General features: G+C 39.6%; 1 pseudogene; it reads right to left on the minus strand.

The window, feature by feature from the left end:
- Positions 1-751: 751 nt before the first annotated feature.
- LOC128574204 (solute carrier family 5 member 4-like) lies at positions 752-34,552 on the minus strand (annotated as a pseudogene).
- Between the last annotated feature and the right edge of the window lie 37,537 nt (positions 34,553-72,089).

The following is a 72,089-nucleotide window of genomic DNA, read 5'->3' on the forward strand; positions in this document are numbered from 1 at the left end:
TTGCAAATAGCAGGATTTCCTTTGTCATTATTGTCTGAATACTCCTCTGTACGTATACATCATATTTTGTTCATCGTTCATCTTCTTCAGGTTTGTCCCCTTACCTTGGCTATTGAGAATAAGACTGAAATGAAAAGTTGAATACATTGAAGCAGAGAGCGGGTGGTGTTTGCCAGGGACTGAGGGGTGGAGTTAGTGAGGAGATGTTGGTTAAAGGGCACCACCTTCCAGTTAATAGAAGGGAATGTCACTCTCTAATCAAGGTACAGCATGGTGACTACAGTTAATAATTCTGTCCTGTATACTTGAAATTTGCTCACATTAAATGTTAATTGTTCTCACAAAAGTTAACCACATAAAGTGATGGGTGTGTCAAACAACTGGATGGTGGGCAGTGTTTCAAAACATAGATAAATCAAATTATTTCATTGTAAATTAATGCCTTGAATATGTACAATTTTTGTTTGTTAATGATAGATTGATAAATCTGGACAAAAGTATTTAGGCCTATATGACTGGTGTACACGTACATAGGATCACTTCATACTTTCACAAATTATCAGCTTTCTTTTTATTAACTACACAAAGAAACAACAAAAGTAAAATGTCAAGTCTTTAAGTCACCTCATTAGGCAAAATTACCAACTGCTCCTCTCCCCTTTACAACATAAACTATAGAATTAAAATCAATACAATTACCCCATGCCTTGTTATAACTTATTACTAACTATTCTAGTGGTTCAGGTAGAGTTCAGGCAAAATAGCCATAAGCAAAGACCACCATGGCCAGGAGGAGGATGCCATTGATGCTTACCACAGTCCTCCAGAGAGGCCTCTCAGATGTGTCAGTCAGCTTCTTCCTAAGGGCCTCTTCCTCCTCCTTGGTCAGCTTGGGTCCCATTTCCTGCAAACCACAGAACAAGACCCAAGTCTTCCTGAGACATCCACGAGATTGCTCAAGAAAACAAATAAAAATAAATAAATAACCACCAAATATGGGAACTGGAAATCCCTGTCAGTGTAGTGCAGATGACTGTAAGGAATGACTACAGCTGCTTATAATTAATGTTAGAGAAACCCCCGAGAAAATGCAGATAGATTTGATTATGTGAAAATACAAAACTTTTCCATGGCATAAATTTCAATAAACAAAGCAAAAACAAATGACCAAATGAAGAAAACATCTGTATATTATATCATAAAGGATTAACTATCTTAAATATATAACTACTTAAAATAAATATATATAGAGAGAGTTATATATAAATATATAATATAATAGCTACCCAAAATATATATTATAAATATATACATACATATATCTTGAGAAAATCTAAAATCTCTAGAGAGAGATTTTCAACAGCTCCATGTAAACATGTTAAAGAGATTACCAAGTCAAAGAAAATAGACAAATGCTTTTTAAACTCACATATAAAAGTAAATCTTAAGCAAAACCTATACTGAGATATAATTTCTCACTTAGCAGTGGCATAAATGCCAAGGTGTCACAATGTGCCATGTGACAAAGACAGTCTCACACCTTGTTGCTAGGAAAGCTTAACTCACCTCCTATGGGGGGAATTTGGTTGTACCCAGCAAAATTCCATGAATATTAATCTTTTGACACAACAATCAAATAAGGAAAAATACAAAAAGACTTTTGTACAAGATCATTAGTTGCAGCACTGGAAAAATTAAAACATATTTCTAAATGTAAATGTTTATGAAAAATAATAATGAAAGGAAAACTATATTCAGAAATAAATGGTAATGAAAATTATAGAAATTAAAATCAATGAAAGACAGCAAAAGTATGAAAATGATAGAACTTAAATTAAAATTTCACAGAAATTAAAATCCGTGAGAGACAGCAGAAGTATGAAATTTATAGAAATTAAAATCAATGAAAGACAGCAAAAGTATGAAAATGATAGAACTTAAATTAAAATTTCACAGAAATTAAAATCCGTGAGAGACAGCAGAAGTATGAAATTTATAGAAATTAAAATCTGTGGGAAACAGCAGAAGTGTTGTTTTTAGGGAAATGTATATGGCTTTAGTTACTGACATTAGAAAAGAAGAAAGCAAATGTCCAGATTCACTGGAAATCAATGTTGGGATATCTTTCAAAATATGCAATAATGTTAAAAATAAAGTTAGAAAAGAAAAACATAAGAAAACCAAATAATGTAGATAGATGGGGATACAAACGAAAACACAAAGTAACAATGTAGAAAGGAAGGATAATAACAGAAATAATAAAGTCAAAGTTTATCTTTTGAGAAAAGTACACTAGATAAGTCAAATCTAATTATAGAGGCAGCAGAGATGGATAAGTAGATATTATAAATAGCTTTATTCCAATATACTTAAAAACGTGTATTAATTGTCCAAAATCCCCCAAACATATAACTTTCCCAAACTGATTAATGAATAAGTATTCTAAATAGCCCTGCACTTGTATAAATTTGACTCTTGCTTGCTCTCTGTCTCCCCCCCACTCGACAAGTAACACTATTGGCATTATTGACAAAATACCAAAATTCAATGAAGATATAATTTTGATTGTTTTGAAATATTTCCTTAAAGTGAATAAATGGGATAATTTCTGGTTTATTGAATTTGAACACTATGATTTTAATACCAAAAATCAAATGGAGACTAAGGAAAAAAAAAGAAAAGAAAGGAGAAGAGAACAGAAATGAAAAAAAATAGAAAAGAAAAAAATAAGAGAAAAGAAAAGAAAATTATGGGCCACTCATACTCAGGAGAGCTGATATAAAAAAAAAAATTAAAAAGTAGAAAGCATTAACTATTCCTTTAGTTGGAAGAACAAAAACCCAAACAGAACAGTTAGTGTCCAGTTTAAAACATCATAGCAAGGCTCAACTATAACTTGGACTTTACCTAAGAAATGAAAACAATGTAACCTAATAGTTTATACCCATATATTAATGTGAGGGAGAAAAAGACAACATAGCATGAAGTGCTAGAGACCTTGTTAATAGTTTTTTAAAAAGAGTCATGAGTCCTGAGCATGGACGTTGGAGACATTTTGTGAAGAAAGTGAGATATGAAGTTAGTTTGGGCCAGGCACTGTAGCTTCTGACTGTAATCTCAGTACTTTGAAAGGCTGAGGTGAGAGAATTCCTGGAGCTCAGGAGTTCAAGACCAGCCTGAAGAAGAGCGAGACCCCATCTCCACTAAACACAGAAAAACTAGTGGGATGTAGTGGCTCATAGCTGTGGCCCCACCTACTCAGGAGGCTGAGGCAAGAGGACTGCTCTAGCTAGCCCAAGACTTTGAGGTTTCTGTGAGCTATGATGTCACAGTACTCTATCCTGGGCAACAGAGAGAGATCTGTCTCAAAAACAAACAACAAAAAAGTTCCAAAGAATACGTATTTTTCCTCTTGGAAAAGATGTAGAAATATTTTAGGGTGCTTGTTGTATGTGGGGAAAATGACAAAAACTGTCTGTCTGGAACATAGGGTATACTGGGAGAAAAGTGAGAAACAACATAAGAGAGAAAGGTTACCTGCTTAATCACAGCCAATCAAGATTGTACCCTTAATGAATAATTAGGAGTAAGAGGGTTTGTAATTGATTGGCAACTTGGAATCTGGAATACGGTTTCACAGATGGGTGATGGATGCACAGACTGACAGGGAAGCAAATGAATAGATGAATTTCATATGTTGTCTTGGTTGTTGGAAAGGTAAGAGTTTAAAGTTTCAGTTTTTTTATAAATGTAATGATCAAAAGCTGAATGTAGCGGTAAAAGAAAGACAGTAACTCAAACCATACACATACAGAATTCCTACATGAAAAATCAATATATTACCTTCTCCAACACCATCCTCAGTTTCATCCTGCCTTTGCTCATCTGCATCTAAATCAATTCATTCCTCTGTACTGTTTCGAAGAACCCAGCACAGGCGAGACAGCTGAATAGAGGAGAATACAAACAAGTATATTAGTAAGAAATATTTGCAATATGCTGATGCTACCTTTTACTACTGCATAGTTTTAAAAAATAAAACTGCACAGAAGAGTATAGATCATAAAGATAATGTCTCCTACCACACTCATTCACAAAAGCATGCCACCCATTTCAAATGATCTCTGTTTTTAATTCTGGTAGTTATTCAAAACTTTAAATAATATGCTTAAAATTTATAGTTCCGGATTTATAATTTCAGAAGCATTAAGATTTAACTGACCTACCTTCACTACTAACCCTAGCTTCATTCATTTTTCTTATCATCCAAATTTTGCTACCTAAAACATTATTTCTTTTAGTTTATGTAGTGGCTGCTTTATCAACTTTTAGAATATCTTCTTAAGTTCTCTTTCAAGATCTATCATGTTTAGATTGTACTATTCTTGAGTTACAACTGCAATTGATACCTTACATTTCCCTTTTCCCAACCCACCTTAAAACATTTGTAAGCTATACCATTATCTTAAACCATTAAGCTTTATACTTGTGATTTTTTTGTAAATATAATTTTAATACTATAGAATTTATGCTATCATATACTTTGTCATATTTTGGCCACAGATACAAGGCATGGTATTGGGCACAATTAATAACACCAGCACTGGGTCATTCTAAGAAAATTGTTCCAAAAATCAGTGGGCTTTTGAATCCACAATTCAAGTCAATGAAGGAGGAGGAGGGAAAGATGGATAACTAGAGACATAGATCATCAGAACGTCCCAGAAAGGAAACTTTTTAGATTAAAAAAAAAATATATATATATATATATAACTCTAAGGGAAAAGTGCCAGATCCTACTGAAGAATCTGTGGGAAGACATTGTGGAAACAAACAGGAAGGAGCAAGATTTTGGCAGAGATCAATCCCCCCAGACACTTGGAGTCCTTTGGAAAGTTTATGTCCTTATGGAAAGTTTCTCCTTCACTCACATCTCTGGCAGACTGATGGCTACAGACCTGCTGGAGAGCTTCTCCATCCCCAAAAGCCCAAAAGCTGCTGCCAGTGAATGAGGAGCTTCTTGAAAACAGAGCACTAGGTGGCCAGTGTCCCCGATCAACACAAACCTGAGTTGAGATGATGGATGCCATGGTGTGTCCCTACCTATTGTGTGTCTTTGTGCTCCCCAGGGAGCTACTGACATTCATGTCACTGATCCCACCAGAAACACTTCCCATTGCCCTTCCAGAATGTGGTGGCCACAGTGGACTTGTGGGTCTCAGGGTAACTGTGTAATCCAAGAGCTACGACATCCTAGGCAGGATGCCTTCTTGGGATAAAATCAAAGAGGATCAGTATGCCAGATCACTTCCATGCAGACTCTTGCCTCTGTGTCTCCTCCCCTTCCTACTGTTGCTGAGTGGCACATGTTCACCAAGGGACAATTGACCTGGTCTCTGGGTCAGCTGCTTCCCCTCTGGTTGGTATATTCCCTACAGTGAGACTCCCACAGAAAGTGGGGGCTCATATTTTTCCTATTATGGACCTGCCAGTGGACCAAGTGGTGCTTGGACTATGAGATCCCTGTCTGCCAGCCCTCCCTGGTGCTACTTGCCTGGCTACTTCAGCAAAGCAAGGTACACACCCACATGGAGGGGCATTAAGCCTACTTGAGCACTCCATGCACAACTTGGAAACAGTGCATGTCTCTGTGGCATGGTCAGCAATTGAACTTGGAGGACCAAGGGTATCCCCCAGGCCAAATCCCATACGCCCAGGATTCAATCTAAATTCTTGAGGGAATAGAATGGAGATTTCTGAACTAATATTAGGAGTTAAGGGAGCTCAGGGCAGAATTGAAAGGAGACTGTAGTGTGGGTCCGAACCCCAGCACACTCACAGTGCATCCCTCTCCTCACATGAAAGCCAATCTCTCAGCCTTGGGCAAAATCCTGGGTAGAGAAATTCCAGCCTGTGACACCATTGCTGGTGAGCTCAGCTACTTTGCTCTGCTGCTTGTGGCCAGATATTGGAAGGAGACCTTGGGGCAGGGGAGAAATGAGTACAAGCTGTGCATTTCTGCCAGACTGTGAATCCCAGAGGGGTTCTTCTCTGTGAGCAGACTTTTGGCTTGGTGGGTCCATTTCAGCCCCTCCATGGTGGCTTTCCCTAGTGGCCTCAGATTTGTCCTTTAATCCTCACCAGGACAGCTTTTATGCCCACCTTTGTGGAGACTGAAGCAAGACTCACCCCACACACTCCCAGCCAGCGAAGTAGTCCCCTGGGAGATCCAGGGCTCCACTGACTGCCTTGGGCATAGGAGTGCTTCTCTTGAAGTGCCAGAGCCCCTCACAGGTCCCCCAAAATAAAACTGCAGCTGACTATTTTCTGAAATCACCACCAAGTAGCAAGGAGGGCAACTTATACATCCCCAAACAGTATTTACTGAGTCAATTATACAGAGCTTGGCTGACTCTCACCCCAAAGCAGCTCATACTGTCATAGAGATTAAACCTACCATTCCAATATAATTCACATTGTTGAGAGACTGTAGGGCTGGGGAAAGATAAAGGATTTCAAAGACTCCAACTTTCCTTGTCAAAAGGAGATAGTATTGCTTATGTACATAGCACACTATTACTATAGTCTACATGTAACTGGAAATTCAGAAAACCACCACATGAAGCATATTTGTAACCAAGGTGTTCATTCAGAATCTAGACCACCTTCTAAGTACTCACAAGCAAAGCCAAAGGTTCTTTTCCAACATATGCTACAGACACACTCTTATGAGTAAGGGGTGGGGGGAGACAAAAATAGGCAGTTGCTACCAATTAAAAGGAATTCAGTGGGTGGCACCTGTGGATCTAAGGAGTAGGGTGCCAGCGTCATATACTGGAAGTGGTGGGTTCAAACCTGTTTCCGGCAAAAAATAAAAGAAGGAATTTAGTGCAAGAATTCTGGGAGTATGGAGAATCAGCATGAAAGGGCACCCATAAAAGAGCACAACAGCTCTCTAGCAGTGAATTCCGACCAAAATAAAAATAGTAAAATGTCATATTAAAAAAAAAAATTCCAAACATGAGTTATAAGGATTCTCAATGACTTTCAAGAGAAAATGGAAAACAAATTCAAAGAAACCAGTGAAAACATTTTTTAAAAAAGCTTATTGAAGAAATAGATACATTAAAAGAAAGTAACTTCCAGAAATAAAAACTCATTTACATAAATATAAAACCCAATGCAAATGTTAAGAGTGGATTACACCAAGCAGATGAAAGAACTGCAGAGCTTGAAGACAAGTCTTTCTAACTAACTAAATCAGTCAAAATAACAAAGAATCAAGAGAAATGAAGAAGGTTTAAGAGAAATATGGGATTACACATATATAAAATGACCAAATGTAAGACCCACAGGCATCTATGAGAGTAAAGAAGACTAAACACAAGGCTTAGAAAACCTATTTAAGAGAATAATTACAAAAATTGCCTCATCTTGCAATATATTTAGACATAAAGAAAAGACGAATGTCCAGTGAATACCTACGAGACTCATTGCAAAAGGGAACTATCAAGGTATGTGATTCATCATAACACTGGCCAGAATTAACACAAAGGAGAGAATCTCATGAGTAGTGTTCCAAAACATCAAATAACAAATAACTTACAAAGGAAAACCCATTAGACTAATTGCAGGCTTCTCAAGAGAAGCTTTACAAACAATTAAGGAATGGATCTTGTTTTTAGTGTCCTTAAATAGGATAACTGCTAGCCAAGGATATTGTGTCATGTTAAACTAAGTTACATAAGTTAAGTACATATAATGTTGTTCCCAGACACACAAATACTGAGGGCATTTGTTACTATTAGAACCACCCTACATGAAATGCTCAAAAGTTCATTAAAATACAACAGCACGATAGCTGCCAAAAAGTGTAATAGTTCATGGCTCTTCCAAAACAATAGTATCAAAGAGAATACAAAACAGTAAGATATCATCTAACATGTTGAATAGAACAATATCCAAAATATCAACACTAAAAGTCAGTTTTAATGGTCTGAAGGCAGCACTTAAAAGACTGGCTGAATGGATGAAATAACACAACCCAGGTATTTACCGCCTCCAAGAAATACATCTAAACTACAAGGATTCACAAGGACTCAAGGTAATGGGATGGAAGAAAAAATAGAATATAGGCTCTATTTCTATTTTTAAAATGATTAATATCTACAAGGGCCCTCCAGTGCCCCTTTCTACTGAGATACTTTTTGTAGAAAATTTCAGGAGTGTATGCTTTAAGACTTTTTTCAATGGTTGGACAAACATGTATCTATCTACAGGAAATTTAGTACAAATGCACAACTCTACAATATCATATTATTCTGCACTTATTTTTCTGCGTGCCTCTTAATATTTTATGCAGATGCATAATATTCAATACACTATTATTGTGTACTCAGGCTCTTCATGATGAAGTTTGGATTTCCCACTGTTTTCCATTTTTAAACTTTTACAGAGAAAATCACATATATATATATATGAGTGTGTATGATGTATATATATATATATTTATATATATATTTACATATATATAAGTACTTGTAAATAATTTGTATATAACAAGCTCCTAAAAGTAAGATTGTTGACTCTTAAGGTATAGAAATTTTGAAATGATAAATACTGTTCAATTGCCCTCCTGTAAATTATAAAGCTTAGTCACTCATCCACAGTTCTGGACTACGGGAATTTCTCCACATCTTCACAAACACTATATTTAATTCATATTAAAAGTATTGCCAATTTTAAAGTAAAAAATGCTTCTCATGGGTGGCGCCTGTGGCTCAAAAGAGTAGGGTGTCGGCCCCATATACCAAGGTGACAGGTTCAAACCCAGCCCTGGCCAAAAACTGCTTCTCATTACTCCGCTTTCTCTGTCCTTCCCCCTTACGCTGTGTGTTTTTCTTCCTTCTCTCTCTATACCCGTGTTCGTTCTGTATACGACATTCTCCTCACCCAAAACCGGCACAACCCAGTGACAGTTCTGCAGTGAAGTCTTTAGACAACAGTTGTCATTCTCTTCCCCACATCCTGTTTTAAAAATGGTGTACATTTATCTCCTGAAAGCACTGTGAAATTTGAGAAGTATGACACTCATTTCCTAACATCTTACTTCCTATCCCTGCTGGTTTGCACATATTAGGTGCAAATGGTTGTTTGTTTGAAGGACTGGATGATAATCTCTCAGGGCTGTTCTCACTGTAGTATTACAATGAATACATTGCCTGGGAGTCATATACTAGCAACAACTTTAGAAGGCAACAAACCCTTATTTTTAAATGAGCATAAATCCATTACTTATCACTCACAGGTACGTCAGGAATGGGTTTTGTTAACAGAGAAATTCCCAGAGCATCCACAGTCATTCCAGAGAAGAGAATGAAGAGAAAGTACAGATAGTGCACTCCACAGATAATGTTGTGACAGTCACTGGCAGCCAGGCAGCTCCCTGTTCTATAGGAAAACTCTGCGATCATATGAATAAGGCCCATCACAAGTCCAGTGATTAGGCCCCAGAATGCTCCCTGCAAAAGAAGCAAGAACAAAATAGGAGTGTTTAGAAAAGATCAGAAACTCATTCAAGGAAGTCATAATTATCACCTTGCTGCTTCCTCAGTGAAGGAGCAACAAATGGCTGACATTGAACACAAAGTTACCAAAACAGAGAAAATTGCAAACATATATGTTTATTACTGGGGCAACACTACTGCAATGTTGATTCTCTAACTCCAGGAAACTACTGTCTACACTGACTCAAGACGAAATTTTCCTGACACACACACACACACACACACACACACACACACACACACACATTAATATATATGTGTACATATATGCAGGCCTATACATACACATACATATATGGAATTATAACTTATTTTACAAATTAAATTATGAATTATGTTACACAATTTGTAGAACTGATATTAGGTAGTTTTGAGAGTTCTATTAAGCTCTGTACAATGCAAAGCATTCATTTTCCCTGAGGCATTGATACAGGTGGAAAGATACGCCCCTCTTCCTTTGTTCAAGACGCCATGCTTTAGGAAAATGGTATTGTCTGGGTATTAATATAATGATATGAGCTTTGGAGTAAGGAACAACCGAGTCTGAATCCCATGACTTTACTTACTAATATTAAGTAATATGTGGAAAGAATTTTGATAGTAACATCTCTGCATCTGATCCTCATGTGCAAAATCTTAATAATAAGGCTAATAGCCAAGGAACAAGTAAGGGATTGAATGTACATGGTCCACTATAGTTGATCACACATGTGGTGCTCATGTTTCATGATGGAAATTAACATATTTTTAACCCTTACTAAGGGTTTTCCTCTAAGCATTTCATGTACTACCTCATTTAATCCTCACAGGAGCCCACAATACCATAAATAGACACTATCTTTATCTTCATTTTACAAAGCCAAGTAATTTTCTTCAGATCACGATACTATTAGGTAGTACAGCCATGATTGGACTGTGACAGTCTGCTTCCTAAACCTGTGTTCCTCAGCACTGGGAAATTCACATACACAATATTTTTTAAGAAATATAAACACTGTACCATGAATGTGTACTGTATTTTTATCCTTTAGTGAGGTTCAAAAATTGTGGCTGACTTCAACAGAAATTGAGATGAGCTACGACTTGTATAAATAGGGTATCAAGAATGCAGTGGAAGAAACAATTTTTCCCCACTCTATAGGGGAGAATGCTTTTTCAGTTTCCACTGACCTGTTCGTTGATTCTTTTACAGAAGATGGCGAGCAGGGAGACGGCTGCAACTGGAGATCCAAGATCACTACCCATCGCTGGTATGTAACAGATCCGTTGTCCATTTGGAGATGCCTGTACTAGTGGGACCTACAGGATACTGATGACAATTGTTGCAAGAATAAATATCCTGACAAGAAAATAAAATCTTGTAGATATTAAACATAAGTTATTATAGGCACGTTTGTTGTACTTTAGTTTTTGAACTCATTCCTGTTGCCATTTGTTGATTTTTCCAAACAAAATCAAGCTCCTTGACTATATAAGTTCTTAAGAAAAGAAAGGACTGAAATGTTACAGTACAGGAAACAACTGTGCCCGTGATGCTGTTAGGGGCAGGGCTGCTTTCACTGACAACAGATGGAAGCAGGAAGCTGGGGACATGTGATTTGGCCTCGGGTGGCTGCCATGGATGAAGGAGTCCGACCTCAGAGCTCTTACAAGTGTGCAGCAGCCCAATTCTGGAGGAAACAGAGTTGCTGTCAGTTGCTCCTACCTCGGCCACAGTGTTGGCAACCAGCAGTAGCAACAACTCAAGGGGGAGGAGCACAAAATGTGCAATAGCTCTTCTGCTGGTGCAGAATGGTTTACCTTTGGCTCTGATGGCACCAACAAGAGCAGCAGGAAATGGGGGGGGCATGTAGAGGGGGCTCTAGTGATGTGGAGATGGAGGGGCTGTTTGGCTCCAGGGATAGGCTCAGTTCGGTGGGGGCTGGGCTATCACATTGGCACTGTGCTGTAGCTCCCTAGGACTGGGGGGTGGATGTGGGACCCATTGTGTGATTCCCCTGTGAAGGTGAAGCAATGCATTCACATAGTCTCCAGGCACCTCCCTATTTGCGGTTCATTGCCCAGAAAGGTCAAGCAAGAGTCTCTCCTGTGGCTTGAATTGTAAGAGTGCATGGCAGGAATATAGGCTGTGGGTGGTTGGCTTCACTTCACGTCTCATCAGGAAGCCTCTCTTGGTTCGTGGCAAGTCCTTGTCATGCAGGCTGCCTTCCTTTTCTCTCCTTCCTTGCTTTAGAAGTTTCCTGTCACCTATTCAAATTGTGATCATCTATTTCATATTTTACTTCTTTATTGTGGAGAAGGTAAGTATCAGAAGGCTCTAGTCAACCATTTTATTTTTTTAATTAAGTCATAAACACAAAGATCATGTGTTCATTAACGCATATATGGGGTACAATGTGCTGATTTCATACACAATTTGGAGTGCTTACATCACACTAGTTAATATATCCCTCACCTCATTTACTTAATTATTGTGTTAAGACATTTATACTCTGGGGCAGTGCCTGTGGCTCAAGGAGTAGGGTGCTGGCCCCATATGCTGAGGGTGGTGGGTCTGAGCCCAGCCCCAGGCAAAAACTGCAACAACAACAACAACAACAAGAAAATACATTTATACTCTATACTTAATAGATCCTACGTGCAAACATTTTAAAGCCCCTCCAACATTGAGAATCATCATCACCATCAATTGTACCATTTTTTGAAAGAGTCACAATTTCTTTTAAGATCTCTTCTTGTAGTCCTTTCTAAAAAGAATGGCTAAATTTTGAAAGGCTAAGTTTGTAGCCTTTGTAATACATGCACATTTGTAACAATCTCCTCAGTAGAAATGTGTGCCAATGTTCACCAAGAGACATTAACAAAAGTGATCAAGTCAGATGTCCATGAGTAGAGCAGATAAATTCTAATATATTACTGTGATGAAATACCACATTGAAAGAAAGTGAACAGATTTCAGCTACTCACAGCAACATGACGGGATATCCCAAAATAACAGAGGAAAGAAGCTTTGCAACAAGGATTAAATTTTGAGTTCGTCTATTTTCATTACCTGAAACTGGGAAAAGACACATTATAGAATTCAGCGTCTCAGTGGTTAGCTTTGGGAAGTTGGAGCCCAGAGGGGGCTTCTAGATGCTGGTAATCTCCATTTCTTAACTTGGTTGGTGGTTAAATGGGTGCTCGTTTTATAATAAACTACGGAGCTATACAGCTATGTTTTATGATTTCTGTATATTACACTTTGTATATTACTTTTGTATATTACACTTATGTATATATACACTTCTGTATATTACACTATATTTCTGAACATTACACTTTGATCTTTAAAATGTTAGAAAATTCTATGACAATATAGGGTCCACTCAGAAAGTATAAAGGGAAGAAAGAAGACTATCCTTTCTTTCTGCTTATTTCCTTCAAGCTCTCTGTCTTCAAGGACCACTGGGCACTCAGGAACCGCTGCATGGAGGGAACTCTCCCAGCAGTATCTTGGAATTAGCCCCCTCCATGAGTCTGTCCCTTTCTAAAATGGTCCACTGCTTAATGAATGCAATTGTGTCGGTGTTTGAATATCCTAATCCTAGTCCACGTAGACATATGCACTTCTCCAGAAGATTCTAGGGAGAAACCAGGGTTCCCTCACCTTCCAGCTATCAGGAGCTCTCTCTCTGATGCCTGCTTCCACACTTTGGTGTAGATGTCCGTGGTGAAGAGGATGCTGGCACTGTTGAAGATGGAGGTCAGAGAGCTCATGAGAGAGGCCAGCATGACAGACAGCATCAGGCCACGCAGTCCTGGAGGCAGGAGGGGCTTTGTTAGTCACTGGACACCATGCTCCATGAGAGCCTTGCTCAACAGGAGAGCCATTTAAACATGTCATCTGGAGCATTAATTAATGTCCTTATCCATCTACATCAGTATGTGAAGGTTTCTGCATATTTCTTAATGATCCAAGAATAATCCAGTATAGAATTTTAGTCTTAAGTATAAACTTAGAGATCATCCCCTGCAACAAGTTTTAGAAGAATGGAAACCATGTTTTAGCATATTTATTTGGGGAAGGAACTCTTGGGTTCCTAAAGCCTTAGATAACTGGAAAGGAAGAAGGCGAGTAAGTTTTTCTGCTAAAGAAGTCTCTGCAGGAGCAAAGACAAGAGTTTTGAGCCAGTTTCCTCTGCCAAGTAGGCTCTAAACCTCCCTGACAGACAGTGGATGGGGGTATTCATGCCAGTGACTCCCGCCTCCTTCCTATTGATGAAGCTCATGGATATCATTGTGAAGGAAAGGTCACAGATATTAGCCAACCTCTGATGAGATTTTCTGGTCAGTCCTGAGCTCTGTACCTGACGCTGCTTCTGTTCACTCCAGTAGGAAATCCTTCTGGAATCCTAACAATGTACTTAAATTATATGTGTTGTTTATTTGCTATTTCAAAATGCTAAAATGTGAACTCTTAAGGACAGGGGCTTTGTACCTATTTTACTGATATTTTCTAAGTGCAAGAGCAATACCTGGCACATGATAGGCACTCAATAAATGGCTGTATATTAAATAGATTGAAATATAATATTTGAATACCACTAGTCCAAAAAAGGCAGAATAAATAGTTATCCTCTAGCCCCTGCATTTATAATTTTATGGCCATTAAACTCTTTTATTGACAAGCAGATCATTTAACTCTTTTTAATTGCCTTGGAAGATAATCTTGAATCTGTAGAAGTAAGGAAGGTGTCTTCTGACAGGAAATGTATCTGGTTTGTCTATAAAATCTCCAGGCTTTGCAAAGGGCTTGTAGCCTATGTAAGGTGCTCACAAAATGTCTGATGCACAGATATGAATTAATGGATGTCAGAATTACCAAGAACTATACGACAGCCCTTCCTGAAGTCCCACCCATGAAGACCTCCAAGGCCATCTCAGCAGGGACATTTCCTACCTGCTCGTAGCAGTTCCAGCACCACGATTGCGCAGGCATAGTTGGCACAGCCGACTTCAGTGCCACAGTGTTTCACACATTCAAAGGCACCACACAGGACATCTTATCTGAGGAAGGTTTCAGGGGTGAGTTCAGTGAAGTTCAGACAGCCACAAATCACAATAGCTGAACAAATTGGTAACTTCAGTAGATCATGGGGAAGAAAAGACATTTGCCTTAAAATTGGAGATTGAAGTTTGAAGTCCATACCATAGGTCTGTTGCTGCTTTGCCTAGAACAAGAGCTCATAGCATCTCATCTCTGCAGCTCTCCTTGAGCTGACCCATGGGGTGGGGCTTTCTCTCGGGATGTGGCCCAGCCACAGCATGAGAGCAAAGAGAGGACGCTGATCCCACCCTCCAGAAAAACAGCAAGGGAAGAAATTCCTTCAGGAACAACACATTGCAGGGATACACAGGAAGTTAAGTCCTTTGTCTGGTCTTATTTAGCCCGGCGTGTTTTGCCTACATCTCAGAGGAGGTGTCACTTGTAATGGCCAATCAGGCTGAGTACCTGGTGCGTGATGATGCCTCATGCCACCGGCAATTGCATAAGACAATGGGTTTTGTTTGTTTGTGTGCTTGTTTTTTTTTTTGTTTGTTTGTTTGTTTTGTTTAAAAATTATCATTAAACGTATCATAAAAAATATAGAGAAAGTTGATAAAGTATGATCCAGGATAATAACAGTTTATGATATGAGCTTCTTTTCTATATCCCTTTCTAATCTTTTTTCCCAGAGAATAATTTTTTGTGCATAACTATGGTAATGGTTGAGATACTATTTTGTAACCTTCTTTTTACATGTAACATAATAACCTCAGCAATTTCCCAAGTTTTGAGATATTCTTCAGTCTCTTCTGTGCAACTTTACAGAAAAGAAATATACAATGATTTCTTTAGCAGTTCCCTACTTAGATGGCTACACATTCCTTCCTGTTATAAACCATACCATGAGGCTGCAATGAGAAGGGATTCTGGTCCCTTGATGTGTTTGTCTCAGTTAGAGTTCAGTGAAATAAACTAATGTGCCCCCTGAGAAAACATGAAATCCATTGAGTCTTACCCAATGGATTTCTGTAGGAAATTGGTTACATTCTCCCAACTTTTCATAATAACAAAAGAAAGTGTATATTTTAGGAAGACTTTCAGCACTAGAAATTACCCTCAGATGACTCAGAAATTCACATACCGCAAACAGCCCGATTCCAAAGCGATGAAATTGGACTCAGTTCTCCAGCTGCCTCAGAGGGACTAAGATATGACAGCACATCTCCAAGCCCTTCTCAGTCCAAGACGTCATCAGACCCAACCACTACCACTCACCCAACTCAAATTAGCTGAAATCTACTCCAGCTTCCAGCGGGCTATGTCTCACACTCTGTGCTTCCTCAGTCCGCGCCACTCACAAACAGTATTCACGGAATCAAATACCCACAAGAAGACAGGCTTGTGGGATAAGGGAGCAAAGTGGCAACTGTGCCAAATTTCCCTGCCTCCCACCTGCCACGCAAGTTGTTCCTTTCACTTAGAATTCTGCCTTTCCTTCCATCCAGAATGGATTTTCTAGTTTGTAACGATTTTACTGCATCTTAAAAACTTGTCTCAGAATCCAAGCATAGAACAGAGACAGGCCATATGGATTCAGGGCTCACCTGTGTACAGAATGTGGCTGATCATCCCCGACATCACCATGAGAAACGTGGGCAGCAGCTTCAGGTACCCACACATGATGCAGGCGGCCTTCACGTGGGACATGTCCTTGCCACACAGACCAGGCTGCACGATAACCTGCCAGGAAAACACTCGTGAAAGAACCAGAGAATGATTTCAAAAAGTATCTCTTTTCAGAGTTTAACATGACAATGAGAAATGATGTCATGGCTAGTAGAAAATAAAAGGCAATAGAATCTGGTTTCTCATCTCTAAAATAGGATTCCCTACTGCAAGGACTTCTGAATATCTGGTATAATGTATGTAGGACCTTGGTATATAGATGTCAGTACATATTAGCTACTATTAAAATATGCTCACGGCTCCCAGGCAGCAATGCAATAATGGTAATGTGCCCTGCCAGGTACAAAGTTGTCACCTTCTGATTCCACCACAAATTATGTGTTTAAATTATGTCTGTAATACACAGAGGCATCGTCAATGCCTTTCCCTTGTTACAGGGCAGTTGTCTCCATGGGACATTAAGCCACTTGTCATGGAAACACCGTGGTCAGGTAGCCGTCAAAACAGAACAGTGAGACATTCATTCCTAGATTTCTTCAGAATATTCTGAGAACCTCATTGAGTTATGATATGACAGTCGTGGGGAAAGGAATGCATACTATTTCATAACCCTACTTAAATTATACAATCTCTTAACTAAGAATTTTGCAGCAATGTAGGAATTCTACCCATAATGACATAACTTCTTGATATTTTTTCTTCTCAAGGACTACCAGAATAATAGAGATGCTTTTTCTGCTTGATTGTCCTTGGAGGACAGCAGTGGTTATCAATTCAGTGCTGAGGAAGCAGAGTATTTTTAGGCTGAGGACTGGAAGCAGGTACGTGGAGATATAACACAAACCGCAGGGGAGCCAGGGAGCCCTGCTGGTAGGCAAGCTGGGCTGGGCATCAGAACTAAAGTGAACACGGGGCCACTTACAGGATGCAAGTCAGGTGCTCTGGGATGAATTATAGATAGTAGAAATGGTTCCACAGGTTAATGGTTAAATGATGCATTTTTCTTTTGTTTGAGACAGAGTCTCACTATATCACTCTCAGTAGAGTGCCATGGTGTCACAACTCAGAGCAACCTCAAACTCTTGGGCTTAAGTGATTCTCTTGCCTCAGCCTCCCAAGTAGCTGGGACTACAGGTGCCCACCACAATCCCTGGTTATTTTTTGTTGCAGTTGTCATGGTTGTTTTAGCTGGTCTGGGATGAGTTCAAACCAGCCAGCCTTGGTGTATATGGCTGGCACTGCAACCACTGTGCTACAGGCACTGAGCCTGCATTTTTTTTTTTTTTTGAAAAGCAGTTGATTATATAGAGAAAATAAAGCTCTGACTATGGTTCAAAACTGGCTAACAATTGTGAAATTATAAGCTTCAAGTTCACAGATACTCTTCAGAGAGAAAATAATTTAAAATAAAATAAAATAAATCCAGATTATCAAAATGAACATTCAGTAAACAAAAAATAAGATCTCTAAAGTTATAAAAACAAAAGCAGAAAAACAAGGATAAAGTTAAAGAAGGGTTCTAGAAAGCAGAGTAAAATGACCAAAAGATAAAAATGGGGAGAAATGGTATAGACACCAGAGGACAGCTGAGTCCACCACTAAATAGAAGGTCCCAAGAAGGAAACAAAATGGAAAAAAATCAAGGAAAAAAATTCCCCCAAATTTTCTAAGACATCAATTATCAGGTTGAACAGTCTCACAGGTGCTCATCACAAGGGACAAAAATAGATCCACACAATAGTGGTGAAATTTCAGAATTCTCATGACAAAGGAAAAACTTCCAGAGAGAAAACAGCAGTCATATCTAAAGGATCAAGAATACATTCTGGATTCTAATCTGTTAACAGATGAATTCACAATACAATGAATGTATAACTTTGGGAAAAGTCTTCCTAACCTAGAAATGTGTAAATGACTAAATTATCTATCAAGGAAAGGTTAGAATGAAGACATTCTCAAATATGCAAATCCACAATAAATTGACCTCCCATGATAACACCAATCTCAGAAAAATACTAGATGTATCAATTGCTCCCAAAGAGGGAATAAACCAAGAAAAAAAATCACATGGGATGCTAAAAAAAGAAGATTTAACTCAAGAGTGAGGCAAAAGGCTTCCCAAAGATAGTAGTGAAGGGGTCGTGGGCAGAGCAGGGCACAAAACAGAGAGGAAAGAGGCTCCCAGAGAAAATGAGCAAAAGAGTTTGTGGAGTACTTGGTGTGCTTACAAGTATTAAGGGAAATACTTTTAGGGTGTGGTGTTTAATGATTAAAAATTAGTAAGAAATTTTAAAACAAAAAATTAGGGAGAATACATACCATGGAAAATATTCTAAAAAGCTAAAAGAAAACAGACAGACACACAAAAAAACAGATCATGTCCTGTGGCTCTGTTGTGAATTTCATTGAAGAAGTCACAAAATTCTGATGAAGATATATCAAGAGGGTGGGAGGCAGGAGATGTGCTCGTGTGGAAGTGAGAATGGAAGGTTGTAAGAGACCTGAGCCCTCACGGCTCACCGAGGGAAGCCAGCAGAGAAATCCTAAAACTGGAAACCAAAGGGCAGCAACACAGGCACTTATTGGACTCACTTGAGGATCAAGTTAAGGAGCAAATCCTGATTCAATGGTTCTGGACAGAGTCATAGGTTCTGAAAGTGTTTATTCCTAATGATCTTCAAGGTGACGTCCTTGCTGATGGTCACAGACCACACACTGAGCACAGGGATTTAGAAAATGTGAATAAATGTCAATAACCTAATTGAAAGAGTTGAAAGTGTCTGCATCCGAGAGACAAGAAATAGGGTAGAGAGTGAGGTACCAGGCAGCTATTTTTCATTAAATAAAAAAAAAGCCATGTAGAAATGTTTGAGTGTTTAACTGATGTGTGTGTACACAATAGAAACTAATTCTTTTTTTCTACAGGAAAGAACAGCATAAGCAAATGCATTCCCACACATGTGTGCACACACACACTTCATCTGATCCGTGCACCAGTACCACAGAGCTGTAATGGGTGCTCTGAATGTCATTCCCAGACATGGAACATCCGCCATGGCAGGATCTCGGGATAAGTGGAAGGAGTCTGCCCGAGGAGCGTAGCAGCTGGCATTGATTGTCAGGTTGTCCCCCTTCACTATGGATGGGATGGCATTCATGTACTTCTCCGTAAAACTCTTGTAGCCTCCAACTTCGACAAATGCTGAAAAGGCATCAGATGAAATGAAATGTCTTACTGAAATCCAACATACCTGATGTTTGGGTCCCTGCTTTGTGATGGAGTTGCACGACCGCTTCCCACCAGCCTGCTCAAATCTGCACTGACCTTCTCCCAGGATTCTTGTCTTTCTAGCACCTCCCCTGGCAGTGAGCATGGCACCAGATTGACTGTCACAAAGTTCATAACTTAACTCTAACTTCTCTCCCTAGAGTGCACTTTAGAATTTTGAGTTAATGTCTCACATTCAGGTAAAAATGAGACCATAACCAGCAGGCTGATGTTGATTCACATTGGCAATGAATTCCTGGATATGACACCAAAAGGCCACCAAATAAAATCAAAATTAGGGGCAACATCCAAATTTAAAATGTCTGTGCGTCACGGGACATGGTCAACAAAATGAAAAGACAATTTACAGAATGAGATAAAATATTTTAAAATCATATACAGGTGGACATTACAGTCCTGTGCAATTTAAGATAGTTTAATGTAGTAAATTCCACACAAAATTTACGTCCACCCTGTATAAACAACATCAACAACAAAAACACAAATAACCTTATTATGAAATGGAAAAATCACCCGAAAGGACATTTTTCCAAAGATGGTCTACAAATGCGAATAAGTATATGGAAAGATGAAGAGGTGCTCAACATCACATGGTAAACCAAGGCCACAGTGACGATCATCTCACACTTATTAGGATGGCTCCTATAAGAACAAACAAACAAACAGGAAATACCAAGTGTTGACATAGTTGTAGAGAAATTAGAACCCTATGGACTGTTGGTGGGAATGAAAAAATGGTGCATCTGCTGTGGAAAACTGTACGGTGGTCCCTCGCAGAATTCTCATATGATCCAGCAACACCATTTCTGACTCCATCCAAAAATACTGAAAGTACGATCTCAAAGATATATTTACCTAAGCATGTTCACAGAGAAACAACCTAAATGTCCATCCTCAGATGAATGGATAAAAAATATATAGTATATACATACAATGCAATAATATTTAGTCTTAAAAAGGAAGGAAACCCTGTCTCATGCTATAGGCTGGAGGAATCTTCAACATTATGCTAAGTGAAATAGGCCGGTGACGAATAGACAAATACTGTATGATTCCACTTATATCAGGTATCTAAAGTAGTCAGATTTATAGAATGTAATGGGTATGAAGTTTTGCAAGACAAAAATATTCTGGACAACTTAACAGTATTAACACTACTGAATGGTACATTTTAAAAAGGGTTAAGATGATAAGTTTTATGTGTTTTTCTTTTTCTCCTAAAAATTTTTCAAAAAGAACCCAAGCTGGAGAAGTAGGGACTCATTGAAGCACAGGCTGCCAACATGGGGTACAGTCTGGGTGTGTTAAAAAGGAAAAAATACTTTCTGCATTTTCACTGACCTTGTGCTGAAAAGTAGCACATCCACAAATCTCAGCCATAGGCATAGTGGCACCAATGGCAGTCCTTTGGCCATGCCTCTAGTGTAAATCAGATGCTTTCATAGGACACCATGGTGGTCACAGACTCTCCACATATGATTTATTTTCATCCTAATTCAGAATCACTGACTCTAATTCTATACTGCCATTTTATTAGGCTCAAGTTTTGGCTGAAGACTACTCAACATAACACCTAAAGTAGTAACACTCAGCTGGTCCACAAAATGAGGAATCTCTAATTAATATTAACTCTTCTCTCTATCTGATCCTGGTACCAGCAGCTCCAGGGAACAGCCCCTAAATCCATCATCTATGGTAACAGCAATAGATCCTCAGGGGTCCCTGACAGATTCTCTGCCTGCAAGTCTAGCAGCTCAGGCTTCCTGACCATCACGGGACTCCAGAGTGACAATGAGGCTGATTATTTCTGTCAGTCCTATGACAGCAGCCTGGGTGCACCCACAGTGCTCCAGGCCCACGGGGTAGTGAGACAAAAACTTCCTTTTCACCCCCCAAGAGGGTGTATACCCAGCAGCTGCTGCTCAGGCCTGGCCTGTGGCTTCTGCTGCTGTTGCTGCTGCCACCATGGACACAGCAGAACCCACAGGTGCCACCTGGGAGTGGAAGCTCCACCTTTTCTGTTATTCACAGCAATCTATTTCTAGAAAAAGTGTCCCCAAGGAAACAGAAAACCCTGCTCCTTATTAGCTTGATATACAGAATCTTTTTGTAAGGAAGTTCAAGGAAGTTTTGAGGTGGCAGTTCCAGCTCATCCATCCTCTTCCTGATTCCAGGATGTCCCAGATCCATGTCACCCTTGTGTGAGTTTGCAGCATCCGTACCTGTTCTCTTGGCTGTACCCTCTTAGTCTCTTCTAACCATAGGATAACTAATGCACAATCATGTGACCATATTTAATGTGTGCAATTAGACACACTTGGGTATTTTATGCTCCCTGGAAAACATTCCCACAATCAATATAAAGAACCTCACTGCTACAAAGGCCTCTGGACGGCCCTTTCTGATTGTTTCTCAGATTCCTTCCCTAATGCTGCCCTACATGAGCACTGATCTAATTTCTGTCCCTGTTGCTTTCCGTTTTCTAGAATTTAGAAATGGTATCCTATGGCATACACCTTTTGAGGTCAGGATTCTCTCCCTCAGCACAATTCCACTGAGGATCTTCTATACCACTGCCAAGTTGCCACCAATCATATCACCTTCACATGCACTTTTACCTCTGTGGGTCCTTCCTCTGTTCAAAAATTATTAAAAACATATTTTCAAACACATAGTCATAGATACAGATATAAATCAAGCTGGTCTGCAGGCATTTTCCTTCTGTAAATTAGCATATCTCCCAGGGTCCCTGAAAGTGTTTGGTTCTGTAGGAACAGGGCCCACAGTGCCAGGGAATGCTTGGCCCTGCTTTCATCTTGTTATTATTTACTTGCCCTTCCTTGGTACTGAAAAATTGTGGGTCTTTTGTTATTTATTTTATTTTTTTTGTAAAGATAGAGTTTTACTTTATTGCCCTTGGTAGATTGCCATAGCGTGACAAAGCTTACAACAACCTCTAACTCCTGGTCTTAGGTGATTCCCTTGCCTCAGCCTCCCAAGTAGCTAGGACTACAGGCATCTGACCCAATGCCCGGCTATTTTTTTGTTGCAATTAGGCCGGGGCCAGGTTTGAACCAGCCACCCTTGGTACATGGGACCGACACCCTGCCCACTGAGCTACGGGCGCCACCCTATTTTTTAATTTTTAAGAAATCATGCATCATAAAGATATAAAATTAAAAGTCATAAAAGTAGGCTTAAATTATACCACAAGTTAAAAATAAAAATTTAAAGAAAATGGTAAGGAAGAACCTCCCAAATCTGGGCATGGTGTCTTCTACCTATAATGCCAGCACTCTCAGAGGCTGAGGTGGGTGGACTGCTCAAGATAATGAGTTTGAGACCAGCCTGAGAAAGAGTGAGCCTCCATCTCTAAACAAAGGAAAAAAAAAAAACAAAAAAACCACCCAGGCATTGTGGCAGGCACCTATAGTCCCAGCTACTGTGGAGGCTTAGGCAAGGCAATTCCTTGAGCCTAAGAGTTTGAGGTTGCTTTGAACTGTGAGGCCACAACACTCAACAAAGTGCAACAAAGTGAAACTGTCTCAAAAAAAAAAAATAAAGAAAGAAAGAAAATAAAAGAAAGGGACTCCCCTTTCTAAATGCTCTGGCTTGACCCTTTGGGTCATCAGAAATGACCCATGGTGCTGATGTTTATTTATTCTTCCAGTGAAGCTCTGTGTGTATAAACACAAATGTCTAACTGCGTGTGTGTGTGTGTATCCACATGTGTGTTTTCCTTAACAACTATAACCTATTGCTTTTCTAATCTTTATTGATTATTAATAAAACCTATTTACTGAGTGTCCTGATTATTCTGAATAAGCACTATATTCTTAGAAGTCCGAAAAATCCCTAAGCAACATTAAATAGAAAGGCTTCCAAAAGGAAGAAGGATGGAAAAATTAAATATCAAGAAGTCAAATAAAGAAAACAAACTTTGGCCATTTCTTTTTTGGAATTATATTTATTGGAATAAGGAGATGTGGAAGAAAACAAGCTAGGAGTAATAAAGGAGAGAAGACATGAAATATTAGTGCTCTGAGAGTAAGTTGATCAGCTAAGTGAGGCCCTTGGGACTTTACTGGAAGAAGCTCTCTTGAATTTAACATTTTACATTTCCATGCATCTAAGCGAGGCATGTTGGCTTAGCATTTAATACTAGCTTCTGTGAGAGGCTGAGACAGGTGAATCACCTGAGTTCTAGGGTTCAAGACCAGAGTAAGCAAAAAGTGAGACCCCATCTCTATTAAACATAGAAATATTAAGTGGGCATTGTGGCAATCTCCTGTAGTCCCAGCTGCATAGAGACTGAGGCAAGAAGATGGCTCAAGCCCAAACGTTTGAGTTTGCTGTGAGCTGCGATGCTACAGCAACCTACTGAGGGTGACATAGTGAGACTGGATAAAAAAAAAAAAAAAGCACATTACAGGTGTGAGTCTCTGAGACCGGCCTAATATCTAATAGAGTAAATTTTCAAAATAAAGTGAGAGTTAAAGGAAAATAAAATTCACTAGCCTTTACCTCCCCATCCACCACAATCCACATGTGGAATTCCTTTCTTGATTCCACCCCACCTGCATCCTGGTGGAAATAAAGACCACATGATTTCTACAGAATGGGGATTCCATTTTCCTTTGTTTTGTGCCTTGCAATAATCTTTCTTCCTTAGATTAAGAACCTTTCACTTTGGGGGTAGGGGGGAGGCAAGATGGCTGACTGAAGCCAGATTTCCACAGAGGCTCTTATCCAGAGGACAGTTAAAGGACAGAAGTTTAGCAAGTAACCTGGAGGATTAGAGCTGAGCCAAGAGAGAAGGTTAAAGAATGCACATCAACCCTGCTGAGGTGAGCGGTGACCCCAAAGATACAAACAAAATGTACAAAATCCATCTTCGAGTGGATGGGAGTCCCCTTCCCTATGAGAATGGCTCACAGTACTTCATACAAACAAGCGGGTAGAGCTCAAAAGTCCTCCCATCCCACGGGAGAGACCCTCTTAAAACTGGACCTATTTCCCCAACTAGGGTGCCATGGCACTCTCCTCCCAGGCATAAAACTATATAAAACTGTATATATTCTCTATCTGTGTTATTACCTCTTCTGAACTCCCAGCACTCCCCTTCACTCTCACTCAGAGGTCTGGAGGCCTGTCCCCCAGGATTCCAGATTCTTGGTTATTTTCTTGAAAGTTGTGGACAAGGCATGGACTATGCTAGTCAGTGCTGATTCTGCAGCATGTGAGTAAGAAGAGGACAGTCAGCTGAGAGGGAACCATAGAGGAGCAGCAGTGCCCAGAGGCACAGAGCAGGTGTCGCAGTGGCAACAATAGGGCTCACCCCTGGATATTCCGGAGTCACACTCCTTGTCTTTCTGGACAACCAGAGGAGGCCGGGCATCTTCTCCCATGGAAATCACTGGCATAACAGATCTGGAACTGAAATGCAGGCCCCATGAGTAAAGAGTTTGGCTGAGGCAGTACCAGCCTGGGTGGAGCTGGGGACTAGAATATATGCACGCAAAGCTGGCAGATTCTCAGGGCAGGGCTGACCCAGAGGACCGCTAAACTGTGAATATGATGCATCCAGCCCTCAGGGGATCATTAGCTGAGACAAAGGAGGACAGGCAGAGGCTGGAACTGACAGCTAACTGTGCCACTCCAACACAAACTGCAGTCGAGACAGGGCAGCGGCACAGACAGGGCCTGAGTCACAGGTTTTACAAACTCAAACAGTGTCTCTTCTGCAGGGAAAGATAGGTGGGACAGAAACAAATTCTGCGAAGTTGTTCTGTTCTGTCAGTAACATCAATCAGGGGCAGGGCTGAAACTGAGTTAACAGCCTCCATTAAGCACTTGAGGTTGTCAGGCTTCACCTCCACCTGCTGGATACTGGCAGAGAGCAGCAGCCTGGCTGAGAATACATAGATCTCCCTGTAATTCTTGCAGGTGCAACTTCCTGGAGTATTAGCTCATTGGAGGGAACTGTGTCAAAGCTCTGTGTGGTTATCAGTGACTGAGTGTGACAGAGGTGCAAGAGGGGGAAGGAGGCTTCAACATCCCAGACTAATATATTTCCTGGGTGGGTCCTCCTGATCTCACAGAGCACCAGAGCAAGTTGTATTTGAGTTGCCAGTAGACCCCTGCAATCTAGTTGCCAGAGACCTTTTGAACACTCCCACTTGAGACAGGTGCTGACTGAGACAATTGATTTGGACCTCTTGAACTGGGCCAATCGCCCGAGGACTATCCAAGTGGTACCCTGGGTTTGTAGTTGTAGGAAGGTTTGATTTTCATGTTCCAATTGTTGTCTGTGTGTGTGTGTGGGGGGGTGAATTAATTGCTGGTATATCTCCAGAGCTGAGACTTCAACCCAGAGTTACTTATTCACTAGGGTAGGACAGAGCCCAGCTGAAAAGAAGACAGAGTCACTTAGCCCCACCACAGCAAGTAGGTCCCCAGTTGCTCAGGCCATATCACTGCATGGGTCATTGGCAAAGCTCCAAGGAAAAAGACACAGATACTAGTAAAAGCTTTTGGGCAAAGGGCTGGTTAAGCACTATTCCTGGAGCCCCCAACCCAACTTCTCTTTATCTGCTCATCTAGTCAAATGGTGTAAAATAATCATGGGGTGGAAACAGCAAAAAAAAAAAACTCTGGTAACATCAACAACCAGAGTAGATCAACCCCCACAAGAAAAAATATGGCAAACACAACTGAAGATCCCATTCATAAACAGACGGCCAAGATGTCAGAAAACGAATTCAGAATTTGGACTGCAAACAAGATTAATAGAATGGAGGAAAAGTTGGAATTAGAAATTCTAGGAGTTATTCAAAAGTTGTCTCAAGAATTCAAGGAATTTAAAGACAAAGTCACCAAAGATTTTGACATACTGAGACAAGAATTTGCAGCCCTCAAAAATCTAAAAAATACAGTAGAATCCCTCAGTAACAGAGTGGAGCAAGCAGAAGAAAGGATTTCTGACATCAAAGATAAAGCTTTTGAACACTTTCAAACTCTCCAAGAGGAAGAGAAATGGAGAGCAAAAACGAATCATTCTCTCAGAGAGTTCTGGGATAATTCAAAGAAAACTAATATTCTACTCATAGGAATCCCTGAAAGTGAAGAAGTGGCTTTGCAAGGCACAGAGACTCTTCTCCATGAAATTATGAAAGAGAATTTTCCAGACATGCCAAGAGATTCTGAAATTCAGATAGCAGACAGTTTCAGAACCCCAGCACAACTCAACCTGAATAAGACATCCCCCAGCACATCATAATTAACTTCACTGAAGTTAATATGAAGGAGAAAATTCTGAAAGCAGCCAGACATAAGAAAACTGTAACCTGCAAAGAGAAGAATATTAGAATGACTGCAGTTCTCTCTGCTAAAAATTTTCAAGCTAGATGAGGGTGGTCATCGACTTTTATTCTCCTAAAACAAAATAACTTTCAACCCAGGATCCTGTATCCAGCTAAACTGAATTTCATTTACGATGGAGAAAATAAATACTTTAATGACATTCACATGTTGAAGAAATTTGCCATAACTAAACCAGCTCTCAAGGTCATTCTCAGACCTATCCTTCATAATGACAAGCACAATCCTCCAATACAAAAGTAAACTCACTCAGAAACGTTTGATCAAACTCCAACATCCACAGTGACAAAAGGATTAAAAATGTCCACTGGACTATTGAAAAACTCAATACCCCAAATTCTACTGTGCTTATCAATATTCTCCATTAATGTGAATGGCTTAAATTGTCCTCTAAAGAGGCACAGGTTGGCTGACTGGACACAAAAACTCAGCTCAGATATCTACTGCATACAAGAATCTCATCTTACCTTAAAAGATAAATATAGCCTCAGGGTGAAGGGATGATCCTCTATATTTCAGGCAAATGGAAATCAGAAAAAAGCAAGTGTTGCAATTCTATTTGCAGATACAATAGCCTTTAAACCAACAAAAATAAAGAAGGTTAAGAATGTTCACTTCACATTTGTTAAGGGTAATATTCAATAGGATGAAATTTCAATTATTAATATTTATGCACTCAACCAGAATGTGCCTCAATTTATAAGAGAAACTCTAAGAGACACGAGCAACTTGATTTCCTCCAGCTCCATAATAGTTGGAAATTATAACACTCTTTGACAGTGTTGGATAGATCCTCCAATAAGAAGCTGAGCAATGAAATTTTAGATTTAAAATTAACCATTGAACATTTTGATTTAACATACATCTACAGAACATTTCATCCCAACAAAACTGAATACACATTCTTCTCATCAGCCCACAGAACATACTCCAAAATCAATCACATCTTAGGTCACAAGTCTAAACTCAGTAAATTTAAAGGAATAGAAATGATTCCTTGCATCTTCTCAGACCACCATGGAATAAAAGTTGAACTCAGTAACAAAAGGAATCTGCACACTCATACAAAAACATGGAAGCTAAGTAACCTTATGGTGAATAATAACTGAGTCATAAATGAGATTAACAGGGAAATTACCAAATTTTTGGAACAAAATGACAGTGAAGACATGAATTATCAGAACCTCTGGGGTACCGCAAAGGCAGTCCTAAGAGGGAAATTTATAGCATTGCAAGCCTTCCTCAAGAGAACATAAACAGAGTAATTTAACAACTTAATGGGACATCTCAAGCAATTGGAAATGGAAAAACATTCCAAACTCAAACCCAGTAGAAGAAAGGAAATAACAAAAATTAGAGCAGAATTAAATGAAATTGAAAACAAAAGAATTATACAATAGATCAATAAATCAAAAAGTTGGTTTTTTGAAAACATCAATAAAATAGAGAAACCTCTGGCTAACTTAACCAAGAAAAAAAAAAAGAGTAAAATCTCTAATTTCATCTATCAGAAATGGTAATGATGAAATAACAACAGACTCCTCAGAAATTCAAAAAATCCTTAATGAATATTACAAGAAACTTTATTCTTAGAATTATGAATATTCGAAGGAAATTGACCAATACTTGGAAGCACACTACCTTCCAAGACTTAGCCAGAATCAAGTGGAAATGTTCAACAGGCCTATATCAAGTTCTGAAGTAGCATCAACTATACAAAGTATCCCTAAAAAGAAAAGCCCAGGACCAGATGGTTTCACATCAGAATTGTAGCAAACTTTTAAAGAGGAACTGGTAACTATATTACTAAACCTTTTCCAATATGTAGAAAAAAAAGAAATACTACCCAACACATTCTATGAAGCAAACATCACCTTGATCCCCAAACCAGGAAAAAACCCAACAGTAAAAGAAAATTATAAACCTGTATAACTAAAGAATATTGATGTGAAAATACTAAACAAGATCCTAACAAACAGAATCCAGCAACACATCAAACACATTATACAACATGACCAAGTGGGTTTTATCCCAGGGTCTCAAGACTGGTTCAATATATGTAAATCTATAAATAGATTTTCATCACATAAACAAATTAAAACACAAAGAACACATGATTCTCTCAATTGATGCTGAAAAAGCTTTTCATAATATCCAGCATCCTTTCATGATCAGAACACTTAATAAAATTGGTACAGAAGTGACTTTTCTTAAACTGATACTGGCCATCGACAGCAAACCCACAGTCAGTATTGTATTCAATGAAGTTAAATTTAAACCATTTTTACTCAAATCAGGAACCAGGCAAGGTTGCCCATTGTCTTCACTGCTTTTTCACATTGTAATGGAAGTCTTAGCCATTCACCATTAGAGAAGAAAAGGTGATCAAGGGTATCCATATAGGGTCAGAAGAGATCAAATTTTCACTTTTTGCAGATGACATGATTGTATATGTGCAAACACCAAGGATTCTACTACAAAACTTTTAGAAGTGATCAAGGAATACAGTAGCATCTCAGGTTTCAAAATCAACAATCATAAATCTATAGCCTTTATATATACCAACAATAGTCAAGCTGGAAAAACAGTCAAGGACTCTATTCCATTCATAGTAGTGCCAAAGAAGATGAAATATTTGGGTGGGTACCTACCAAATGACATGAAATGTCTCTATAAACTCTAAGAAAAGAAATAACTGAAGATGCTAACAAATGGAAAAACATACATGCTCATGGCTGGGAAGAATCAACATTGTTAAAACGTCCATACCACCCAAAGCAATATATAATTTTAATGCAATCCCTATTAAAGCTCCACTATCATACTTTAAAGATGTCAAAAAAAATACTTTGTTTTATTATGCAATCAGAATAAAACCTGTAATAGTCAACACATTACTTAGAAGTAAAAACAAAGCAAGAGGAATTACGCTACCAGACCTCAGAGTATACTATAAATTGATAGTGATCAAAACAGCATGGTACTGGCACAAAAACAGAGAGGTAGATATATGGAACAGAATAGAGACCCAAGAGATGAACCTATTTACTGTTGTTTGATCTTTGACAAGCCAATTAAAAACACTCACTGGGGAAAAGATTCCCCATTTAACAAACAGTGATGTGTGAACTGGCTGGTGACGTGTAGAAGACTGAATTGGGACCCACACCTCTCACCATTAATTAAGATCGACTCTCACTGGATTAAAGATTTAAACTTAAGACATGAAACTAAAAATACTAGAGGAAATTGCAAGGAAACGCTTGAAGAAATCGGTCTGGGCGAATATTTTCTGAGGAGGACCCCCAGGGCAATTGAAGCAGCATCAAAAATACTCTACTAGGACCTGATCAAATTAAAAAGCTTCTGCACAGCCAAAAACACAGTAAGTCAAGAAAGCAGACAGCCCTCAGAATAGGAGAAGATATTTGTAAGTATGTCTCTGACAAAGGTTTAATAACCAGAATCCACAGAGAACCCAAATGTATTAGCAGGTAAAGACCAAATGATCCCATCTCAGGGTGGGCAAAGGACTTGAAGAGAAACTTCTCTGAAGAAGAGAGGTGCATGGCCTACAGACATATGAAAAAATGCTCATCATCCATAATCATCAGAGAAATACCAAATCAAAACTATTTTGAGATATCATCTAACTCTAGTAAGATTAGCCCCCATCAGAAAATCCTGAAACCAGAGATGCTGGCATGGATGTAGATAAAAGGGAACACTTTCGAACTGCTGGTGGGAATGCGAACTAATAGGAACCTTTTGCAAAGATGTTTGGAGAACACTTACAGATCTAAAAATAGTCCTGCCATTCGATTCTACCAAGAATCTACTAGGTGTATATCCAGAAGACCAAAAATCACATTATAAAAAAGATCTATGTATCAGAAAGTTTATTGCAGCCCAATTCCTAATTGCTAAGTCATAAAAGAAACCCAAGTACCCATGGACCCATTAATTGAGCAATAAATTTCAGTATATGTACACCATGGAATATTAGGCAGCCTTAAAGAAGGATGTAGACTTTACCTCTTCCATGTTTACATGGATGGTGCTGGAATATATTCTTCTTAGCAAAGTATCTCAAGAATGAAAGCAAAAGTGTCCAATATATTCATTGTATCAAAGTAACAATGTACTCAAATTATTTGATGAAACCTATTTAATAGCTTTCTTATGAAAGCTATAACCCAATTATAGCCCAGGAGGAAGGGAAAAGGAGAGAGAGAGGTGAGGGGGGAGAAAGGGGGGAGGGAGAGTAATTGGTGGGACCACAATTACCGTGCTTCTTACAAGGGTACATGTGAAATTTACTAGGTGTAAAATATAAATGTCTTAACACAATAACTAAGAAAATGCTATGAAGGCTATGTTATCAAGTTTGATGAAAACATTTCAATTTGTATATAAAACCATCACATTGTACCCCATGATTGCATTAATGTACACAGCTATGAATTTATATATATATATGTATATATGTGTGTGTGTGTATATATATATAACACAGCCAGGGGTGGCACCTGTGGCTCAAGGAGTAGGGCACCCACCCTGTATACCAGGGGTGGCGGGTTCAAGCACAAGTACAGCCCCGGCCAAAACAACAACAAAAAGGAAAAAAAAGATAGAAAATAAAAATAAGAATAACACAGCCAGCCACTGCACAGCAGAGCCTTCTACCTAACTGAGTATCCACCATGGTTGTCAAAGTATACTACAGCTAGTATTGATGAGCAATAGTGACTTGCATGTTAAGACAACACACAAACCTTGCCTATATATTCTGTTTCATCACAGGTAAGCATAAAAATAGAATTTACAAGCCTGTTTATTTTTATAACAAAAATTGTAGAACTAAGCAATCCTAGCCTGTTATTATGAAATGAGAACAAAAAAAATGAGTTGTTTGCATCCACGATTTGAAACATGTCTTCAATCACAGATGCTGTGAAATTGTTTTCATATCAGCATTGTGAGTTCTCTCTCATATATTGCAAAGAAGTAAGCTTTCTTTCATTCTGAACATTTGCTATGGCATTTATTTTTGTTAAAGCTCATCTTGTGGGATTGAAACTGTAACAATGATGGCCAATTAGAATCCAGATTTGCCATTCAACATATTATCTGTCCTTTATGGCATTTTCTAACATATCAGTTTGATGGAAATGTCTTCTGTGTGTTCAAAGAAATAGTTTAGTATGTTAATATTTGAATATAAAAATTTTAAATCACATACAACTGAGTGATAACAGTATACTAAATTTCCATCAACTTTTGCCACTTGGGTTTCCTTTATTCCACTCCTTACAACCACCATATGTCATTCCACCCACAAATAAATCAGTGTACATTTATAATAAATAAAGCCTTTAACACAACTAGAGTGACACAGGTGCCGCCCTAAAGCATCTTTTTAAGAGGTTATATAATATATATGATTGTCCCATATGGGCAAGACTGATCAATTGATTCAACATGATTGGTGAATTAGTTTTAGTTTCTCCATCCAGCTTTTACCTGTTTAAATATTCCTTGGTGATCACTGCCTAAATCCATTATTTCATGAGTGGTGTTAAAGGTTTTATTTTAATGTTCTCTCTGGATATATGATCTAAAATTCTTATATAAGGAATGACCTTTACATATTTATTTTGATTTTTTTGTCATTCATAAATACAAAATGTTATTTGTACTTCATTAGTGTCGAATGACTAAAATGCTATTCATACCACAATACTCAAGATAAGTTACTCAACTACATCCTTGTTTATTTACTTTGAACAAAACAGGGCAATTAAAAAAAAAGATGTACTAAATAAAGAGTTCACAAATTATCAGGAAAGAAAAGAAAAACCATAGTCTAGGCTTAATTGGAGTAAGTGTCACCATAAAGTCCATGATCAGGAGGAACTCCATTTTGCCTTGGGCTGCAACAAGCACTAGATGTGGTGACCTGCAGGCAGGGCTGGCATCTTCATGTGGCTCCTCTCAGCTGGGTACGGCTCTCCCAGATGTGCCTCCAGCGGTCCTGTGGCCTGGGCTGGCTTGGCCCAGCTGCCTTGAAATCCCTTCCAGGCCTCTGGGCGCTCCCCCTTCTCCTCATTCATGCTGTCACTCTCTGCTGTGCCCTGGTTTTCTGCCTCCTCCTTGCCCAGCATGCTGGCCCTGGCCAGCCCCAACCACTGGTGGCAAGTGTGCCCATGGCTTAGGGATTTGAATGCAGCTGTGGAGGGAGCTGCACGCTGTTGCTTCTGCTTGAAAGAGGGGGCCAAAAAGTAAATGGCATGGCCTGGGTACATGACTAGGGTGTGGAGATGACCATAATCTGCAAGACCTGGAAGAGAGAGCATAGACAGAAGGTGAAGGTGTCCTAGCTGACATTGTCAGGCCCTGGGTGGCCATGCGGGAAGTGGATTCTGTGATCAGCAGGGTGTAGAACAACACCTGAGCCAGGCATTTCCCACCCACCCATGCTCACAGGGAGGGTGGGTGGGATCTAGGGGCACTGTGAAGGCAGGTGAAGGTTGGGCCTCCTCCTCCCCCCAGTAGAGAGGGGGTGGCTAGCAATCCATGCTGCTCCAGCTCACAGACACAAAGCTTGCACAGCCCTAGTATCAGGGAGCTTTCTACCTTTTATGGAAGGGGAAGCTTCGTCTCATTTCCTGCCTCTGACCATGGGGTATAGGAGGAGGGATGTTCTCCATCCAAGAGCCTGCTCTTTTCCTCTGAGCTCCAGCTCAGGGACTGCACCCACCCTCCGAGAACCACAGGGCCTGGGGGCTGCCTTCCCAAGGCAGATGTGGAAACCAAGGCCAGCCCCACTCAGAGTCTGGGCAGTGCTGCGCAGTTTCCGCTTCTGCTTAACCAGTGCCCCCTCCATTCAACACTAGAGCCTAAGCTTCTGCACTCAGACTGAGGTCACCACCCGGTTTCTCAAGCATATGTCCCCAAACCAACTTCCACAGCTGTGGCTGCCTGGAAAGGGTCTGGCATTCAGCCAGCATCATACCTGGCAAGGCAGGAGTGTGAGAAGGGAGGAGGGCTACTGGGGTACAGGCCAGAGGGTTGAAAGGCAGTCACAGCTCTGTTGCCTCCAGACTGGTGCCTGTCCCCGAAGAGGCCGATTTCACTGGAGCTGTGTCTTGGCCTGAGAGCCTCAGCCACACCTTACCAGCACCCTTTTCTCTCTTGCCAGTTGTGTTCATGACAGTGAAGGTCCCTCCCTGGCTGGAGGTGATGGAAGGTCCTAAAGGAAGAGGCTCCAAGGGCCATCAGGGCTGGTCTTCTGTGACTCGAACCTCTGGGAGTGTGGACAGGTTCCAAGAGATGTCGAGGCCCTAGAGCTGCTGCCAGTGCCTTCCTTCCCTCCCCATCCTCCCCCTAGTCTCTTTCCTGGGCCCTCTGTTCCTCACTATCAGTGCAGAGCCATGCTACTCGCGACCTCCATCCCGCGCCCTCCGTCCCACGCCATCCTTCTGGCGTCCTCAGTCCCGAACCATCATTCTGCGTCCTTCCTTCAGTGCCATACTTTCCACATATTCCATCTCGCGCTTTTGGTCCTGTGCCGTCCTTCCCGCGTCCTGCCTCACGCGCCATCGTAAGGGTGTCCTATATCGCGTGCCATCCTTCCTGAGTCCTCAGTCCCCTGCCTTCTTTCCGCGTGGTCCTTCCCGCATCCTCCCTCCCCCGCCAACCTTCCCACATACTCCATCCAGCACCATCTTTCCGGCGTCCTCCGTCCAGGGACATCCTTCCCATGTCCTCCGTCCTGCACCATCCTCCCGCGTCCTCCCTCTGGAGCCATCCTTTCTGCATCCTCCATCTCACGTCCTCAGTTCCGAGCCATCCTTCCCGCGTTCTCCCTCTCGAGCCATCCTTTCTGCATCCTCCATCTTGCTCTCTCAGTCCTGTGCCATTCTTCCCGCGTCCTCCCTCTCGAGCCATCCTTTCTGCATCCTCCATCTCGCTCTCTCAGTCCCAAGCCATCCTTCCCGTGTCCTCCCTCTCGAGCCATCCTTCCCGCGTCCTCCCTCTCGAGCCATCTTTTCTGCATCCTCCATCTCGCGTCCTCAGTCCCGAGCCATCCTTCCCGCGTTCTCCCTCTCGAGCCATCCTTTCTGCATCCTCCATCTCGCTCTCTCAGTCCTGTGCCATTCTTCCCGCGTCCTCCCTCTCGAGCCGTCCTTTCTGCATCCTGCATCTCGCGTCCTCAGTCCCGAGCCATCCTTCCCTCGTCCTCCCTCTCGAGTCATCCTTTCTGCATCCTGCATCTCGCGTCCTCAGTCCCAAGCCATCCTTCCCGCGTCCTCCCTCTCGAGCCATCCTTTCTCAATCCTCCATCTCGCTCTCTCAGTCCCAAGCCATCCTTCCCGTGTCCTCCCTCTCGAGCCATCCTTCCCGCGTCCTCCCTCTCGAGCCATCCTTTCTGCATCCTCCATCTCCCGTCCTCAGTCCCGAGCCATCCTTCCCGCGTCCTCCCTCTCAAGCCATCCTTTCTGCATCCTGCATCTCGCGTCCTCAGTCCCGAGCCATCCTTCCCACATCCTCCCTCTCGAGTCATCCTTTCTGCATCCTGCATCTCGCGTCCTCAGTCCTGAGCCATCCTTCCCGCGTCCTCTCTCTCGAGCCATCCTTTCTGCATCCTCCATCTCGCTCTCTCAGTCCCAAGCCATCCTTCCCGTGTCCTCCCTCTCTAGCCATCCTTCCCGCGTCCTCCCTTCAGTGCCATACATTCCGCATATTCCATCTCGCGCTGTTGGTCCTGCTCCATCCTTCAGGCTTCCTTTGTCCTTCCGGCGTCCTCCCTTCCGCGCCATCCTAACCGTTTCCTATATCCCGTGCCATCCTCCCTGAGTCCTCAGTCTCGCGCCTTTCTTCCCGCGTGGTTCCCCCATTCTCCATCTTGCATCCTTCCTCCCATGACAACCGTCCCACGTCCTCCCTCCAGGAACATCCTTCCCTCGTCCTCCATCCTGCGCCATCCTTCCCGTGTCCTCCCTCTCGCCCCATTCTTTCTGCATCCTCCATCTCGCGCTGTCAGTCCTGTGCCATCCTTCCGGCGTCCTCTGTCCCGCGCCCTCCTTCCTGGGGTCTCGAGCTCCTGCACCTGCGGGCCTGCAGCACCAGCGGAGGTTGACCGGTCGGCTCCCAGCCCGCGCACCACGTCGGTTGGAGACTTTCCCGCACTCTCGCTCCCGCCACTACTGGCCGTGACACGGTTTCCGAGACCCTCCTGCTACTTCTTGACTCACTGTGATCCTGTGGAGAGTTTGGAGACTTCCAGAGAGTTTTATTTCTTCAGGAAAAGACCCTGCAGGCTCCATGAACAGCAAGACCCGCAGCCTGGTTCCTCCCTTAGTGGGAAGCCCAGGCCGGGGAGGGAGTCCAGAAAGTCCTTCCCTTGTCCATCCCTGTCCTCAGCCCTCAGTCCCCGTGGGTACCTATGAGCTACTGCCCCGTGGAGGGGCCGTTTTGGAGATGCCAAGGCCTGTGATCCCCGAGGTGTCCCTTGTGCCACGGACCCTGGGTGGGGCTGGCACTGAGATGCCCCGGGAGGGGGCGATCCCGGAGGTGACTTGTGTGCCACAGACCCTGAGCGGGGCCTTCACGGAGTTGACCCCATTGGGGACAATCCTTGAGGTGACCTGTGAACCACTGCCCCCTGGTGGGGCCACCTTGGAAATGCCACAGCTGGAGATCCCAGAGGTGACCTGTGCACAACAGACCCTGGGTGGGGCTGGCATGGAGATGACCACAGTGGGGGCCATCCCTGAGGTGATCTGTGTGCCACAGACCCTGAGTGGGTCTGACACAGAGTTACCTCTGGTAGAAGCCATACCTGAGGTGAGCTGTGCACCACTCCCCAGTGGTGTGGCCACCTTGGAGATGCCACACTTAGAGATCCCAGAAGTGACCTGTGCACACCAGATGCTGGGTGGGGCCGGAACAGAGATGACCACAGTGGGGGCCATTCTTAAGGTGACTTGCGTGCCGCAGACCCTGAGCAGGACTGACACTGAATTGCCTCTGGTGGAAGCCATCCCTGAGGTAACCTGTGCACCACTCCCACCTGTTGGGGCCACCTTGGAGATGCCACAGCTGGAGGTCCTGAAGGTGAGCTGTGCAGCAGTCCCCCCTGGTGTGGTCACCTTGAAAACGAAACAGTTGGGGTTCCCAGAGGTAATCTGTGCACAACAGTCCCTGGGTGGGGCCAGTACTGAGTTGACCTCAGTGGGGGCCATCTCTGAGATAACCTGTGCACCACTCCCACCAGTTGGGGCCACCTTGGAGATGCCACAGCAGGAGGTCCTGGAGGTGCGCTGTGCACCACTCCTCCCTAGTGTGGCCACCTTAGAAACACCACAGTTGGGGATCCCAGAGGTAATCAGTGCACGACAGACCCTGGGTGAGGCCAGTACAGAGTTGACCCCAGTGGGGGCCATCCCTGAGGTGACCTGTGTGCTACAGACCCTGAGCGGGACTGACACAGATTTGCCTCTGGTGGGGGCCATTCCTAAGTTGAGGTGTGCACCACTTCCCACTGGTGTGGATACCTTGGAGATGCCACAGATCAAGATCCCAGCGCTGACCTATGGACAACTGAACCTGGGTGGGGCCAGGACTGAGATGACACAGACAGAGAAGAACTACAAGGTGACATGTGGGCAACCACCCCTCAGTGAGGCCAGCTCAGAGATGTCAAGAGCAGCAGCACGTGCCATTGGGGAACAGCAAACTTTGATGAAGGTGCGTGGTGGGCTTTGGGAAATAGGATGGACCACTGGTGGCTGCACGGTATGATTTAAGGGGGATATCCCACACCCACTGCTGGAGCCCAGAAATAACTCCAGGTCCGGGAGGTTGTGGTGAGAGTTGGAAGGGTGGGTGTAGGATCATGACCCTGGTCACCATGGGGACCTGGAGGTTTGGCCTGCCTTGGACCAAACTGGGCCACCCAGGGGGTGGTAGGCCTTGGTGTACTGTAGAGAGGGCAGAGGTGGTGATCCCTGGTGGTGTTGCTCCTCTGTCCAATTAGGACTCTGGAGGCTAGAGAGGGGTGCAGGTGTTTTTGGGGGTGTTAGGGTGGCATGTGTTCCCTGTCATAGTTGGGAGGGGCAACCTGAGCAATGACTTATAAGATTTCCCTAGATAAACACAGCCACCAAGTGGCAGGAGGAATTCATCTTGTACATTCCCTTCAGAATAATTCGGCCACCAGGTAGCAGGAGGGCTCCCATGGTGTCCAGGTCTCTGTAGAAGGATTCCAAGCATGTGTACCTGTGATAAGAGCCATTCACTTCACTCAGGAACTGGCACTGGTGTTTCTGTCCATGTCTCCGAATTCCCTGTCTCCCTGCATAAGTCATTCTAATATTTGGCCCTGTGTTTCCTTATGGCAGTGGAACACTTCCAGACTCTCTGGAAACAAGTGGCTGATAGAGGGAAAACCTGGCTCTTCCTTAAACTTTCTCAAGGTGCTGAAGGGACATAGGGAGTTGCACAGACTCTCTGCTTGTCCTGATTTTAGTGCCCTTCCTAAATCTTCCCTCTAGGATCTTGGGTTGGCCAGAGGGCCATTGAAGAGGGGTGAGAGCCCTTCCCCGGGGTTGGAAGTGTCTGAGCTTCCCAAGACTTGACTGTGGGTGAGAGTCAGTACTGCCCCCTCATCCTTTGGTGTATTGAATCTACATTTTGTCTTCAGTGCTTTTTCCCTTCGGAGATTGAGGGAGGGTGTGTGTGTGTGTGTGTGTGTGTGTGTGTGTGTGTGTGTGTGTGTATCCACAAGTAAAATCAAGTATTTCCAAACTGTCTCCTTTTCTAGTAAACTCAATCCAGTCTTCCAGCATTGACACTCTCCTACACTTCATATTGCAATGCAAATCCTTGTCTCCCAGAGTTCCTTTCTTCTTGCCAGTTGTGTAGTCACATCAGCCTAAGGAGTTAGATTCCTGAGGTTTGTGTTCCTAAGAGTTGTGGGTAATGCAACCACTGACATTTGGCTTTCACGCTATAAGGTATAAACTAGGTTATTGAATCACTGAACTTGAGAGGGATTCGACTATTCTGGGAAAGTGATGGAACCTATGGGCTTTTTCTGTACAGAGACACTAAATATACAACATGGCAAAAAATTTTAAAAATATTGCAAGTAAGTTAGGCTAAACATAATTCAAGGTTAATAACTCTTGAATGAGAAATTTGATAATTTTCCTTTTAACCTATTTGCTTTCAACCTTTTATTAATGTTGTATCTAATTCCTACAGTTGCCTGAAAGGAATTTGTGTATATAGTTTTTACATGTGAGACAACAGATTAATGAGGGAAACAGCAAAACTGAGGACAGAGCAGGAGTGAAAACAATAATTTGGGAGAGATCTCTGGGGACTTGGAGATGTGGTGAGCTAAGAATTACACCAAAGAAAGCGTTATTCTCAGCCCCTTATAAATGCATCATTTGTAATTAAATGGTATAGCTAGGTTTTATTTTACTAGCTAAGAATTAGTTCTTTTAAATCCTGCATTGGCATAACGACCCTGCGGTAGCTAGTAGGGTTTCTGTGGTTCCTATTGGAGCAACAGGCAGCTGTCATGCAGGGCTGGTCTAGTCTCCTAGACAATGGGTCAGAGCTCTGGCCAGGCCAGGGGGAGAGGCTGCAGCAGGGAAAATGGGTTTGGTAATACAGCCTAAAGTCCACTCATGGCTCTTTGTGACTCTGTTGTTACTTTTTCTCGTGAATCTCTAGGGACTGATTTTAGAGGTGTTAAGTACATCAGGTTAAATTTAGAGCATAATTATCTTGATAACTCGAGTTAAATAATACCGCATTTATCCCAAATTTTTGATCACTGAAAACAGAGTAGCCTGATTATATTTAAATTAGAAAGAAAATTGTCCCTTTTAATTACAGAAAAAAAATGATATGGAAGGAATTATCTACAAATGTATAAACATTTAAATTTAAAATAAGATTTCAAGGTTCGTTCTATTTTCATGAAAACACTATTCTCTGGGCCTTTTCTTTAACTATTTGTCCACCCTGTACTGCTCTTTCCTTGAAGGGTAGTTTGGACCTGTCCTGCCTTTGAAGTAGAGTAGTACCTCCTGGGATGGAGGTACTTTAATCAGGGAATCCATGTTCAGCCTTCAGCATAGTGCTGGGCACAACATACCAATAATAATGGTGATTTTCCCAAATACTGTGATCAACATTTAACCACTTTATTCACTGAAGATACAACGCAATCTTACTTCCTATACAAGCTTTCATACTTGCTATCCTTTAAAAAAAAAAAAACTTTTCTATTTTAGATGTTATAGTTTTATCGGCATAATGAAATTGTAGAGTCCTTGGTATATAAAGATGGGCAATACAAAACTTGTTGAATTGGATTGAAAGTCAATGTTTACTTTCTTATAAATTACATGGTCTTCTTTTACTTTTTCCAAAACAGAAAACAAACACATTGCTAGACAGAGTCCTGGAAGAACAGCCTCCTACTGGCAGGTAAGTGCGAGGCTTTGTACTGCACATGTGGTGTGTGCTTAGAACGTTATATTCCATAGTGAGTTTCAGGTCACATTTCTTGTAGGTGCTGATTTTGTTGTTGTTGTTTTTTTCCATTAGCACCAGCATTGTTTGTTTAATAATGAAAAATTTGACTCCTGTCCTGAGGTTACTTTATAAGGCCTATATTTTGTAGGAATCATAAAGCTTTTCAGAGCTGGTGTGTATGCTCAGCTGGGTTCAAAGTGATTTAAAAGTGTACCTCACATCACATAGTACTCAAACATAAAGGTTGCACATTTTATCAAAGTTTAAAGCTTATTTGTAGAAACAATTGGAAATAAGAATACTAAAAAACATGCATTGTTTTATTCACCAAACTTTCCTTTTTTTTTTGAGACAGAGTCTCACTCTGTCAGCCTGGGCACATGGCATCCCCCAAGCTCGCAGCTACCCACACCCCTGGGTTCAAGTGATCCTTCTGCATCAGACTCCCAAGTAGGGGGGATTACAGGCACACACCACAACATCTAGCTCACTTTTCAATTTGTATTAGAGACTGGGTTTTTTTTTTCATTTCCTTTCTTTTAGAGACAGATTCTCACCCTGTGTCCCTCAGTAGAGTGTCATGGAATCACAGCTCACAGCAACCTCCAGCTCCTGGGCTTAGGCAATTCTTTTGTCTCAGCCTCCCCAGGAGCTGGGACCATAGTTACCCACCATAACACCTGGCTATTTTTTTGTTGCAGTTTGGCCAGGTCCAGGTTCGAAATTGCCACCCTCAGTATATGGGGCCAGCGCCCTACTCACTGAGCTTCAGGCACCGCCCTAGAGAATGGGTTTTGTCCTCATAAACTTAGCCTGTATTGCATCATTTAACTTACTGATCTGTGGGAAAGACCATCTGCTAGTGTCACCACCTGTTGTGTCACCATCTGTGTGCTCCAATAGGACTCTGCTGATCGACGGCCCAGTTGAACTGAAAAGAGGCCTGAAGAAGCAGAAGCGTCATATATTCTTGTACAATGATGTGTTTGTTGTGGCCAAAACCAAGTAAGTGGACTGAATATTCTCTATTGGTAATCATTATCCAATTGCATTTTCACTAGCAAAGATACACTTTCACTCTATGGACTCAGTGCCTATGGTCACAATGTCTAGTCTCTGTTACTATGCCCAGCATCTAAATTGAGTTTTATAATTCTTTCCTTTTTTGGTAAAGAAATGTGTCAATTATTTATGCAACAAGCGTTCATTTAGTTCCTGTGCCATGCCTGAGTTATGTGGGAGATATAACGGAGAAGGTGATGGGTTCAGTCCTTGCTCTTTGGTAACTTCCATTTTAATATGGGAACTTATGTGTGTGTTGGGGGGATAGGATGACAGATTGTGATTACTATATGAAGAAATAGGGTACGGGGTGAAGTAAAAGATGAGGTGTATAGTTGGTAGGTGTAGTCAAGGAGAAAATCATTGAAGGAAGAAATGTAAATAGCCATTTAGATAGATATAGGGAGGAGGAACATTTTAGGTTGAGGCAACAAGCACAAAGGTGGTGGGGAGAGCTTGGCCCTCAGAGGAGTAAAAAGAAGCCCTGTGTAACTGGAGCCTGATGAGCAGGTGAGGGTGGTAATACTTTGAAGCAAAAAAAAAAAAAAAAAAAAAAAAAGGAAGCAAAGTTAGCTTATCAGGACCTTTGTAGGCATGTTAATTACCTGTTGCTGTACAACAAGTTACCCCAAAACATAACAGCACAACAAGGTAAACATCTCCTACATCTTCTCTGATTTGGAAATCTGGGAGTGTTTCACTGGATTCCTATAGTTCATGGGACCTCCTCAGGCCACTCAAGCTTGTTGGCACAGATATAATTATCTCAAGGCTCAGCTACAACTGGATAATCCACTTTCAAGACTCTTGGAAGTGGATGCTGGCAGCCTCAGTGCTCCACTGGCTGTTGGTCAGATGTCTGCTGTCCATGTGGATCTGTCCACAGGGCTGCTCGTAATGGCAGTGTCTTCCTTCAAAGTGGAAGATCCAAGAGAATAGGCAATTGAAATAGCACCCAAAATAGAAACCACAGTCTCTTAAAACCTAATTGTTGAAGTAGTGTACCATCATTTCTGATGTATGCAATGGGCCACACAGGCCACCCCTGGTAAGGCATCGGAGGGAGCTACAATAGAGTGAGAATAACAGGAATTAAGGATTATTGGGGATCATCTTGGGGACATGGGTCCACAAAGCCTCTTATAAGGACGTTTTTTCTGAAGGACTTTTGCTGGGGGAGTGGCATAGCATTATTCCTTTTTTGCAAAAAAAATATAATTCTGGCTCATGTTAGTTAGAAACTGGGTTTAAAGTTAGACCAGTATAGAAGCAATAGACTTGATAGGCAGTTACTGTTTGAGTCATGACAGAGATAGTGAGGATTTTATCTGAGAAATGACAGTTAAGAGGTTGATACAGACATACCTGGAATATCCTTTAGAGGTGTCCTAGAGGAGTCACTTTCTGTTCAACACTAAATATCACTTCAGTTAACACTCAACCTAGAAAATAGTGGCAGCTACTGGCTCTAATTCTCATTCTCCATGTTTATGAAACATTAGAAAAGAGAATAGTAGTTTTGAAAGTCCAATCCTGTGAGAGGTATTTTCGGTCACTAAACAATAGTAGTTACTGTTATCTACTACTCACACTCACCCAAGTATGTTATTCTGCATCGTAAATAAGACATGGACAAGGCTAAATAATTTTACAAACACTATATTTCATGTGACTGGCATTAATAACAAGAGAAACCAAGCATTTATTGGGATATTATAGGCATACTCTCTTAGATACTTATAACAATTGTAACAATTTTATCATTTTTGTACATGGGTATTCATTAATATTTGTCTCATTTTACAATAGAACTTGATTTAGAGAAGTTAAGCAATTTCCTCAAGGTCAAAGACTAATTAGTTAACCCTCATTTGGACCTAGATCAATCTTACTTCAAAGTCCATTCTTTTAGCCAGCATGTGGTCTGTTGCCTTTATAATTATTTAACTCTTTTATTTTTTTAGTTACCTATTTCATAGAAGGTTTCTCAATCATACAGGTTTTTCTCATCATTAAAGTAGTCCTTCCTTTGTTATGAGTAAATAGTTCCATCTAAATAGCCATTTAGTAAGAAAAGGTATGAATTGCTTAGTGTCCTTTTCAAAATGAAAGGTAACATAAAGAAAAGTGTTTCAGAGTATTTTTAAAATAAGTGATGCCTACACATGCAGTTTTCGAAGCGGATATGGTATTATGAGTAATACCCAGAATGAAAAGGAGTTTCATTTTTGTTGTTTTTGTTGTTTTCCCAAGGCATTGCCTTTGAAAATGTCCACATGAAATTCTAAGTACAGAGGCTTTAATGGAAGACCAAATCATTAATTTTCTTTTTAAAATAGACATTTATTTAAAATATTGGATGAGTTCTTCATGGTAGGCATTACTATAAGAGGCTCACAAAGGTCTCATTTATGCAACCCTCTGAGATAAGTTTTTTGTGTTTTAATTTTAAGATGTTGAACCCTGAGGTTTAGGGAAGTTTATCATAAGTAATGGCAGAGCTGGAGCTTGTACATGGATCTTAATTCCAAGGGCTGGCTCTATCAGTCTTCCTTACTGCATTCATTGTATTCATTAGGTGCAAAGCTTAGCCTGGAGGTTGATAAGCAGACAGCAACAAATGTCCTGAGCTCTGCCATTAAAGACTACTTCCAACACTCATTGAACTCTTAGGGAAGAAGATTTGTGCCTGTTTGTGATTTTGGTATCTTTTTCCTAGCAGTTATAACACTATTAAGCATAGAGAAATTTTTCATATTTTTTTACCTTAAATTATTTATTATTCCGTACATTGCTTACATGAACATGACATTCATAGTTTTCTAGAAACATTTTCAATAGATTTAACACTTGAAAACAGCTGTTTTTAGATATATTGACAAAACTTGCACCCATTATCTACTTCTATTGCTTTTAAGTGTCTCTCGTTTAAGATTCCATTATTTTCAGGTTCCATTATTTTTCCACACATAACCTAAATCTGTGTTCAGGCTAATGTTTTTAGGAAGTGACACAATTTCTCACTATCCATTGAAATGCTGTTATTGAGGACAGTCAATTCATGAAAGTTGAAGTACTTTCTATAACCATTGGGGATATTTGATGTTTTGGATGATCTGGGAGACCACTCTGCCTGAGGGAAGAGCAGATTCTCAGCGGGGTAGGCCTCTGAGCTCCTCCTCTGCTGGGTTCTAACTTGACCCAAGCAGCCTGGCATGACCTGGTGTGGCGGTCCTGGCTCAGCAGCCGCTTGATGGTGGATAGAGACCAGGGCTCACAGGAGGTGTGGCCTCTTTCACCCCAGCTGCCGCTAGGGGGCCTTCCCACACCTCCTGTGTTAGGAGCTGAACTGCCACCTCTTCAGTGCCCATGGAGAGGCAGTCACTTCCTCTCATAGCTGTGCTTTAGTACTATGACCCTGTGCCATGGAACTTTCTGTCACAAGCACATATTTTGAACTTTTGCTGTTATTTATGGTAGCATACGTGGCCATTATTCATTTGACATGTGATTAGTGCAGCTGAGGAAACCATTTTAAAATTTCACTTAATTTCTGAGTTCAGTTAATCACACGTGGCTAGTGGCTACTGTATTAAGATAGACAGACATAAAAAGAAAAAGAAGTCATGTAGACTGTTGGAGTTTGAAACTAATTTGCTGATGCATATTTTTGTGCCACGTTGTTTTCTTTGGAGATGAAGATAATAAATGAACATTCACTACTGAATATCATATTGGGAATAAATTTAGTTAATCTCCCAAAAATATTTGTGTGCTCTGTCTGGCCATGGTACACAAATCTCTGTGTTCCCTTCGGGGTCAGGTTTTCTGAACACACAATTTTGTCTCTAGCAAAACATTGTTTCTATTACTCCATTTTTATCTGGGATTTAGGGATAATATTCAACACCCCAAGGGGATTTTATTGGTAAGGAAATACAGTGGAAACTTCGAACAAGGTCAGCACTTTTTGGAGTGGAATATGAATATGCAAATAAATAAAAGATTGGGTGATCTATGTTATTTTCCTTCTTCCTTATTTATTTATTGATTTTTTGCTTAAATTGAAGACATAATCAGGCAATTATTAAGGCTGGATGGTTTTAACAGCTCCATCAGAAAGCCTTGATGCTCAGGAGAGCTTAACAACAACAAAAAGTATGTCAAGGAGAACAGCTGAGCGAAACTTCAGGGAAAGATCCTTTCATGCAGGTGGTTTAGAGAACTGGAAATATTCAAGGCTTTTTATGCTCCTTAAGGGCCTAAGTAAGTTCAGGAGCTACCTCTGCTCAAGATCAGGTTCTTGGTCTGCCTTGTAAGCTGTTTGTCTTTAGGCAATTTAATCTGTTCGTGACTCCATTTCCTTTTCTGTAAAATGTTTGAGTATGAAATAACTTGGGTAAAGTACTTAAAACAATGACTGTCACCTGCTAAATTCTCAAGAATATTAGCCACTATTATTGTTATTATTTTTTTTAAGACAGGGTCTCACACGGTTGCCGTAGAATGCTTTGGCATCACAGCTCACAGCACCCGCAAACTCTTGGGCTTACCTGATTCTCTTGCCTCTTTTTCCCAAGTAGCTGGCACCCACCACAATGCCCAGCTATTTTTTGTTGGCCGTTGTCATTTAGTTGGCCTAGTCCCAGTTTGAACTCACCAGCCTGGGTGTATGTGGCCGGTGCAATAATCACTGTGCAACAGATGCCAAGCCTAGCCATTATTTTTAGTATATGAGGATGGAAGTCATTGATCATCCTTTTAGACAATTGCATGTTTTTGGCACCTGTGGTTGAATATTATTGATCTAGGGAATAGAAAATGCTATCACTTTTCCCCCAGGACAGTATATGTGGATGTTTCCACAAGATAGCTATAAGTAGACCACATAGACACAAAATGTGTGAAACCAAACATGGAAGAGGCTTTTCTTTCTAAAAGACTTGTAATTACAGTTTTATATGACCTAAATAACAGGCATCATGAAATAAGATTGAGTCTGTAATTCAGTCTTTTTTATTTTATAAAAATCTAATGATTCATAGCAGTAGGGTGAAGAATACTTCAATTCAACAGGAAGAAGCTATCATAGCACAACCTGAGTGCAGGTGAATTCAGTGCACTCTAGGGGAAGCAGTTCAAACTAGATTATCCATATGCAGGATTCTATACTTCCTGTAGTATCTTTGTGATCTTTGTAAGTTCTGTTTAAGAGTTTGAGCCATAAATATCTCTCATGAATCAGAGTTTCAGGTATACTTGCATATATGAGGTCTCTTAGATTTTACTCTAGTTTTGCCACAAAGGTTCTGAATGCTTAAAGGGACAAAGTCTTCCTGTGTATTTACTTCATCCTGCTCAGTGTCTTCTGTTCAATTTTCCAGTCTGTCTGAGCACAAAATATGTCTATGAAATGAAGGGATATGATGGTTTCTACCATGTGGGTCTAAGGAGGATTAGGTGGGAATTTTCTGAAAGCAATTTCACTTCTGTATTAAAAATAGATCACCTTCTACATCTTGAGAGATTAATATTGATTCTGTCAAACCTGCTTTTTTTTTATATTCCTTTTTAGCCTATATTTTTCAATTTAAGCAAGAGTATAAGGGGAGAAAGTTTCACCAAAATCTTAAGGTTGAAAATGTAAAATATTCTATGCTGCTACAGACTAGAAAATCTTATAACCTCTCAGGTGAAAACATATTATAAATTCTTCCAATCTCAGGTTTTTTCTGTGGCTCTCTTTTGACATGAAAATTTGATAAACATTTTAATAAAACATGTGCAGTTTTGTGACCATCCTTGAAGTCTTTTTGGAAATAAGTCATAGATAATAAATGAGTAAATTTTTTGTAAAAGTAGTAAATTTAACGTTAAGACATTTGCTCCAAATGCAATGCTCAATGAATAGAAAAATGAAATGGCTATTTTATGTCCATTTCTCTGTATGTACATGCATGAGGAGTAAATTGTTCACCAAATTATTAAAGGCTTTTTTGGAACAAGGGAGATAAACACATTACAGTTGACTGTGATGGGCACTGAAGATCATAGGAGCCTATGAGACAATTATCACAAGTGCAAAATCTCCCATAAAATTTAAGAAACGAAATAGCCAGAGGTCCTTTTGTTTTCATCTTTCTAGGTGCATCAAGAAATTCAAGACAAAAAACACAATTAAATTATCAGATATGTGGACAACCAGCTGTTTGGCTGAAGAGGGAGAAGGCAACACCGAGGCTGTGAAGTCCTTCATCTTGGGCTGGCCCACTCAGAACTTTGTGGCCACTTTCAAGTAAGAACCACAGCTTGTCCTATATTTACCTTTCTGAGCTATTGTGGTCATTTCTGTGATGAGAGGGAAAACTTCAGGCAAATTTTATTCCCCAAATTGGTAGAAAGATACCATTTTGTTCTGATTGTTTATGAAATCTATAACTGATTTTTACACCTAATTAAACCAATACACTTGTGTGACATGTTTCCCCTAAGAGATTTTGGCTTAAACTATATGAAAAGTAACACCACTATTGGGGACTCTTGTAGTCATTTATCTTGGTTTGGCCAATCTCTTTTAAAGGGGCTCTTCTGTGTCACTGTCCTGCCATGGGTCAGGGTCCACTAAGACCTGTGGAAGTGGCAGCAACCAACTGAAGAAATATAATGTTAGAAACAATGGCAAAGAAAGAGACATGAGACAGAGAACAGAATTAAAGGTGGGAAGTCAAGGGTCCATTGACTGTTTGGGGGATTCCAGCAATGGCCCAGAGTGTTTGATCCATTCTGCTTCATAAATATTCATTTGCCCAGAGGGTAAGATGAGGGAGAGAACACAGATGCCAGCACATTCTTTGAGTGAGCATATCAGCCCCTATTGTATTTGTTTTTTAAGGGTTTGAGTAGACTTGAGAAATCTGAAATCTGAGCCTTATAATGAGACAGCATCCTGCTTGAGATCGCACACACAGATTTCTAAGGAGGTGTTAAACTCCATTACTTCCCTGTTTAGTAAAACACCACTGGTGTTAATCTCCTCTGAGGAATCAGGGAGAGGCCGGAATTTTCCTCCCATCACCACCACAGAGGATCTTCCTCCAGGGTAAGGGATTTAAGCTCTTCCACCCATATCTCAGGGTTTGAGCTACTGCCTTGGTTTCTGCCCAAGGAAAAGCAAATATCCCAAATGGGTGTCTGCTTTGCCTGTTTACTATGCAGGAAATGACCCAGTTAATGTATCTTTCTAGGTCTTTGTCATAGTCTCTTCTGTGGCCATTTTTCTCAGAGTGCTCACAGACCCAGCCGAGGTGTTTAAAAGCTCTATCCCTATCAGGCTAGAATTTCAGAAAAGGCAGGAAGCTTGCTAGCATTTGGCTAGCTTAAATGTAAACTAGCTGACTTTTCTTTGTTCCAACTCATTCAGCTTATTGTTTAATATTCCTCTGTTTCTGGGGGTGCTCTCCCTTGCCAAGAATGAAGTCTTCGTTCTCCACCCTTCCTGCATACTAAAACAACAAAGGGGACTTGAACTTCTAGGGATATTAAAGGGGAGTAGATTGGTCAAACCCTTCAACTCCCTCTTCAACAACTCCTTTCCTAATGACTAGATGTTTGTTTTACATACTGAGCCTTTGAATTTCATAAGTATTTCGAAGCCACTGAAATGGCATGCATGAAGCTAATTTTATAAAATATTCTGATTTAGTTTGCATAACTGATTTATCCTCCAAATTTTGCTAAAGAAGCAGTTTTTCATCCTACAAACAAAATTGATGTCATGACATACAGGGTTGTGAATTCTGTATCAAGTGTTGATTCAATTTCTATGGCAATGTGGGAGTTGAGAGCAAAGTATAGATTTTAAGGAGTAAACCTCAGTTTTCCAGGATTCATTATTTCCTGGATTGTAGGATTAAAGAATTTGTTTCCTCTTCTCCTGACTGTTCTTAGTTGGTACTTTTCAGTTTGGGGGGAGGCAAAAATCACAGCTGTGAATTTGAACACCTTCAGGATTTGTTTTTCCCTTAAAGATGTAGGGTCCTATACATGAACCTGATGCTTTTCATTCTGCTTTTCTGCCCAGCACCACCAAACTGTTAAGGCTTCATCCAAAAGCCAAAGGACTAAAGTTTTTCAAGCTGTTAACCTTCTCTAGTAAAGACAGGGATATCATGGCATTCTACTCTGCACTAGTGCCATCCACAAGAGTTTTTGTTTTTTCCTTTTTTTTTTTTAATTAAGTCATTGGTGCATAAATCATGAACACATTTATGGCATTTTTGGACTCAATGTATTGAGTATAGGTACAAATTGGAATGCTTACTGCCACTAATCAACATAGCCTTCACTTCATTTACCCAATTAAAACGTTTAGACATTTGTGTTCTTCACCTCATAGAACCAACTTGAACTTGCAATGTGCTCCATAGGTGTGGTTCCCCTACTAATCCTCCCTCTATCAACACAACCTCTCCCCTCTCCCTCTCCTTTCCTCCTTCATCCTAGGCTAGAGTTGTGGTTCATTTTTCATATGCAAGTGTGAGTCCTTATAAATTGGTTTCGCAGTAGTACTGAGTACATTGGATATATTTTTTTTCTATTCCTGAGATACTTAACTAAGAAAAAATATTTTCTAGCTCCATCACTGTAAACATAAAAGAGGTTAAGTCTAGATTTTAAGAACTTATTTGGAAAGAACATATGTTTTTATCTTTCCTTGCATGTCTTGTTTTTCATGGCAGACATCCATAGATATCCTTATTTTCTATTGCTTGACCTCCTTGGAGTTCCATGTACAGAAAATCTATTTGTTGTGATTGTTGTGGCCACACAACCTTTTTAATCAAATAATTTTTATGAAGCTTTATAAGAAAGGAGGGGTTGGGGAATGTGGAAACAAGTTTTATATACACTTTATTGCTCAAACAATGTCTCTTGAACCAAGTGGTCAAGGTTAATATCTCCAGTGATGGCATGTGGATATCATGTACTTCTTGATCTAATGTCATGTTAAAAGCAATTTACCTCCATGGTCCTCTCCCCCCCATAGAAAAACATAATTCTATTGTAATAATGAGAAAATCATCGAAGTAACACAAATTGAGAGTCATTCTACAACATCACTGACTAGTATACCTTAAAACTATAAAAGTAAAGAGGCAAAAACAGGGAAAGACTGAGAAACTGTCATAGATCAATTTCTTTTCTTTTTTTTTCTTTTTCTTTTTGGCCCTGGTCACATAATTTATTTGTTATATTCATAAAAATAACATAAAATCATGATTAAAAATTCAAGTAATGCAGAAAAATGACAAGTACAAAGTTTTAAAGTACCCAAGCTTTTCATTCCTACTACAGAAAAGTGGGGGCTATTTAGAAGTATAAATACATGTCACCATTTAAATGCCCTTTTTTATTAATATTAAATCATAGCTGTGTACATTAATGTGATCATGGGGCACCATACACTGGTTTTATAAACAGTTTGACAAATTTTCATCACACTGGTTAACATAGCCTTCCTGGCATTTTCTTAGTTATTGTATTAAGACAATTATATTCTACATTTACTAAGTTTCACATGTACCCTTGTAAGATGCACTGCAGGTGTTATCCAACAAATCACCCACCCTCTGCCCATCCTCCACCCCTCCTTCCCCTCCCTCTCAATTTCTAAGGAAACATGATAATTAAATGTACTATGGATACTCGATTAGCTCCTAGGCCAGAAAAAGGACATTAATGGAAACCCAGTGATGTCTGAATAAAGTCAAGAACTTACTTTATTTGAAGAATAGTGTCCCAATATTGTTTCTTAGCTTTAAAAAATAGTCATGATATTGTAAAAGGATAACATTAGAGGAAAGTTAAAGTGGGTGAGAAGGATGCAGGGGCTCTCCATCTTATTTTTATAACTTTGCTTAAAATCTGCCATTATTTTAAAATTAAGATTATTTTCTTACAAAGAGGTGTGGAGTTTTGGCTTTTCTGATAATTGCTCTTGAAAAGCATTTCCTTGGGCTCCTTTTCCCCCTTAAGAGAGCTTATTTGAGTGACATGGTCCCCAGCTTGCCCTCAGCAAGAAAGAACTTAATGTCCTCCATCATTTGAGATAATCTTCCAATATGTCTTTACTTTCTTACCTTTAAGACAAACTTCTTTCCCTTCTGAATATTAGTATTATATTTTTCATAGTCTTAAGTGCTTTTACCAACAGAGAGCTAAAGTGTCTTTATAAACTCAAAGATAACCGTTCCTTTTAGAGCACTTTTGTTTTTTATCCTGTAAAATGGTATGATATTAAGAACTATGAAAGAAAATAACTCCTTGATTGTAGGATAGAGCAAGAGGAAGGGAAAACCTAAGAGTTTACACAAATAAGAAGATTACAGAGTTTGCCCGACATAGTTGGGAATTTATTTTCTGAAGAAATGTATGCTATGTTGTCAAACTAGTGAACACCATAGAGCAATGAGAAGTAATGATCTAAAGCTGCAGGCAGTAATCCAGATATATTTCACAAATGTAATGTGGAATCAAAGCAGCTAGGTCCAAAGCAGCACATACTGTATGATTATATTTACTGAAAGTACCAAGACAAGCAATTATTCCATGCTATGGAAAGTAGGAATGGTGACAACCACGGGCTGAATAGGAACATCAGTGGACCTTCCATGGTGATTGTCTGTTTCATAATCTGGATGGTGGTCATGGAGGTGTGTTACACTTTAGCTTTGTGCAGAATTCTCTATACATGTTATTTGTCAAATAAAAGTTTCAAAATTACTAAGTCTCTTAAAATGAAAGTTTTTTTAATTTCTTTGAATAAAGTGAGTGGGTATAAAGAATATGTCTCTTATATTCTCAACACTGAATAAACCCGAGGTTTGACATGAACTCTGAAAATGTGGGCGTTTTAAAAAAGAAAATGTAATAATTGATGAAAGATGGAGTTTGCATCATTAACTATTGGTTGACAAGATGCTATGTGCTTTTTGATGGCCACTTCTGAGATATTGCTTATGCAGAATGTTGCAAAGCAACAAAAATCAGAAAAAAATACAAATACTTCTGAAGTGGATTTTGTTGGATCAAGAAAATAACTAAGAGTTGGTTTTATCCCAGGGTCTCAAGGCTGGTTCAATATACGTAAATCTATAAATGTAATTCAGCACATAAACAAATTAAAAAACAAAGACCATATGATTCTCTCAATTGATGCAGAAAAAGCTTTTGATAATATCCAGCATCCCTTCATGATCAGAACACTCAAGAAAATTGGTCTAGAAGGGACTTTTCTTAAACTGATAGAGGCTATCTACAGCAAACCCACAGCCAATATCATATTGAATGGAGTTAAATTGGAATCATTTCCACTCAGATCAGGAACCAGACAAGGCTGCCCATTGTCTCCATTGCTTTTCAACATTGTAATGGAAGTTTTAGCCACCGCAATTAGGGAAGAAAAGGCGATCAAGGGTATCCATGTAGGGTCAGAAGAGATCAAACTCTCGCTCTTCGCAGATGATATGATTGTGTATCTGGAAAACACTAGGGACTCTACTACAAAACTCCTAGAAGTGATCAAGGAATACAGCAGCGTCTCAGGTTACAAAATCAACATTCATAAATCGGTAGCCTTTATATACACCAACAACAGTCAAATTGAAAAAGCAGTTAAGGACTCTATCCCATTCACAGTAGTGCCAAAGAAGATGAAATATTTGGGAATTTACCTAACAAAAGACGTGAAAGATCTCTATAAAGAGAACTATGAAACTCTAAGAAAAGAAATAGCTGAAAATGTTAACAAATGGAAAAACATACCATGCTCATGGCTGGGAAGAATCAACATTATCAAAATGTCCATACTACCCAAAGTAATATATAATTTCAACGCACTCCCTATTAAAGCTCCACTGTCATATTTTAAAGATCTTGAAAAAACATTACTTCGTTTTATATGGAATCAGAAAAAACCTCGAATAGCCAAGACATTACTCAGAAATAAAAACAAAACAGGAGGAATCACACTACCAGACCTCAGACTTTACTACAAATCGATAGTGATCAAAACAGCATGGTATTGGCACAAAAACAGAGAAGTAGATATCTGGAATAGAATAGAGAACCAAGAGATGAATCCAGCTACTTACCGCTATTTGATTTTTGACAAGCCAACTAAAAACATTCAGTGGGGAAAAGATTCCCTATTTAACAAATGGTGCTGGGTGAACTGGCTGGCAACCTGCAGAAGACTGAAATTGGACCCACACCTTTCACCATTAACTAAGATAGACTCTCATTGGATTAAAGATTTAAACTTAAGACATGAAACTATAAAAATACTAGAGGAGAATGCAGGGAAAACCCTTGAAGAAATTGGTCTGGGTGAGTATTTCATGAGGAGAAACCCCCGGGCAATTGAAGCAGCTTCAAAAATACACTACTGGGACTTGATCAAACTAAAAATCTTCTGCACAGCTAAGAACACAGTAAGCAGAGGAAGCAGACAGCCCTCAGAATGGGAGAAGATATTTGCAGGGTATATCTCTGACAAAGGTTTAATAACCAGAATCCACAGAGAACTCAAACGCATCAGCAAGAAAAAAACAAGGGATCCCATCGCAGGCTGGGCAAGGGATTTGAAGAGAAACTTCTCTGAAGAAGACAGGCGCACGGCCTTCAGACATATGAAAAAATGCTCATCATCTTTAATCATCAGAGAAATGCAAATCAAAACTACTTTGAGATATCATCTAACTCCAATGAGACTAGCCTATATCACAAAATCTCAAGACCAGAGATGTTGGCGTGGATGCGGAGAAAAGGGAACACTTCTGCACTGCTGGTGGGAATGCAAATTAATACATTCCTTTTGGAAAGATATATGGAGAACACTCAGAGATCTAAAAATAGATCTGCCATTCAATCCTGTAATTCCTCTGCTGGGCATATACCCAGAAGACCAAAAATCACAACATAACAAAGATATTTGTACCAGAATGTTTATTGCAGCCCAATTCATAATAGCTAAGTCATGGAAAAAGCCCAAGTGCCCATCGATCCACGAATGGATTAATAAATTGTGGTATATGTATGCAGCCTTAAAGAAAGATGGAGACTTTACCTCTTTCATGTTTACATGAATGGAGCTGGAACATATTCTTCTTAGTAAAGTATCCCAAGAATGGAAGAAAAAATACCCAATGTACACAGCCCTACTATGAAACTAATTTGGGACTCTCACATGAAAGCTATAACCCAGCTACAACTTAACAATAGGGGGAAGTGGGAAAGGGGGGGTGGGTAGAGGGAGGGGAATCGGTGGGATCACACCTGTGGTGCATATTACAGGGGTATTTGCGAAACTTGGTAAATGTGGAATGTCAATGTTTTGGCACAGTAACTGAGATAACGCCGGAAAGGCTATGCTAACCACTGTGATGAAAATGTGTCAAATGGTTTATGAAGTCAGTGTATAATGCCCCATAATCATATCATTGTATACAGTTATGATTTAATAAAAAAAAAAAAGAAAATAACTTAGGTTTCCAGTTTCTCTGAAGAGATTAGCGAGAAGGTTTCAGAGAAGACCACATTGGTCTAAAGTTCTTTTTATTTATAAGTTTAAGAATTAAATACAGCTGGAGAAAACTATTAATAACCATTTAATTCAAAATGAATTGAGCTTAAACAGGTTATATTACTTGAAGATAAGTTTTCTATGAACTCATTTGCTAAATTATAATTCTTCAGTATGTATTTAAATGTTGACATCTCTGAAAACATTTTGGTTGCTGAGCCAAGATATTTTCGTTCATATGCCGAATTTCGCCTTCACCTCTTTAATCTCAATATTAGGCATATTTTCCATCGCATGATGCTTTAAACTACAAACACAGTACAATTGAGATAACTAATCCAGCTTTACAGATGTGGGAAAACCAAGTGTTGGATTATAAATCAAGTATTCTTGGCACTGTAAGAGCTACCACCCTTGCTCATATAAAACCACTTGTAGAAACTCAGTGAAACAGAGGGTCTGTGTAGAATCCATAAAAAAGAATTTACTATAACTAGAGTTGATTTTGAAATTTCTCCAAAAAGACATTTTCCCTTTGGGCATCTCCAGAACACAGTTATGCTGAGGGTGCATCTTCCATGTGCAGCTATGTCAGTAACACCTGGCTGTTTCCATTTTCATCAGGATTGACAATCTTCAATATGCTAGCCTGAGTAGTTTGTGTGATTTTCCTCCTGTATTTTCTCTGATTGCAGTTCTTCACAGGAAAAAGACAAATGGCTTTCTCTTCTTCAGTGGTATGTTTTTCAGCATATATAGTTTTAATCTTTACGATGCAAGAAATGAATTCAACCTTTCCTGCAGAGATGTGCCCCAGATTGTTCTCTTCTCTTAAGTAGAAATTGTTCATTTGTCCTGAAAATAAGGTACCGTATGGAGTATTTGGGAGCTACTACTCGCTTTATATGTTCTTTTCTTACATGTTTGGCTTACTTTCTAGGAAGGAGACTATTACTGTTCAGAACATTGAGGTCTAGTTATTTTATGTCAACCAGAAAGTAGTCAAGAATATCCTCCCACCCTTCCTGTCACCTCCTGTCTTCTAATTGTGACTAACAGTTTCCTCAGTGTGTGTATTAAGTTCCCATATCTGGAGGGTTTTTGCTGAGTACCTCAAAAGCCAATTCTTTAGCCCACCATTGTGTATATAGATTTCAATGGTAGATTTAGGCTCATCTGTCAGAACCATAGTTCTTCCCTCCTTCCTCTCCCCTTCTCCTCCCCAAGCAAGAGGTATTCAAGATTTGCACTCTGTCGGAGAGCAACATGAGAGGCAAAATGTCATTGCTTTGCTTTGCCCTTGCCAAGTATTACATATGCTTCTGTTGTTATCAGTATGGTGTGGACCTGTCCAGAGAAGGCAGGGAAGCTATAAGGATAAAATGTTACCCAGAGCTGCCTTAACCTGCTTATGCTTCTTAAACCTCACTAGACATGGAGGCCCCTATTCTTTTATGCGCCTTAGTCCAACATCCCAATTTCTGTTTATTTTCTTCCGACCTAGAAAGCGATCTGATTTTGCTGAGTCTTATCTTATGTCTATAAGCATTGCACATGAGGATATTGAATATATTAGCAAAGCAGATTGATTTTGAAAATAATCTCTCAGCAAATTCCATCTAACTCAGTGTTTGCATTTGATTAGGAACATCGATCTGGAAAAAGTCAAAGATGACCCAAAGAACATTCCCTTAAAAATCTACACTCAAGATGTTGCCAATTGTGTCCATGTAAGTGATTATCAGGCAGTACATTTAATTGCAGGTTTCTGCATAAATCACATTACTGGGGATAATGCACGTAAGAGAGACAGGCAGGGAGACAGGTGGACTGTGTGTGTGTAGCACAGGGAAAAATGCATTTTCCTAGGTGTATCTATGTCTTTGTATCTATGCAAAGCAAACTCTGGAGGACAGGAAGCAAGAGAAGCTTATCTTAGCTACAGTATTTGACATTTACACTCGGAAGGAACACCGCCTGTCAGAGGTCTCTTTAGTTTCTGTGCACGACTGTTTCCTGGATCTCATCAACAGCAGCTGCAGGGAATGGTAGTAAAGTTATTTCCACAAAGAGCTATTTCCTATTATTATTTATTATTATTTCCTATTATTATAAAGAATTTTTTCCAAGTTGTCAATTCTGAAGTAAAAAGTGGTTTTGAAAAGTGTGTTTTTTGAGTTGTTATGGATTGAATTGTTCAGGTTAATAAGTGAATGATGTGGGAAAGGTGACATTTTTAGGGGATTAGGATTTTTCTGCCCCAATTTTTTGCAACATGGGTCAAATAAATATTGTTTAACTGTAGTTATAATATATAATTGATGACTGATTTTACTACAAAATCCAGGATGTTATCAATGATGAATTAGATGGAATTTTATGAATAATCTTATGATACTATATCCTGTCATGGTTCACCACAGCTCTAGCACACAAAATGGTTTCATTTGTGGAAAACTATGAAGTGAAGAATGGCTATGTTTTGGCTAAAAAGCAAAACTTATTCAAATGTTCTGAACAAGACCCATATGCCAGATATGATTTCTTGAGTGCAATACTCAAATTTTTAAGGCACTAAAGTACAGAGATCTTCTGTAGAAAAGTGGAAATAAATATATTGTTATTACCATCTGATTTGATTCAATTGGTATGGTGGTTTGTTATTGTCACAAGAGGATATTCAAAGAAAACCCCATGTAAATTTTTTGGAACACTTTTTTAAAATGTGAGTTCTTGAGAAAGGAATGATGCTCCACTCTTCAGTTAGGAAAAGATGAAAGATATGGTGGGTCGGGTGCTCTGTTGATACCACTAGTCCCCTAGAATGTCGTGGATGATTTGACACACTCTGTCCATTGCTCTCTGAAGCAGATTTCACGGCAAGCGTCTCTCTGCGGAGCTCTGCTTGCAGAGTGATTCCCCCACTTAGGAGCACTTGAGGGGAAGTACTGTCTTCTTCCTTTAGCTGGGCACAACCTGTCAGTGAATACTGCTATTGTGCAACCAAATAGCACCTTATCCATTTGTGTTTGTTTGTTTGTTTGTTTTTGTTATTCATCAGCTAGAGAGCTCTGTCAGGTGAAATTCACTTTTTTAGTATACCACAAAGGCATGTGGGCATGTACACTTTCTGTAAGTATGATTCTGAACATGTATGCCAATTAATAAGAAAAACTATTATTAAGTAGGTAATTGGGAAGATAGATGCTTTACTTTATAAAAAGCTCCATAAGATAATTTTTTTAAATGGATTGGTTTTAGACTTAACAAAAAGCAGAAACCTTTATTAAAATCAATTCTTAAGTCAAAGCCCAGTATTTAACATTCCTGTGACACGTCAGGCAAAAAAGTCTCTGGGTAGGGGCTTCAAATCTTTTTTTTTTTTTTAAATAAATTATAGCTGTGTACATTAATGTGATCATGGGGCACCCTACACTGGTTTTATAGAGCATTTGACATATTTTCATCACACTGGTTAACATAGCCTTCCTGGCATTTTCTTAGTTATTGTGTTAAGACATTTATATTCTACATTTATTAAGTTTCACATGTACCCTTGTAACATGCACTGTAGGTGTAATCAAATCTTCCCTGTTGTGCTCTCATTCAATTTGGCATAATCCTTGACGATACCAAGATTATGATTTGAAGTAGATACATTTCAAATCCTTTATATAAATAAAAATTTCTTAACAAACAACTTTAGAACCAATTTGTCATGTGAAATAATTGGCTTATGGAAAAGAATTACTGTTAATGGAGAAATAAGTGATACATTATTTGTAGATTTTCCTTAGCTTTATTATCATATCTTTAAAATATCATTATATTCTCATTTATGATACTTATTTGTAAATTTAAGGCCCTCTCTATCATGAACATAGCCCAAATAACTGATTTGTTGTAAAACTTAGGTATATGGAAAAATATTTCTTTCCTTTATAACATATCATTTTTCTTGATTTGACTGTTGCCTATTTGGAATTTTGCAAGGTCCAATGATATGCTTGAATCTTGCTGATTTTTTTTTTAATCTCCTTTTTAAATAAGTGTTTCTTACTATTGTTTAGCATATACCTATGACAGGCAGATCATAGACTCTATGGTAGAGTTGTTAATAGAACAGAGATATCTTAAATTTTCAATTCTTTCTATGAGAGGGATTGGCTATGGAAAGTAGCCACAGTGTTTGACACATAGAAAATTCTCAAAAAAATGTAAATATATTTTTGTGAACAGTTATTATTCATGTTTTGCCTAAACTGTCTTTAAGCCTTGCAAGGAAATAAAAGCCTGGACTGTAAAACCAGTACTCAGGAAAAGAATAAAGGTTCAGCTTTCTCTGTACTTTCCCCATTACGTTATGGGAAAACAAATATACAAATGAGGCAGTGTGGATTTTTCCTTGTTTGTTGATTTTACTTTGATTGGGAGCTGCATCCCTGTACTGTGCCAAAAATACATTTGGTCCCCTATTTACTTGCTTAAGCTTTAATACTTTTCGGCCACACAACTTTTAATTTCAGAGAAATATTATATTAAAAGATACAATTTATAAGGGAATACATGTAAATTATTATCAATTGTGTTCTACTGAAGCTTGTGATTGACTCTTTTCATAAAAAATCAAGACTACTTCTTCAGTTGATTTAAAATCTTTATTCACAGCTACATTTCTCATTTCTTTTTTCCTACAGTATAAAACCATAAGAGTAAAGAACTCACACACCGCCAAAGAAGTTGTGAAGATGTTTTTTTCAATTCTAAGAGTAACCGTAAGTTACTCTGCTGGATGATCTTAATTAGAAACACACTGATATTTTAAGTTCATAGTAATCTTATCCCTTTCATCAGAAGACACCTGATTATTAAAGATACCATTACTTTGTCCCCTAAAATGTAGAAATTAAAATGAATAAGCTTTAATATTAGCTTAATACATGGTGGTATTCTTCCAGTCTTATTTTAGATTCGTGTAAACTGCGGGTAGAATGAGATTGGACTATAATTTTCAAAAATAATATGCACCTTGATTGTACTATGAGAATTGTACAATATAATATTTTTATGTAAGATCCGTGTTGACAGAGTTTGAACTCCTTTTTCTCCTTCCTACATGACACTATATTTCTACTGCTCCTCCATGCAACTATCCTGTTATTTCTCCAAGGTTCAATCAGTCTCAGAAAGGCCAATTCTCAAGGATTTTCTCAGTGTACCATTTTAGATAAAGTAACATTGGGTGACCACACATCCTGAGAATGAGCTGGCTAGTACCTCTAATAAATCAGGAAATAAAAAAACAATTTTTGTGTTAGACACTAGATTCAAAGAGCTGTAGTGTGTACACCATACTCCTTTCTGCTTTGCCTTTAGTTTTTGTCCCTTTCCATTTTCTGTGACACAGGTGAGTGTTTTGAAATTGTAGTAGTAGAGAAGATGAGAGTATTCAAAGATGAGGTAGAGGAAAGAGAACTGGAAGGTTTTCTCATTGTGTCTCTATCCATTATATCAACAGCATACAATGAAAGAGTACCTTTTGTTAAAGGGAATGAATTAAAAAAAAAAAAAGAAACTAAAGGAATCACTGTAAAAATGCCATTCCTCAAATGAGGTTCTCCGATATTAGAGCACACTAATGCTATTATATGACATAATGCACACCTAAGATACACCATGATATCATTATATGTATGTTGATTTGCTTGTTTGTGGTGCTATAGGAAGGCACAACTACATCAGGGACTTTACCAAAGCAATGCAAACATTGTAACCAAATTATTTGTTACCCTCATTATCACACTGAAAAAAGAAAGACTAAACCATAGGACAACCAAAATTTTGGATAAGAAATCTGCTTTCTTTCTTACATGAGATTTGTAATATAGTTAAATGTATATGAACTGAGTAAAGCAGGCACCTCTGCATTGATTTTTATTCTTTACACCTATATTTAAGGGAGGAGATAGTTTCAGGAGTAGAAAGGAAGATGAATGACATGATTTATTTTCTTATCCGGCTCTTAACCTTTGAATAAAATGGTCAAGCTTTTCAGGAAAAATGTCTATTACTTTTAATAAGAATTGAGGATATTTGGTGATAGCTATTGAATGGGATTTTTAGTTTGTCTTCAGGTGCCACAGGAAACAATAGATTGTATTAGATTTCTCTTCAAATTTATTTAATTTATTTTTTATTTAAAGTTTTTTTATTATTATTAAGTCATAGTTGTGTACATTAATGTGACCATGGAGCACCATACACTGGTTTCATAGACCATTTGACATATTTTCATATTCTTCTTAGGAAAGTATCTCAAGAATGGAAAAAAGTAACCAATGTACTCATCCCTACTATGAAATGAATTTATGGCTTTCATATGAAAGCTATAACCCAGTTATATATACATATATATACATTCAAAATTTTAGCCAGGAGACATGGCAGGGACAATGTCACAAACTGAATGTTTTGTGGGGGCAAAGGGGAGTGGTTGTAAGATATTCATCAGAGCTAGAATTCTCCATTATAAAGGTAGGCTATGATTTTTAATCTGAATTTCAAGGCTAGGATATGAAATATTGCCAACAGTTTTCTCTATTCTAGCTGTATTGGAACCATTTTTATTTTATCCTTCCTAGAGGATTCAGCAAAATCTGATGAATTAGTATAATGTTTTTTCAAGTGCAGTTCACAGTGCTGTTGGGTCCTAACTGTAACAGTGAACGATTGTATTGTTTTCCGTGACTACTAGGGTTATTTTCTAGGTAGAATTCTTGTTCTTTTCTGTCCTCAGTGCTGGACTTAACCATACTCAAGCCAGTGGAAACTCTGCCAGCTACCTATCTTCTCAAAGCCTGTTGGTAATTCTTCTGCTCAGAAGTAGCTGAGCTAATAATCAGCATTTGCCTTTTTACTTTGTCATCACAGACACAGCAGCATTTGTGTCTTTCTGGATAACAAGGTTGTCTTTTCAGGGCTGTACTGGATGTCCAGTATTCTCTGAGAAGTTTCAATATTAAAAAAGTCCAGGCTTTCAAGAGGAAATTCACCTTTTAGAAACAGGAAGTTTGTTCTTTTTTTGTTAGTGAGCCGACCTCCAATTTGACATTTTATTGCCTGCCTATACAATGAGGGCCTGACTCCACTTCAGCTCATGGATCCTGAGCCATCACTGGATGGAGAAAAGCAGGATTCCTGAGTCCTCTACGGGGGGCTGGGGAAAGAGACACTAGTTCTAGGAATCGGCATTTACATCTTCAGAATCCATCTCCATCCTCTTCAACATGATAAGAATTTATAGTATCCATAATTTTCCTTTTGCAAAGCATACAATGTCACAAACTATGTCCTCATTTAGTCAACAAGCTTGAAAGATTTATTATAACTTTCAATTCTTTTATCTCCAAGGGCTCAGACACAGATTACCAGTTGTGGGTAAATTCTGGAAAGAAAAAGGAAGGATATCCCCTTGTTGGTAAGGGTTTGCAAAAGTTCTTTATTTGACATTTTAATTGTAATGTGACTTGCACACATCCCTTGTAGATTACCAGCTTCCTATTTTGATAAATGAGTTTGTTTTATTGCTGTTATGGAAAACTCCTTGTGCTCCACTTGCTGAATGTTGCTGTAGTAATTGATAGGAATGGAACATTGCATTTTGTGCCTATGCCAGGTGGAAAGGAAGAGTTAGTGTTCAGGGAATTACATTCATTAATAAGAGAGGAATAGAAAGGAACTTAATCTCTGCAGTTTAAAATGTCAAAGCACAATGGTATTTGAGGATGACACTAAGAGAATGCAATCACTTAAAGTGTGACAACCACAATCTCATTGTAGTCAGGTGACTAGGATTTAGTTTGTCTAGTATGTAAATTTCTTTTTGTATCTGTTTATTGTGTTTCTAATGCCCTGATCACTTTATTCTGATCATTACCTGGGAAAAGCAACCTCAAAGGGAAGCAGTAAGAGGAAAGCCTAAATCAAGCCAGTTCCATTACTATTGAGTGACTAATTATGCAACCTATAAAGAGTCATTAAAAGTCTTTCACAGACAGACATTATATGGTAGATAATAGTAAAGATAGTGATGTTTGACATAGTGTAATGTTCCTCGTTCCTTTTGTTTATGTAACGTTAGCCGCTAATGGTTCCTTTTTTGACCCTTATTATACTAGTGTGAGAGGTAGAGTAAATGCCTGGTTAATGTCAAAGAAAAAACAAGAATACCTTTCAATGTTTTCACATCCAAACACAGGAAGGCTCAACATTATGTAACTCCCCAAATCATCTCCATATTTATTCCAAACAAGGTAGCCTTAAGGTACTAATTCCTCCCTAATTGCTCTTCAAACTACTATGGAAGGACCACCAGCCTTATGCAGGCATCTCTAACTGCAAGCACGCAAATGATCATTTAGTCAACAAAAGGGTTCTTTCAAACAAAAGTTCCAGGAGTAAGGGCAGTATGTTCTGTTTGTAGCACACCTGGTGACAGCACCAGTCAGTCTGAAATGTACACTTAGATTTTTCTGTGTAGGACACGAATACCCATACGGAATACTGATGAGTCACCTTCGAGACAGTGAACTCATGAGGAGAGGACCAAAGGGCACGACCAGCACTTTGACCTTCCAAGAGCTCTCCCTTATGGAAGAGCTCCCTCCAGAAATACAGTGCCGTTTCAGCCTCAAGCCAAAATGTCGGGCTGCAGCCCAGCAACACCGAGGTGAGTTGCTCCTCTTCTTTCAGAGTCCTCTTTCAGGAAGCAGTAAGAGGAAAGCCTAAATCAAGCCAGTTCAAGCCTAAATCAATCAGGTCATTTCGCAGCACATATTTAGTACAAAGGCAACGACTCAGACATCTCGTTAGATCACATCAGGTACATTTTTCTTTCAAATATACTATAGTTTTTAAAGGAAAGCTGAAGTTTTAGGACAGGACAGTTTTACACATCTGCAATAGGCATGCCTGGCTTATAACGAGGAGTTCATGGCAATATGATCTTTCCCTTCTTTCTTCACCGTTCTGTTCCCTTTCCCTCGTGCCTACTGCAGAGTCCAAGGCACTAAGTAAATTCTGCAGTGCTTCTATGCCTACTTGTACCGTGATACACACCTACCGTGTGTTCCCCCGAGTGGTCACGTTCTCACAGGAGGCTGTCAGTGATGGGTACTAGAAGATTGTGATGCCCAACCTGGCCCCTTGAACTGATAATTACGTGGAGGCTAAGATGAGTCTTCCACAGAAGTCTCTTCTAAGCCTAATAATCTAGTAGGGATTGACAATGTACATCATCCAAAGTTGAGAATGCTAAAAGTGATATTCAACATACCGACATCCTAATTTATCCTAGTCTATATATGAGACATAAAATTTCAGTCAGAAGTAATATTCTATCAGAAACAGAAGAAAGTAGTAACAGAAAAATATGAGTGGGAGGGTAGAATATCGATGCTGAATTTCTGCAGTCCTTTGTCGGTTTGAAGTAACTAGGCTATCCAGCGAACAGTGACATTGCATTTTACAAATGAGCAAACTCAGGTTCAAGGAATATGAAGTTTAAACACAAGGCATGAAGCACTTCCTGCCATGTGACAGATTATAATCATCAACTGGGCTTCAGATGAAATTCGGAAGTTCTTTATCTCTCTAATATCCAAAGTATGTGGCATTAACAAAAACATTTCTCACAGTGAATTAACCTTATCGTAGAATAACACTACTTTAATAAAAAGCTATATGCTATCCACATTTAGAGAAAACAGATTATATCAGAAGTCATTATAAAGGCTTTTCTTGCTTTAAGTGGGAATATACACCAGAGGCCTTTTAAACAGTACCTCCTCTAGCACATTTAAATTGTTTAATTTATGATTTTATTATTGGGCTACATTATTTACAGTTTCTGAAATAATTGCAACAGCAATGTGAATCTAATTTCCTGTTCCCCCCCCCCACGTTTTTAACATTTTATTGGACAAAGAGCATTGTGAGTGCCCTCTCTTCTCTTCACCCAGATGTCATTCCCTGACTTATTCCGTATGGAAAGACTGGATTCCTTCTGCCTCCTTTTCAACCTACTGAGCTCTACCATTTTCTACACCCATTAGTTCCCTCATATTGTTTATTTTATCTGACAGAGCAGTTATTTATTTCTCACTTGTGTGAAGTACAAATGTAGATGTCTTGGGGAAGATGTAGAAAGACATCTGTCCTCTTCAACCAGTCTCTTCTTTCATAAATCACAAGGTCCAAGTGGCCCCTTGAATTACTGAGTGAGCCTCTCCCATCTTTCCTTCCCTCCTTAGCCAACTTGATTTCTAATATTATCATGAGACTCTATGTCTTCCAGATAACCTGTATTTTCTTGACTTGCTTTCCTAATTATTTCCTGGAAACATGCTATGTCTGGTTAAAGTCTAAGCACCGCTAGAAGAAATTATACAATATCAGGGTAGCTTGGTATCACTAAAGACCAATTTTAGTTGAACACTCCACTGGGTATTCTTAGTTTGATTTCTCTGAGGCAGTTTCAGACTACTTGAATCGACTTCATTATACACATCCCCACACACATGCACATCCAACTCCTGCCTCTTTCTTTCTTTCTTTTTTACAGACAGACTTTCACTTTTTCACCCTTGGTAGAGTGCGGTAGCATCACAGCTCACATCAACCTCCAGCTCTTGGGCTTAGGTGTTTCTCTTGCCTCAGCCTCTTGAGTAGCTGGGAACACAGGTGCTTTCCAAACACCCAGCTACCTGCCACTTTCTATTGATGGTCTGACTTCATGCTGTATGTTTCACTTAAGCGATGGGTAAATCAGTGGATCAGCCATCACAGACGTCCTCATCTTGTGGACTTCAGCTATATTTACATAAATTGAATTTACACTATCCATCTTTTTTTATTGATGGCATATTGGGTTTTTGGACCATTAGCTTTTTTGCTATCATTCTTGGGTCATTTTGTATTATTAGGTCATTTGATGAGATATTATAGAGATACTATGGTTTTTCATCCATGAAATTGTGAGCTCAAAGAAGGCAGAGGTTTCGGTCTTTTTGTTCACTTCTATATTTCAAATACCTAGAACAGTGCCTGACACATACAAGTAAGGACTTACTGATTGAATGAAAAAATTCATAGACCTGCCATATGCTCACAAGACACACAAAGAAAATAGCCTCAAAAGAGTAGTCTTTCCTACTCCTCTACCTTAATACCTATGTTGTCCAAAACTACCTTTTTTGATCCCTTGTCAGTTTTATTTTAATGAGTTTGACTAATAACTGGGGGTCAGGGACTGTAGGAGTTTTTCTCAGGTTTGTTGATAATTTGCTAAATTGACAGCATCCTCTCTTTAGTTCTCTCTCCTGGAAATTAGGATAATAGTGACCACACATTAGGTGATTGATGCTAAATGGGTTCAGGGATGGAATATTTATAGACCAATGTTGCCAAGGTCTCCCAGAGGATCACATCTCCTGTGCAACTGCAAAACCATAGAGCCACTTACACATTATTTAATATAAAGCCATTGGGTAGAGAATGCTTTATAGAACACAATTTGAATCAAAGTTGGAAAGTTTTCCGTGTAGAACTAGCTAGTAAAACTGCAGGTCAATACAAAATATCAAAGCTATTTTACCTAAATACTTACACAATTCTTTGCTTGATGGAATTTAAAATATATTAACCATTTTGTGCAACTTTTTATAGCACGGGTCTACAAATGAGAAGTGAATGCTTGTGAGATAGCGTTTCAATGTTGATCTAATCATCAACATTGATGGCAAATTATCTCATCAGTAATGAGTTTTTGAAATCTCATCTTGCAAACATCTTGCACCCATAGGAATTGCCAAATACTGATATCATTTTACAAGAATTGACCATTAGTTGAGCATGTTTCTCTCTTGGATTGTAGAATTTTGTTAGATTCCTCATTAAATATTTGTCTTTTAGCATAAAATCACCTGTTCCTCGGATTTCCTTTCCCTGTCATTGCAGGGTTCTCTTTCATGTTTTCCACTTTTGAGAAAATTGGAGATTTTCTTCCTTTGGGGATTTAGATGGCCAGAATAAATTTCCTAAATAAAGTTGTAATTTTTATGATTATTGTCATGTAAGCATGAAGTTTTAAGCCTTGTTTAATATTCAGTAGCCTTATTTAAACATGAAAGTAAACATTACTCTCAATCTTACCAGATTTATTCAAGGAATCTAGATTCACATGAATTCAGTTAGCTGAATGATGTTTATAGTAACAGCAAGTTGTTATCAAATGTTGATAATGAGAAAGGAAAGGCTATGCATTGGAAACTATGCAAGATAGTGAATGTTACTGAATGCTTTTCTCAGTCCCAGAAGCAACCTGAGCTCTCAGAACACATACCGTATACCACAAAGATATTTAAGATAAAGGAAAGGATTCAATTTCCACTTTATCTTCTGTCAACATTCACGCTATCACTGCCATAGAAGTTATCAGAGCATTCTTCCTAAAAAGTTTGTGAAAGCTAAAGAAGATCAACTCTGACAGTTGTAGAAAGAACAAAATGAGGTTAACTATGAGCTAACCAGACTGAGTACAACTATTAAACATACACATTAATGTACATATGAAAACAGACATTTACGCAGATTGACATTGCTGAAGACACAGGAACCCCTTATTGTATTTGAGATTTTGTTTTCTACTTTTGGAAAAGGTAGCCTTTAGGAATATTAAGGCAGGAGGAAAGTACTTTAGATTAGCATTTTTGATAGTCCTTCCTGTCTGCATTCCTCTTGAAGGCTGTGAAATCCAATGGATGCTGAGGGGAAGTCCTCTTATGAGGAGGAGAAGATTCCTATCTTGACAGCTGAAAGAAAGATTGCTGTGACCCATGCCCTGGGCAAAGTAGTACTTTTTAGACATATTTCAAATAATCCTATCATTAAGCCTCTGAAGAATTGCTTTTTTAAATTAATTTTAATAATGAGGAATGAGGGTAAGTCGATTGCCCAAACAAGTTTCTGAATCAGGAGTCTATGTGGATTCCTTACCCCAGAGGCAAAGAGCTACACACCAGAGTATATGAATACGGTGATGCACTTACTGCATCCCAAGAAAGGGAAGTGCAGATGATCTGGCAGAATGATGTTAAAACCATCTACCAAAATGACATTAATATGTTTATCTTTTCACTACTTTTAAAGTATTTGATTTAAATAGGTTATTCTGAGGATATGAAATGCTAAGACAGATTAGCAAGTCTTCTGAACAATACGGAAGACTTTCTTAAGATTAGCATTTGACACTGCTGGCTATGTCCTGCACCAAAAGACCATCTCCTTCACTGTTTCATTATCAGAGAATGGTGGTAGCTAAAGATCTTCTCTGGGTAGCTTTGTTTGGTGTCATAAAGAAGAATGTCACACAGCCAGAGTTTCATGACTGATTTTCTTTCGTTCTTACTGGCGAAATAGGGCCCACCCATGACTGGGGACAGCCTCGTCATATGGCTCCTCGCACTTTCGTTCCAAGAACCATAACTGCAGGCTAGTTTGAATCTGCTCTACAAATGCAAGCTTCAAGGGTCATCCAGAGCTTTGGGCAGGATGTACTCACAATGTTTGTCTTTTTCAGTATCAGGTGTTCTCTTTCTGGGGTCCCCCCTCCCTTTGCATCTGCTATGGGTACCTCTGTTTTGCTTCACTAGATCTTCAAGCCTGCAAGAGAAGAGGTCTCTCTGCATTTTATTCACTCTCACTACCCTGAGGCCTGCCTTCAGACTAAAACCTCTAGAAATGTAACACACGTCCAGTGATATCACATTCCCCCATCTAGGTGTCAAACTTACACCTCTAGTTCTACGTTGTCTGGGTCACTTTACTGCCTTCCAGTGAGTTGATTTGTGTTTGTTTTCCAGAGCGTGCACTTGTTACCTGTTTCTGTGTGTTGTGGGGAAGTAGCAGGGCTTACCCACTTTTCTAGGAAGTGGCACCTCAAGAGAGCTAGCTTTTTATGTATCAAATCTTGTGTATATATTCTAGGTTTCAGATAAAATAAAATTTGGCACAGATGATGCCAAAAACACTTTTACATTATGGCATCCCAAAATTATATCTTCCAGTTGACTTTTCTTCCTTCTGCCTATTTGGTTTATGCTGTATATTTCTAATAAAATTTCACTTCCTTTTCTAGTTTTGTTCAATAGTAACTTCTTGAGTATTTCATCTATGCAAGACACTATGGTAGATTCTCTATCAGTCGAAATCTTGTCCATTCCAAATACAAATCACATGCAAATGCCTTCAAGATTGTGCTTCTGTGTGCTACTGGGTAGTGGTGATACACGTCCCTCTGAATGCCTTTCGTAGTGGGTTCTTCCCTTATGAAAATTTATTTGTTCCTATGTTTGCTTTTATTCCTACCATGATTAGTCTCCTTTTCTGTGAAATAAAAAACTTCATTTATAAGGGCAATTCTCAAGTTTGCATCCATTCTTGCTTCCTGAAACATACTTTTTAATGTTGGTAACTGAAAAGAAACATGAAAGTATTTGTAGTATCAAAGGAAGTAAAAAAATTGTAGGACGTTAACTTCCTGTCTGTATTCTTAATAGTAGAGTGGGACATCAGGTAACAAAACACTCTTGCCGTGGAACATCTTAGCAGAAATAACTTATCTCCTCCTTCCCTTCCTCTTATTCTTTATTCTCTTCCCATTCATTTTGTCTTTCTCTTCCTTCAATTCTTTGTTCCCTTCATCTTGTCCTACCCACGTTCTCTTCTCACTTTCTTTTTCCCATTATTTATTTATGATCAAATTCAAACCTTTTCACATGCTTAGTCCTCATTTAAATGGGAAAATATGTGTGTTTATATGCAACACTTTTTCTTTTAAGTTTTTTCAGCCGGAAGGAAAACTTTTCTTTCACCTTTGACAATTTACCACCAAAACTCAAGTAAAAAGAATGACGATGTTTCTGAAATAAAGGGGAAACCCTAATATTTGATTATGTTTTCTATGAGCCTTCTTTCATTTATACACTATTGTAATGTAACCTGAGAGTTTGACTAGTAAATGACAAAAGATATAGGAAAGTTTTTCTGTCTTTGAGCCTTTGTAGCAAACATACTTCCAAATGGAAACTGTGGGTACTAAGGGAAAGTGAGATGAAATAGTTTTGCTAATGATATCCAATTCCATTGTTAGATTTGGATCACATGATATCTACAAGAACATGTATCATCAACTGGGCCTGCTGCTGTCATTCTGGCACTAAACTGGAGAACTCACCTGTGTCACCACCATCTTCTTCTCCTGCCCCAGGGAAGTTCTTCGGAGTTGCCCTGCCGAACATTTGCGACTATGACGATATTCCTTTACCTCTCTACGTAAGTCTCATTTTCATAGTAAAATAATGGAAGGGGATTTGGCAAGTGAGAGTTCTGGGAGAGAAATCTTTCCCCAAATGGATAAAGTGTAAAAACTCTTAGTTTTGTCTAAGGATCTGTATTAATAATAATTTTAAGTATAAAAATCTGATGTAGGACAGTGCCTGTGGCTCAGTGAGTAGAGCGCCGGCCCTTATACCGAAGTGGCGGGTTCAAACCCGACCCCAGCCAATAAATGGAAAAAAAGCTGTTGTAAATGTTGTAGGAGGCCACACCTCGTGGCTTACAATGGTAATCCTAACATTCTGGGAGGGTTCGGCAGGTGGATTGATGGATTAAGGAGTTTGAGACCAGCCTCAGGAAGACTTGGAGCTTGTGTTTACTAAAAATTGAAAAACTGAGGCAAGAGGATTCCCTCAGCCTACGAGTTTGATGTTGCTAAGAACTATGAAGCTATAATACTCTACTGAGGGTGAGAAAGGGAGACTCTGTGTTCAAAAAGAAAATCTAGGGCGGCGCCTGTGGCTCAGTGAGTTGGGCGCCTGCCCCTAATTTCAAGGGTGGCAGGTTCGAATCCAGCCCCAGCCAAACTGCAACAACAACAAAAAAAAATTGCTGGGCATTGTGGTCGTTGTAGTCCCAGCTGCTTGGGAGGCTGAGGCAGGAGAATTGCGTAAGCCCAAGAGTTAGATGTTGCTGTGTGCCGTGTGATGTCAAGGCACTCTACCCAAGGGCAGTACAGTGAGGCTGTCTCTACAAAAAAAGAAAGAAAGAAAGAAAGAAAGAAAGGAAGGAAGGAAGGAAGGAAGGAAGGAAGGAAGGAAGGAAGGAAGAAAGAAAGAAAGAAAGAAAGAAAGAAAGAAAGAAAGAAAGAAAGAAAGAAAGAAAGAAAGAAAGAAAGAAAGAAAGAAAGAAAGAAAGGAAGAAAGAAAAATATGATTTAAATACTGGAAATTCATGAGAAAGACATAATATGAAAAGACAATCTAGTCAACTGACCACAAGAAAGAGTCACATAAACTTGCTTGTGTTAATGAGTTGACTCTGTAGACAGAGATGTTTCATTATCCCTCACAAATCCTTTCATGAACTCTCATGGTTGTGAAAGTCTTCTATTATCACATTAGGAGCAGTGACTACTGAATCTTATTCTTAAGATTGAAGACATTTTTATTTGTATTTCAAGTGTCTAACCATAAAAGTACGGTCTCTCGAAATTATACTTTGAACACAAAATGGGTGAAATGAAAGCCCCTGAGTTTATATTCTCTGCAATGGATACATGAAGTGGATCACTGCTAAACACAACGGAGTGACCCGTGAGCACTGTGCTACACGAATGGCATGGCATGCCACATTGCACAGCTATGAGTGCTGGGCACTAGTCAAGCCACTAGGCGTTGGCTCTCACAAGACATTTAAGGGGCAGTTATTATCAGATCATCCTCCCTACATAAGAAATGTTCTGGAACCTCCAAACTTTACCCTAGGTTCCATAGTACATAACATAGAATAATTATGTTTTGAATCTCATGGATTGCTTTT

The sequence above is a fragment of the Nycticebus coucang genome, chromosome 21 (assembly GCF_027406575.1).
Source record: "Nycticebus coucang isolate mNycCou1 chromosome 21, mNycCou1.pri, whole genome shotgun sequence".
NCBI lineage: Eukaryota > Metazoa > Chordata > Mammalia > Primates > Lorisidae > Nycticebus > Nycticebus coucang.